This window comes from Protopterus annectens, chromosome 7.part0 (assembly GCF_019279795.1).
Source record: "Protopterus annectens isolate FY-2018-M chromosome 7.part0, PAN1.0, whole genome shotgun sequence".
NCBI classification, from domain to species: Eukaryota; Metazoa; Chordata; order Ceratodontiformes; family Protopteridae; genus Protopterus; species Protopterus annectens.
In genome coordinates this window covers 103,521,874-103,593,962 of record NC_056739.1, presented here as the reverse complement: position 1 = coordinate 103,593,962, position 72,089 = coordinate 103,521,874, and the positions used below count along the sequence as shown (strand labels likewise).

The following is a 72,089-nucleotide window of genomic DNA, read 5'->3' as shown; positions in this document are numbered from 1 at the left end:
TGCAAGGTTGACAACTTGCTTAAGCAAGCATGAAAGCAGTTTAAAATAAGTAAGTAATAAGGCTATGTGTCTATGGTGGGGTACTATAATTTCCGCATTAATTGCTCTTATCGTCATTATAAGATTTGTGTTAATAAAAGTATTAATCAAGTAACAGCCGTTGGTAATGTAACACTGTATAAAGAGATGGCATTGAATGCAAGGGATTCATATGTTGCAACAGACCAAGGGATTCAAAGTACTAAAGATAGTGTTGTGTTGTAAATTGTCTTACAATTTTCCTGGATTTAATTAAAAAGGGGGAATTGACAGAGATTGTATAAATTAAAATGCTTTCCCCAAAATTATACTGTGTGTGCAGTAAAAGAAAATATGGCTTGCTTTGCAAGAACAGTTAAGTAATGATCTTTTAGTTCTTGTAAATGTTCAGCTTAGATATTAATAACATATAGCTGTGGGCTTATGGCATCCTGTTATAGAAAAAAGGAACAATGACATCTCAAACAGAAACTTTGCATCAACAGGGACTTTATGCAAAGATGACGTGGAGAGACTTTTTGTGAAGTCTTCAGATACACAACCAAAAAAAGGACATAAATCATGCAAACCAGAAAAACAAGTCACAAAGACATTAAAAATCACATTGGTTGACATCTAAATGAGTATATAAACTGGACAGTATGTTTCACTCTTTGGTAACGTTTTCATCGGTCTATAGTTATATCTGTCTTGCCATGTTATAACAGAATTGAAATAACTCTGATAGTATTAACTGTTTGGCAAGAATTTGTACTAATACAAATAAACATTAACAGATACAGTAGTACAGTGTTTGTCTGTCATCCTAGCTCTCTGCTAATAAGATTTTGCAGTGATAATAATATTTTACAGGATATGATCCACCAGCCTCTGGAAAGTCGCTGGGGCATTTTTTATCTGAAACATCTTTGTGAACTCATACAAACCAAAAGGAGTCACAAAAGCTGACCTCCCTCTATCAGTGGGAGTCAAGGGCACCTGCTAGTAACCCTTGCTAAGATCAATGGTGTTAAGATACTTAGCCCCACCCAGCTGCTCTAGGGCTTTGCCTGTCCTAGACATGGGGTAAGCATCTGATTCTGTGTGACTATTTAATTTTCTGTAGTCCACACAGAACCTGGTGCTGCCATCCTTCTTTGGTACCAGCACCACAGGGGAGGCTCAGGGACTGCTGGATTCCTGAATAACACCCGGTTCCAACATTTCATGTATCTCCTCCCTCAGAGTCTGTTTGACTCTCTCATGCACCCCATAAGGGGCCTGCTTAATAGGCTTTTGGGGTCTTGTATCCACATGGTGCTGTACCAGGAGGGTGCACCATGGTTTTCCAGTGAACATATCCCCAAATTCCTGTAATACTGCTGGGATTTCTCGAACCTTGGTAGGGGATAACTGCTGGGACATTGCTACCCCTTCCACTGAGGTGTCAGTTCGAGTCTCATTGAGGAGATCAATCACCAGATCCCCTTCAGACTCCTCCTGCCATCCACTACAAATACTCAGCATAAGGGCCGCCATGTCATGGTAAGGTTTCATCATGTTAACATAGTATAATTTGTGCCCCTGCCTCCTGCCTAGCAGCTCTATCATGTAGTTAAAATCACTGACCTTCCTTACCACCTTGTAGGGTTCCTCTCCAGTTGCCTGCAGCTTGTTGTCTCTGACAGGAATGAGAAGCATTACCTGCTGCCCTACAGCATACTCTCTAACTCGAGCATTCCTATCATACCAGATCTTTTTCTGCTGTTGGGCTTCTGCCAGATTCCCCTGGGCGAAACCCATGAGTTCCCTGAGCCTTGTCCTGAGGTTTAGGACATATGCCACAAAGTACAGTTTTGTACCTACCATAAATGTAGATGTTTGAGTGCTAATACAGCTGCAGTAATAACATATGTGTTCTCTGCCATCAGGCGGTCCCTCTGTCGGCCGAATTCCAAAGTCTAGGTCCGGCGTCGGTTGTTGTCGCTTCTTTTCCTGACGTCAGTGAGGCAGGAGTATATAAGACACAGCCGACGCCATTTTCTTCAGTCTTTCTTGCCCCAGATGTCAGGTGCCCCCAGTAGGAAGGCAATACATAAATTATATTTATATACATGCAATGCAATGTAATCAAAAAACAGTAGTTGCAAGCAAATATACCATAGAAGGATAACCCAAACAGGTTGTATGAAGAGGGGTTAGGTCCTAAGCCTTTACCAAGAGGGGAAGGAGGGAGGGAAATCTGTACTGCAGCTGTATTAGCACTCGAACATCTACATTTATGGTAGGTACAAAACTGTACTATGTTCATCGTGCATACAGCTGCAGTAATAACATATGGGTAGAATCCCAAAGCTACGCACAGGGTGGTAGGCACTAGGTAAAACTGGGATGAGCCAGAATGCCCTGCAACACAGCAGTAGCAAAGCCTGCTCTAGTTTTGGAATATAAAGACAAGTGGTAGTGTCTTGTGAAGGTATGTACAGAACTCCAAGTGGCTGCCTCCAAAATATCTTTGGTAGGAACTCCTCTGAGGAAGGCTGTAGAGGTAACTGTGGCCCTGGTGGAGTGGGATCTGATGCCCGTAGGGACAGATTTTCCATGATAGGAGTAACAAAACCGTATGCAGTGACCTATCCATTTTGAAATTGTCTGTTTGGTCACTGGCTTCCCTTGAGCTCCTACAGCATAGGACACAAAAAGTTGTTCTGATTTCCTAAAAGGCTTTGTTCTGTCCAAATAATAACGTAGCTGTCTATGGATGTCTAAAGAGTGTAGCAGCCTTTCCCCTTTGTTTTGAGGATTGGGGTAAAAGGTAGGCAAGTGTATGGCTTGATTTAAAGCTACACTGGATACAACTTTAGGCATAAATGATGGGTTGGTTCGAAGGGAAACCCTGTCCTGATAGAAGATGAGAAAGGGCTGCACAGCCATGAGGGCTTGTAGTTCCGAAACCCTACAAGCTGAGGTAATGGCCAGAAGGAAGGCTGTTTTCCAGGACAAATGTTGCAAATCTGTTGAGGCAGCTGGTTCAAAGGGAGGCAATGTTAATTTTTCTAGAATATAATTAAGATCCCAGGCTGGCACTGGTTGTTTCCTTGGTGGTCTTATATTCTTAGCCCCTCTGAGGAACTGTCTTAAGAGTGGGTGAGAGAATAAGGGTAGATCCGTGTTGAATTCTGCAGAAATGGCTGAGGCATGGATTTTTATGGAGGAAAATGAAAGTCCACTGTTCAGCAGCTCAGCTAGATACTGTAATACCTGAGGCAAATTTAGTTTTGTAGGGTCCTGGCCTTTTTTCTCATTCCAAGAGCAAAACCGTTTCCATTTTGCTGAGTAAGCCTTTCTAGTAGATGGCCTTCTGGCCTCCAAAATGACATCCTGTACCTCTTTGGGGAGTAAGGATTGTTGAGGTGTTAAGGAATTTTCCATGCAGCGAAATTGAGTGTTTTCAGCTGACTGTGAAGAGTTTTGTAGTTGTGCTGAGTCAGCAGAAGAGGCATTAGGGGTAGGGACCAGGGAGGAGTATGTGTTAGGCTCCTCAGGAGTGGGTACCAGTGTTGTCTTGGCCAGTCTGGAGCAATCAGTATCATCTTTGGTCTCTCTGTTCTTGCTTTCAAGAGCACCTTGGGCAGAAGAGGCAGAGGTGGGAAAGCGTAAACTGTCCATGCTGTCCAACTGAATGAAAGGGCGTCCACTCTCCAGGCCTTTGGATGAAAGGTCCTTGAACAAAACTTTTCCAATTGATGATTCCTGTGGGAGGCGAAGAGATCTATGTCTGGCCTCCCCCACGCTTGGATTATCTTTGTAAACACTTGAGGATGCAATTTCCATTTGTGTGGATCTGTCATATTTCTGCTTAGATTGTCTGCCAGCGTGTTTTCCAAACCTGGCAAGTACTGTGCTTGAAGTTCGATTTGCCATTCCAGAGCCAAGTTCCAAAGTGTCATGGCTAGTCTGCACAGGGGGTATGAATGTGTTCCTCCTTGTTTGTTTATGTACCACATAACTGTGGTGTTGTCTGTTCTTATCAATAATTGTCCTGGATGCAGGAGGTCCTTGAAAGCTGTAATTGCATTTATTACTGCTAGCATTTCTTTTTGATTGATGTGAAGGTGCTTTTCCTTTTGGGACCATTTGCCCTGAATGCACCTGTCTGTCATGTGCGCCCCCCAGGCGTAATCTGAGGCGTCTGTTGTGATGACTTGATTTGCTTGAGGCTTGCAGAATGGGAGACCAGTGTTTGTTTGACATGCTTGAGCCCACCATAGAAATTCCTTTTGCAAACATGGAATTATTGGTATTATTGTTTCCAAACTGTGGCTGTGTTGAGACCATAGATTTTTTAGGTACCATTGAAGTTTCCTCATATGCAACTTTGCACATGGGATTAAAAGAATGCAAGATGCCATGAAGCCCAGAGCCTGCAGGATTTTCCTTGCAGTAAGCCTGGTACAATTTGCTAGCATTTTGAAGTACTGAGTTAGTTGCCTCTGCTTTTCTGGCATAAGATAGGCCATCTGGGTGTTTGTGTCCAAGTTGGCACCCAGGAAAGTTGTTTTCTGAGCTGGTGTTAGCCTGGATTTCTCTTTGTTGATTGTGTATCCCAGTGCATTCAGTAACCGTGCTGCATAAGCCAGATGTTCCAGAAGTATGCACTTGCTGTCCGCTTGGATCAGGCAGTCATCCAAATAAGGGTAAATTTGTATCCCTTGAAGTCTGCAGTAGGCAATTACTGATGCCAGGCATTTCGTGAATACTCTGGGTGCAGTAGATAAGCCAAAGGGCAATGCAGAGAATTGATAGTGGACTGAACCTGCAAGAAATCTGAGGTATCTTCTGCAGCTTTGTCTGATTGGGACATGCAGGTATGCCTCCTTGAGGTCCAATGTTACCAGCCAAAACCCCTTGCCCAGCATGGGAAGAAGCTGCTGTAATGTGAGCATCTTGAATTTTGGTACGAGTAAGAATGTGTTTAGGATGGATAAGTCCAAAATGGGTCTCCAGTCGGTTCCTTTCCTTGGTACCAGAAATAGCCTGGAATAAAAACCTTGACCTTGTTCGTTAGTAGGTACCTCTTGAATAGCTTTCATGTCTATGAGCTTTGAAATTTGTAGTTGTGCCTCTGCCCTTTGATTGTGTGGCAGGTTTGGCATGCCTCTCATTTTTGGAAGAGTGTGAAAATGAAATCTGTAGCCTCTGTTTATAATGTCCAGGATCCATTTGTCTGTTGTGACCATATGCCAATTTCTTGTAAATAATGCCAGCTTTCCTCCCAAGGGTGCTGCCAGCTGAGACCTGCTTGGCATGGAAAGGATGAAGTCATTGGGTTTCTTTCCTGTATTGCTGTGCACCGTTTTTGCCACCTCTTGGTGCTGAAGCTTGCCATTGCCTGCCTCTATAAGATCCTTGTGATTGACCTCTGCCCCTTGTGCGCCTATATCTACCTCTTTGGGGCCTGTCCGTGGCTGGAAAGGACCAATTTTTAGAAGGCCAATTTCTGCTAAAACGTGGTGGTTGAACCTGTAGAAAAGCTTTGACAGTTTGCATAGATTTGGCTTTTTCTTCCATTTTCCGTAGTATCTCCTCAGCATTAGTACCAAATAGCACATCCTTTTGTAAAGGAGCATCTAGCAATTTAGCTTTCACATGATCAGGCAAGATTTGTTCCCTAAGCCATGCATGCCTACGAATGACTGATCCTGTAACTGCAGCTCTACTTGAGGCCTCTAGGGCATCATAACCACATTGTAAGGTGTGTTTACCCACTTGTTCTGCACTATGCATCATATCCTGCAACTCCTTCAAATCTGGTTGTTCAGGTTGAGACATTTTATTTCTTAATTGTGATAACAGAAACTGCTGATATTTAAGCATATGAAACTGACAATTTAAGGCCCTCATGGCTAGGGTGGCCGAGGTATATACCTTTTTTCCCCACCTTTCTAAGGATCTTGACTCTCTTTCGGAAGGTAGTGGATTCTTAGCAGTAGAGGCCTTCATTCCCTTGGGGCCTTGAGAAATGGTTTCAGGGTCAGCATTATGGCTTTTGAAAAGAAATTGGTGAAAGTTAGGAACTCTGTAGTACCTATCAGGCTTGACTGGGGCAGGAGGCAGGGAATCCGGGTTAAGGCAAGCCTCGAATAAACATCATCAAGTACATCCAAGACAGGAGGTATCGCCAGAGGTCTGTGTTGAGGTAACAAAGAAATTCCCTCAGTCTTTTCTTGGAATCAGAAAAGTCTTGGCCTTCCCAATGGAAGTGTTCCCTCAAAGTGTGCAAGGTTTCCCCAAAAGAATAATCCTCAGGGGGAGATACAGAAGGAATGGATTGCTCTGCATCAGAATCTTCAAAGGGGAGTAAGATTGCTCTTCTACATCAGAGTGTTCTGAAAAAAATGGAGCCCTGATCAGAAGAGGGAGAATCTTCCTCCACTCTGGGCCTCTTGTCAGGAGGGGGTTGGGAACCCCTGATAAGAGTAATTAAATCCTCAGCCATTTTAAGCATCTGTTTTTTAGGCATGGGGCTTGTGGATGGGCCCTGTGCAACAGGCCTCTTGGGATGCCTGGCTGATTTGGACTTAGTAAAGGCCTTAATGGAAAAGGAAGATGAGGGTCTAAAGACACCATGGGTGGAAGTGGACCTGTCCACATTAGGAGACTCAACGCTCACAGTGGCTTCGGTGGTTGTAGTCTGGGTATGGGCCGAGGTACCTGCAGTCTCGGGTACAGAAGACCCCACCAAGGAAGTGTCGTCGGTAGTCAGGGACTGCATAGGCGTCTCGCTGAGAACCGGACCACGTGTAGCCGGTTTTGGCATGGTGTCGGTAGAGACCACGGACCTTGCGTGTCAGTCCTTGTCCTTGCGTTTTTTGGACAAAACGGTAGTCGGAGTCTCCAACGACATTTTATAATCAAATGCTTTACCAAATAAATGTTGGGCGAACTCCGCCCGACGCTTGATAGTGCGTTTATTGAAAGTAGCACAAAAGCGACAGCCCGAGACGTCGTGGTCTGGGCCTAAACAAGGTATGCAGAGGGAATGGAAATCCTTATGCGGTATTTGCTTCCCACAAGAAATACAATTATTAACTTTTTCTGACATCGGTCTGAGGCAAGAAAAGTTTCCCCAACGGGGTACTTAGCTTTAATGAAGACTTCGGTTTCCAAATTTTTCGTAAATTCAGGAGCTGGCCGACCGGCACTTGCGAACTGCTTCTGCTTCGGGCACCATGCAGCAAAAAAGACTGAAGAAAATGGCGTCGGCTGTGTCTTATATACTCCTGCCTCACTGACGTCAGGAAAAGAAGCGACAACAACCGACGCCGGACCTAGACTTTGGAATTCGGCCGACCAAGGGACCGCCTGACGGCAGAGAACCCATATGTTATTACTGCAGCTGTATGCACGATGAACATCAGACTCCTTGTGGGAGACACACACCCTTTCACTCATCTCAAATAAAATCTTAAGGTCCCCCTCACCCTATACTCATACTACAACTCAGAGGGTGAAAAACCTGTGGATTCCTGAGGAACCTCTCTGTAAGCAAACAACAGATGGGGCAAATATTTATCCCAGTCCCTCTTGAACTGGTCTGCAAATTCCCGTAGCATGGACTTGAGTGTAGAGTTTAACCTCTCAACAAGACCATTCTTCTGGGAATGGTAGGGGTGTTCTTTAGGTGCTTCACCCCACAGCACCTCCACAGACAAGCCAGCAGGTCTGACATGAAATTGGCACCTCTGTTAGTCAGTATTTCTTTTGGGAAACCTATCCTGGTGAAAATTTCTAACAAAGCATTTGCCACCTTTTCTGCCTCAATGGAGGAGATAACCACCACCTCAGGGTAACTGGTATCATAATCTACTACCACTATGATATACTTTTTCCCTGTGGAACCTGGGGTACTCAGAGGCCCCACAATATCCATAGCTACCCTCTGAAATGGCTCCTCAATTGCAGGCAAAGGCATCAAAGGAGCTTTCACCTTGTCACCTGTCTTGCCTACCTTTTGGCACTGCCACAGGTCCTACAGTATCTGGTTACATCTGTGGAAATCCCAGGCCAATAGGAGTTCTGCATAATACATCTCTTTGTACATTTTATGCCCGTATGACCTACAAAGGGAATATCATGAGCTATGTCTAGAAGTGCCAGAGAGTAGGCTCTGGGCAGTACCAACTGCTGTGTTTTCTCACCCTCTAGCCCTCTGTCAGGGGTCCACTCTTTATACAGTAACCCTTTGTCCGAGTATACAGATTCCCCCTTCCTTGAGAATTAGGTGCCTCACTAGCTACCTCCCTCAAGCCTTGAAATGTAGGGTCTGAGAGCTGAGCCTGTCTCAACTCTCTCTTTGTAACCCTTCCCAGCTCCCCTTCCACAGGAAGTCTGGTATTCTCTGACAGCGGTGCCTCACTGTCAGCCTGGGTACTACTACTCACCTCTGCCCTTGCAGTCACTCTGTCCAAGGGAACATCAGTACCCACAAGCAGCTGTGGCTCACCTTCAGTCTCACTGCTACAGGGTAGTTCCCTCCCTGAAGTAACCACCCCACCATCCTGGCTTCAAGTGTGCAGTCTATCTGGATCTCCCCCAGGCTACCAGAACCACATGCTTGTCTCCAAGCCAGACTGCATGTAACTGCATAAACACATGGTACTGCATTATCAAAATCATTTCCTATCAGGACATCTGCAGGGATATCCTCAAACACAACACACCTACTTGCTGGCTTCCTTTTCCACCCTCCCAGTCAAGGTGAACCCTAGCCAAAGGTATTTGGAATGGGGTCCATCCTAAAACTCTGACTGGAGTAGACTGTCCAAGCAAGTAGTGCTCCTCTATAACTATTGCAGGCTTCAAAATGGTTAGGGCAGAGGCTATGTTCCTCTTAGCAGTGGCCTCTTTCCCACCCACTAAGATAGGATATAATCTCTTGTGGTAGTTTGGTACCCTTGTTGTCTTGAGACAACCTACTGTTGGTATTTTTGTCATTCCCACTTACTGGCTCTCCCATTTTTTGTTTCCCAGCTTGCCTCAGTGGACATCTATATGCTACATGGCCCCACTGGCTGCATTTAAAACATTTAACCCTTGGTTCTGGATGTGTACCAGGATTAGTGACTTCCCTTGCTACTGGCAGACTCTGTTGGGGTAGTCTTGGCCACCCCCCATGGGTTCCCTTCGACCCATGAGCAGCTCTGGGTGTCTCTTTCCTGTGCAGTGATGCCTTGCTTGCTAGGTATAGGTCTCCCTTCTTCCCCAACTCATGTGCAGTACTGCACAGTCTATCAGCTAACCAGATAACCAGATTCTCATGTCCACAGGCAAATTGCTAAGGGCTTGTTCCCTCACCAAAAGGTCTGCCAGCCCTTTAAAAGTGGTGACCTGACATCCACTCACCCACCTATGAAAATAAATGCTTAGTTCAGCAAAATATTCACACAAACTTTCATCTGACTTGCGTCTATGATCATTAAACTATTTCCTATAAGCTTCAGGTGTTAAGTTAAAACATTCTAGCAAACAGTTTTTTACAATATTATAATTTAAGCAGTCAGTATCAGACAATTTAGAAATAGCAGTTACAGCTTTACCGTGGAGTAAAGGGGTCAGGAACTGTACCCAGAGCCCTTGGTCAACATTATACTGTTTACATACCATCTCAAACATATGAAATAAACTATCAAAATTATCCCCCTCTGTAAATTGTGGAAGAAATTTACTGACTTTTCTTGCTTCTGGGGTTCGGTTACTCCCTTCTTCATTACCTCCATGACTCTAGTGAAGAGGCAGCATCTCCTTTTCATGTTGCCTCTGCCTCTCCTTCTCCTCAGCCTTTAGCCATCTCAGTTTCTCATTTTCCTCAGCCTCTGAATGTCTCAGTTTCTCATTTTCTTCAGCCTCAAGATTTCTCAATTTCTCTGCTGCTTCTATTTCCAAATGCTTGGCTTCCAGCTCAGATCTCTTTAACTCCAAACAGATTTTTAAGTCCTCTGTGGAAAGGTTGAGCTGTCCATTCTCTGACAGTTATACATCTCCAAGGCCAGCCTGGTTGTCCTCCTGATTACTGGTCTGCAATGCAGCTGTGACTAAAGCTGCAATCATTTCTGCCTTAGTCTGGTTGGCATACACCAGTCCTTTAGCCTGGCACATTTCAGCCAACTGGCTGCTTGCCAGCTTGCCATACTCCTCTACTGACATGCTTGCCTGCTCTCCCTGACTATCTAAGCTAACAAAAATAAATAAATAAATAAAACAATTGTGATGTGAAACTCTGAATGTTCACTGCATGGCTTATTGAAAGTACAAACACCTTCAGTGACCACTGTACACAGGCTACAGGAATTCAATATCCACATAACTACAAGCCAATTAATATGCGATTTGGCTATCTCACCACTGTCAACCAATTAATATGTGATGTGGATATCCCATCACTGTCCACCAATTAATATGTGACACCCCAGCACTGGCCCAGTAATCAAGGAGCCTCAGTCCTCACCACTGGCAACAGCAAGAGGACATACACATTGGGAGGATAACAAATACGCACACAGTAAAGTACAATTTCCCTTAAGAGCACACAGAGATCACAGTCAGTCTGGGGCTGGTTTCTCCTTCTTTCTCCACATCCCCAATAAGACTCCCCACTGGCACAATTATAGGGTTAAAATCTCAGCTGAGGGGCCAAGTCAAGACCACCAGCATTCTCTCTGTCCATCCAGTGCTTCATATCCGTGCCCAAGTAGCTGACACACACACACACACTTTGAGATTTGATTTATATAAAAACACACATACACACACCTCTTGGGAATGCTGGCACAGGTTTACTAGCTATGGCCCCTTCTACCCAGACTATAAGGTAGTTTCCACTGCCACCAACTCCTACTTATCAGCTACTATAAGGCCCTTACAAAGGGTGTCCAATCCTACTATGTAATGTTACTATTAATCCAAATGGTAGTTTTGACTCAAGCGCCAGGATATTAGGAGTGGCCTGTACAGTGTCACCAAATACATATGCTAGTACTCTAAGAGCTTAAATATGTCTCACAAATATCAGCCACAAAGATAGCATTAAATATATTTAATAATAAATAACAAAAGAACAAGACAATACTCAGTAATGCAACATAGTGACTTCAGAGTTCAAAATCACAGGAAGTATTTAAAACAACAATGCAGGACAGTCTCACATAAATACAGGAAACATTTAAGCTAATCTTTACTATATTCTTATCTATATCTAAGAGATACTATGCCCTGAATCTTACCTATAGTCAGGCAAGTGCAGATGATGATGATGATGAGTGAATGCTCTTGTTAGGTCCAAGACAAAATAGAAAATACACAGTCTCTCTCTCTCTCTGTGAGTTCTTAATATCACATTTTCCTGCTTGGTTAGCTTGGGTGACATCGGTCTTTGTCACCTGGCTTCAGTTCCCATGCCAAACAGAAACATAACTGGATTTAACATATCTGTGTTAAAAATACATATCTCTCAGATGTTTGCCAGATCTTGGAAGTCATAAAACACTTCACATTTTAAACCTAGTAATTACTTTTATTTCAAGAAAATAGAAACATTTCTAGCTCTAGACATTGTGTCTGCTTCTGCATTGAAACTGAGAGATAACATCTCTTGTTTATGGCCCAGCTATCAAGTAACTTAACCACAACTATTCTTAAGTTTTGCAAGTTAATCTTCTATGTTCCAGCAGGGTATGCTGTGGTTACATTCTTGAAGCCCAGTACATAACATACAGTTCTGTATAAATCATATCAATATTTACAAATGACATATAATGATTTACAAAATTCCATATACCTGAGCTGGCAGTGTGACAGAGCCTAATTATGGTGGCTGCCAAAAAAAGCAATGACTAGAAAATGGAAATCAAAGTCTAAACCAACTGTACTACAAGTAGTAAATATAGTAAAAGAGATAGAACAACTGGAAATTGGATCTTTAGAAAAAGGTAGGAGCAAATTACATAAAATATGGAATTGTGGGGACAATTCATGCTTTGGAGGAGGAATGAGGTTTAAAGAAGGCAGGATTTGAATGAGGGATATACTGTTTGACTGGCAATGACTGGATAGATGTTAAGTGATGTAGAACTTTTGCAACTAAAAATATGTCAATGTGGTTTGTTTTCATTTAAATAAATGTATGATTGTGTGTCATAAGTGATAATAAAAATGTTTCTTGTTTAACAAAAAAGACCATCTCTAATAGTATCTCCTGATTCATTGCAAACTCACCCCTCACTGAGCATCACTGTATCAACCTAGAAAAAGCCAAATGTCTACCCATAAAACAAAGATCTAAGCTTCTTTTAGGATCCCACCCACCTCTACAACTTCTCCAGCTCCACACATTTACTCCTCTTGTAGCTAGACTTCATGAAAAAACCTGCTCATACAACCCAAGACATTACACACCAACTCTCATTACCCCTAAAATTAAATTCCACATTACTGCATATGCTTTCTCCTCTCAGGCACGTACTCTTTTGCGAGCTCTCCCCATTGACAGTAAAGAAATCCACAATTATTCCACATTCAGAATGCAACTCAAAAAGCACTTCATCCAAGTTCAATGTTTCTGCTTCAACACAGAACATATCACCTAACCCATCTCTTTTCCGAGTCTCTTCTCTGCAGATTTACTGAAGATTGACCTACTTTAGAAACTAATGTATATATTGTACATTACACTCTCCTTCATTGTACATTACTCTGTTCTTGTTTACTAGAATGCATATACACAGTTTTTATGTAATTAGTCTGAACTACTCTTTTATTGCTTATACTACTGTATTTTTGTTTGTGAAATGTTTTGTATTTCACCTAGGTTGTGCCTGAAGTTGATCAGTATCGATCAGTTCATTACTCCGGTACACAAAAATAAATAAATAAATATTGATTGATTGTGTCTGTTTACTGGAAAAGTCTAACTGGGCATAAGAACAGTTTTCAATGTAGGCCCAGAGAAAAAAGCTCCAGAGACATTCAGAATAGAAGTCATAAACGATGTAATGCAATAGACTTAGGCTAACAAATAGTCAAACAGTACACGCGTCATTGCCATATACAACATGGTAATATGAACCATCACATTTTGAGTATAATATATAGATATGGCAATCAGATTCATGGTGCATGTTTATACAGTAGTTCATCAAAGGAATTATCTTATAACCCAATAATAAGGAAGGTAGACATTAGTTTCTGGTACGTATGGGGAGAGGATTTACCTTTTTGATAATCCTGTAGATTTTTAGCATTTAGAGGAGCAATATATAAAGCAAAGTAGCCATAGATAGTAGGACTGTGTGGCTTGGAATCTGCAATATTAAGTTCAGTGATATGGAATGTGCTGTAAGTAGGGTAGGTCATTCTAACTTTAGATGGCTGACTTTCATCTGGGGTAACACAAGTGCAGAGTTAAGTATGTGTAAAATGTTGCTTCAGACATTTCAGGTGTGTACAATTATTGATTGTATATACTGCAGATGTTTAGATCAAATGAATGAACAAATAAATTAATAAATCTTAAAATCTTAAATTAACAAATTAAAGATTGCTAGATTAATCTTGTTCATGTCAGATGTTATGTATTACAACCCACTGCAACCCCTCAGTATGTACATGCATATACAAACACACTCACACACATTGCAGTCATTTTTACTATGTACACCTCAGATGTCTGTGATCAAAAGGAATAAGCAAATAAATAAATAAATAATGGCACAGTACCGTATTTCAGATTGCTTCTGTCAGACAAAGAATCACATGCACACTCCCCCATACTTACACGTGTGCGCCTACACACACACATACACACTATTAACTGCATAAGAAAGAAAAACATATAGTCATACTATAGGCTGGCTATCTTGGCATTGTTGAACAGGACAGAAATTTAAGTCAGCTAAGTAAAGGGGAAGAGAGATCACAGCTGAGTATTATTTAATTATTATTTAATTAAAAGCCTCTTATTAAATTTTTTTGTTCTATGCTTGCACCTTGCTTTCTGAGTCACGCCATCCTTCACATTTCTTCTTAGGCTGCCGCAGGCACCAGTCACTTAAGGCAGCCTGAATCAATGGCTGATTGTGGTTTCTTAATGCAGCCCAACCAGACCCCAATGAAATATTATTTTCTAAACCCTGTCACCATAACAGCAGGAGGAACTGTAATAACTGGGTTAGTCTTTATGATGGAGTATGTCTTGTTCTGGGTTATTAAAAAAAAAATATCAGTCCAGCTAACCAAGCTGAATTTTTTTTTTTGGGGGGGGGGGGGCAAATCAGAGCTCTCTGCATGTGTAGTACACTGCAGAAGAGTTATGAGTCTCAGTAATGGGAAAATCTAATGAGTGAACATAATGCTAAAAATGTAAAACCCAATTTGGAGGCGCTGCAGTTCAACAGCTCAGTACCACAAGCTGCCCATGATTTGCTCTAAATCATGATTCTCCTCCTTATCCTGGTAAAGGAACCAGTCACAACACTTTTGCAGAATAAAGAAAGAGGGTATGAGTGACAGAGCTGGACACTGGAGAATAGCTATCTGCTACATCCTTTTTGTCAACAGCTGGTCTAACCATTCAAAGATGGACCAGTCATCCAAACAACAGTCATCTTCATTTTCCCGCAGGTTCACTTTGTCCAGACAAAATTTTGTGACAGAGAATGGAGCATTACAATCATAATTAAAGACAACATTTACAGTTAGAGTTTTTTTCACTCAGCCTGACAGCACTAATGTAAATGATGTCTTAACTGAGTGATCAGTACCAAGTTAACCATTTGAATTGCAGAGACTCACAATGCCAATTCCTTCGGTTTGGAGACTGAATGATTAAAAAACATACATGCATATACTAAGTCCAAAATACACATTTGAAGGACATCCAAGTAACTGAAACCCCACAACAGTTCCATGCCCAAACGAGTAGATAGCACACCATAAGCTCAAAAGTATAAAACAAAAAACTAACGTAATTTCACCAGTTTATTAGTTAAGCGCTTTCTTCCCCATCAATCGGGAACTTCATCAGAACATATACTAAGATTGAAGAAAAGGGAATATTTCAAAAAATGGCAAAGTATGGCAGTCTTGGAGCTGGTGTATATAAGTTCAGGGGTAGAGAAGGCCTTGTCTTCTGCAAACAATGAGTTTAAAGGATAAAAGTAATGTTTCATTATTCACTGTTCTGCTGCATTTTTGTTCTTTATTTGCCATTCTGGGACTTGACATTGTAAGTCCCAACATGTCAACAGAGCCCAGTAGTAGTAATTAAAATGTATCCCCAATTTGGGGCATTTGTCCATGTTTTTATTTATTTATGGCTATACCTCAGCAGTTGTCTGCCACCCAGAGATAGTCATGTCCCATTGTGAGGATCATGTGATCAGCATTAGGTTCAGTTTAGCTCATTCTCCTTCATCTGTATAGCTATGAACATTATTAAAGCACAATGATCCTGGTTTGCTTTCCATGAAATCTTCAGAAGCAGTATATTGACCTTAAGAGAATAATCAATATATTTTTTAAAAAATTATTATATTCACCATGACTACATTAAATGTATAAAATGTTCACACTATGGAATTAAAGGGGTATTTTCTTTTCTGTAGAAACTTCAGGTTGGTGACTCATCAGACGTAAAACTGCTGCCAGTGTTGGCAAAAGTAGATTTGTAAAAAATATGGAGTAAGGGCTTTGGACTAAATGATCCTGAAATTATGATTATAAGCCCTTAGACGTTTCTTGAGTATTGGGGTTAGTCCTTGGGGGTTCCTATATATGTAAATCAGATTGATGTCACTGTACACTTGCATTCATTTAGTCATGGTCTCTTACACCACTTTACAGGAGATCCTTCATTAATATCTATAATCAGAATCAGTACTTTCTCCTGCCAGAGACCCTGCCTTGGGCAAAACACACATTAACAATGTGCTGTTTCCATGCTAAGCCCTACCATCAGTATCTGTGGTGATACAGGAGTGCAAAACCTGAATAATAATTTTTTCTAAAATGTTTGCAGTTTTAAAAACATCCTACTTTTCCTTATAATGCTACGTGGTCTGTCATAAAATATGTACATATTTATTTATTGTTTTATTAATTGCATGGCCCAGGATGATCCTTTTCAGCCATGGCAGAACCCCAAGGTGAGCCATACCGATAATATTGTAGTCCAATTACATAATGTTGTGGGATATTTAAAGGAAGACCTGCTTTAGAACAAAAAAACAGATAAAAATAAGAACATAACATCTACTCATGCAGAATCCTGACAATAAAAAAAAAATCAGAAACCGTACTGTTATATACTTCCACACCAGGAGTAAATACATTTATATACAAAAATTCATAGATCTGGAACAAGGGTATTAGTTAATGCTATATATTTATAAACCCAACAGTAATAAAGTTCTTAATAAGCACAACTCCTTAATATACAGTATACAGTTGAAATCAGTGTAGTAGTTGCATAAACAGGTACTAGGAAAATTCCACACAGAAAAAAAAAATAATATGCGTACACGTATGTGTGTGAATATATATATATATATATATATATATATATATATATATGTGTGTGTGTGTGAGTTTGTGCATGTATTTATAAGTTCACAGGCAAGTACTCAGCTAACTGCCCTTGTGGGCCATTTTAAGCCTAGCCAGTTTCCCTCATTAACCTATCCCGTTTGGTGTTACATTTACATATATATATATATATATATATATATATATATATATATATATACACACACACACACATACACAGGTCAATGTATTGTGACATACAGAGTTATACTGATGTAGCAGAATTACTCTTTAAGGCTTTTTATTGCATTTCATTGTACTTACAAGTACTACAAAATGGCTGTGGTGGGGGCTGCCATGCCACCATGATTTTATTTTCCACTCTATTCCTCTTGATCCCACAATGCGTTTTTTATACCCATAATATGACACACCCTAGATGTAATTAATGAAATCATTTGTCTCTGCATTTAGGTCATTTTTATTTTTGTTGACCTGGTTAGACCTTTTTTGGCTAAGGCCCACTTTAACTCATTCCCTCCAATAGAGGTCTTTTGAGTGTGTACCTTTAACTCCCAATGGGTGTGGCTTCAGCCTTTAAAAATGAAGTTATCACCTTACAGATCTAACCAATACTAATTGACAGAGGTCATATATCAATACAATTGTGTTTGCCATCATATATGCTTCAAGATAAAATATTCTGATACCTTGTATGTAGTATGGTTTTATAATTATTAATGCAAATATGAACAAACAATATTTGACGCTTAGAGGAGCAGTAGGAGGTAATTGCAGAAATGCCTGGAGACATCAATCAGCTGTAATGAGTTAAAGGAAGACATGAGGAAATTCTACTACTCTTTTTGAGAAGTGCTGGGAGATTTTTTACATCTAACTGAGCTACATCAACTCAAGCAAGTGGAACCACTGTTAACCACTGAGCACAGGGAGATGAAAATAGACCTGAATGGGGTACTAAATTGAAATGTACACACACACAATCAGTTACCTATGGCATGGATGTTCATGGGCAGTTTTGGGGAATTGCCAAGTCAACTACAGCATGTCTTTGGGATGTGGGAGGAAGCTGGAGCACCTGACCAAAACCCAAAACCTATGCAGCCACAGGCAGCTCATGCAGAATCCACACAGATGGCATCCCTCCAATATCTGGACTGGAGAACTAAAAAGTTTTCATGCTACATTTAAGTCTAGTTTTATACAAAGTATGTAAATTACAAAGTTTTGTTAACTATACAAAGCTGTCACCCCTACAAAAGTTCCAGACCCTTTTACTACACAATTTAGGTGTCCTCATTGTCTGTGGAGTGGCCTGTGATGGGTGGCAGAAGGATCAGCAGCTAAAATACTGGGAGTAATTACTGTAAGATTTAACAATTTCATCCTGGGAGGAGATAAAATCAAAATATAATCTTAAAGGGACTGAGTAATTGAATTATTGGGGACTGCCATGAGAACCAAAGATGATTATTGGGGGCAATACTTTATCAACAGATTTGCTCTTTATGGTAGATTTCCTTTTGGAAGTTGCAATAAAGTAGATAATAAGTTGATGATATAATTGATTATTATGACTAGGGGACCAGAATGTCTGGAATATCAAAAGAATGTGGGAATGTAAAGTGGATAAAATTTAGGAAATACTACAATGGAGAGATATTTGTTTGGACCCTAAATATGTACCAAAACCAGAAAGCTCAGAATACTTGCCTGGAAATGTCTACACAAGTCCTTTCATACACCACAAAGGCTGGTGAAAATGTTCTCACAGATAAAAGACTGGTGTTGGTGGTTTTACAAAAAAGAGAGAGAGAGGTACGTGGGAGCATTTTTTTTAGGAATGTGAACAGTTGTGATGATTTAAGACAAATCTTAGTGAAATGATTAGAATAATAAGTGAATGAAAGGTAGTTCTCTCTCTCTACAGAAACATTTGTTGGGGGGGTGGAGAGATGAAGACATTACTTGCTGTAAGAACATTAATATCTTCATTTATTATACTTGGGAAAAGGGGCATCACTAGGAAGTGGCAGTCTGTGACCTTTCCAAGAACAGACAATGTAACAAATATGATGAAATAAATAAATAATTTGGAGTTGAGGAGGAATGTTACACAGAAGAAGATACTTATTGATTGAAATTGGGCCCTACGGGATCCATTTGAAAAGAGAGATTTATAACTTAAGTAGCTCCAAACTAGATTCCATGAAGCTGGAGTTAAGTAAAATCAGTGGGGTTTAAGTTCAGACATCTGCATGATTGGATGGTGGCTGTGTTATTCTGAGAAGACTAAACAATTCTGTTTTGATTGCTTGTTTTTTTGCGTATAATTTGCAATTATAGTAAATAAGTTAACCTGTAAAAAAAATAACTCAACTAAACCATTAGTTATGTGTTACTGATAAAATAATTTAGTGTATACAAAATTTAAAACAATTTCTCTACTGTTATCTAGACTCCAGCTCATTAATTTGCACAGTACTGAATTATCTACCTCTGCCTTAATACAATTAGAAAGGAAAGTTAAACTATGTCTTAGGAAATTACATTATGGTACACAAGCAAACTTTTAGTTATGTACTCACCATAACTTCAGATGTTTGGGATCCATCTCGCCTACATTCTGACTGATGGGTTCGGAGCCGATCCCTCGGCTCCGACTCGGCACGCTTATGCCAAAGAGCGAAGTCTCTTATTGGCTGAGCTTACTATATCCCAGGATGCACCACTACCAATCCCCCAGATCTAGTTTGTCCGCATACATGCACACACGCACGCACTGCTTATATAACATCAACAGATGATACAAGATAAAAATAGTAGAACTCAAACCGTTCCATCTCTTCTGATCTCCAAGGCAGGGGGAAGGAGGGTGGGTATTAGGAATGTAGGCGAGATGGATCCCAAACATCTGAAGTTATGGTGAGTACATAACTAAAAGATGTTATGTGATCCTATCTCGCCTACATTCTGACTGATGGGACAGCGTCCCTAGCACCTGGATCCTGGGTGGCTCACTGGAAAACACTCCTGAGTACCGTGGAACCAAATGATGCTCGCCCTTTAGATGCCACATCCAATTTATAGTGGGAAATGAAAGTGTGCGGGTTGGACCAAGTAGCCGCAGCACAAATCTCAGAAATAGCGAGCTTGGAATGAAACGCAATAGAGGTAGCCATAGCCCTGGTAGAGTGAGCTTTGATAGATGTTGTAAGTTGCTTATTTGAAGAGGAATAAGCCTGAGTTATGCAATCTCTAATCCATTTGGAAATAGTAGCTTTAGTGATGGTTTTACCCAATTTATTATCTGAAAAGGACACAAACAATTGGTCTGTTTTTCGAATTTGTTGAGTCCTGTCTAGATAGAAGCGCAATTGCCTGTGAACATCCAATTTAGGCAAGGTGTATTCCGCTTCATTTGAAAATTTTGGAAAGAAAACTGGTAGCTCTAGAGATTGTTGGAGACAGAGACTAGAACAAACTTTTGGAACAAAAGATGGATTAGGCCTAAGTGATACTCTATCCTTGTGAAAAATCAAGTACGGAGGTTTGATAGATAGGGCTTGAAGTTCTGAAACTCTTCTTGCAGAGGTAATTGCAACTAAGAAGGCAGTTTTCCAAGACAGATATTTCAACTCACATGTAGCAGCCGGTTCAAAAGGGGAAGATGTTAAGGCACGAAGTACCAAATCAAGATCCCACGGAGGCGCAGGATGAAAAACTGGGGGTCTTAAAAGCACAGCACCTTTCATGAAAGTTTTACATAATCTGCTGCTCATCAACGGTGGGTCTATGGATTCGTGAAATTTGGAGATAGCTGCTAGTTGGACTTTAATAGTAGAGACTGAAGATCCTTGATTAAACAAGGATGTTAAAAATTTCAAGACCTCTGGTATCGGGCAGTAATAGGGTCTAAGCCTCTGAGTTGAGCCCAGATAGCAAACCTCTTCCACTTACTGAGATACAATTTCTTAGTGGTGGGTTTGTGGGCTGAAGATAAAATGTGAATAACTTCCGGGTCTAAGGTGTGATTTCTGACTAAGGTCGGAAGTGGAGGAGCCAAGCTGTTAATTTCAAAGTGTGAAGGGACTGGTGCTGTCGTCCCGACTGATGAATCAGCAGGTCCGGAGTTAGATCCAAAAACCAAGGACCGTCCAGAGCATATTTCTTTAGGTAGGGGAACCATACCTGACGAGGCCAGTACGGAGCAATTAGAATCATTGTGGACCCCAATTGGGAAGCTTTCTGGATGACTTTGGGGAGGAGTGGAACCGGAGGAAAAGCATAAAGTAGTCCTGTTGGCCAAGGTTGGACTAGAGCATCCGTAGCTGCCTCCCCCTGACGCGGAGTCAAGGAAAAGAACCTTTTGCACTTTGTGTTTTGTGGTGTTGCAAACAAGTCACAGCACGGGGTCCCCCATCTTTTGAAAACCTGAGCTGCTACTGTTTCGTTCAGGGACCACTCGTGAGGAGAGAGAATCGTCCTGCTTAATCTGTCTGCCAATACATTGGATTTTCCTGGAATGTGGGTCGCTACCAGGAAGTGGTTGGTAGCTACTGCCCATTCCCACACCCTCATGGCCTCTCTGCAAAGGGGGTAAGATCTGGTCCCTCCTTGTTTGTTTAGATACCAGACCACCGACATGTTGTCTGTGTGGATAGCGATAATGCCTTGAGGGAGAAACTTGTGGAGGGCTTGTAGGGACAGAAGTACAGCCCGCATTTCCAATACATTGATATGGAGAAAAGTTTCGTCTGGAAGCCAAGAACCCTGAACTAACCTGCCCAGACAATGGCCCCCACCCGTCTGGGAGGCATCCGTTGTCAAGGTGGCCACCGGAGGGGATATAACAAAAGGTCTTCCCTGATTCAGATTGGATGGCTGAAGCCACCAGCGGAGGTCCCGTTTGCACGTTTCTGTAATCAGTATGAGATGATTGAGGGGGAGATCCTGGAAAGACCATTGTGTCGATAACAGCCACTGAAGAATCCTCATGTGCAATCTTGCCAGCGGAACTAGGAGAACCGTGGCAGACATTGAACCTAAAAGTTGCAGGACCAACCTGGCTGGGGCTTTGGATCTTGGAAGCAGGGCTCGGACTTGACCTTGTAATGTTTGAATCCTTTCGGTAGGAAGGAAGATGCGCATCAATTTTGAGTCTATCTCTGCTCCTATGAATCTTATGCGCTGAGAGGGCAGCAAGACAGACTTTGACCAATTGAATGTAATTCCCAGGGAAGCACCCAGGGAGATGGTGGCTTGTAGGTTGTCTAGTAGTAGATGCCTGGTGGTGGCAGTCAGGAGCCAGTCGTCCAGATAGGGAAACACTTGGAATCCAAGACTCCTCAGGTGAGCAGTCACTACTGCCAAACACTTGGTGAACACCCTGGGGGCTGTGGTGAGACCAAAGGGCAGTGCGCAAAATTGGAAATGACTGTCTCCCAGGCTGAAGCGCAGATACCTCCTGGACGCCTGATGTATCGGTATGTGATAATAGGCGTCCTTGAGATCTATGGAGCACATCCAAACATCCTTCTCCAACAATGGGAGAATGGATTGCAAAGTGACCATTCGGAATTTGGACTTCATGACGGACTGGTTTAGTTTGCTGAGATCCAATATGGGTCTCAGGTCCCCTGTCTTTTTTGGCACTAAAAAGAACCTTGAGTAATTTCCGGATCCGATCTGGTCTGTGGGGACCGGTTGGATGACTCCTTTTTCTAGCAGCTTTGAAGCTTCTGCGGCTGCAATTTCCCTTTGACTGGGTGGTGGGTCCGGGATTTTTTTGGATGGTGGGGGTGAGTGTGTGAAGGGAATGGTGTAACCTCCGGCAATAATCCGAAGCACCCATCTGTCCTGAGTAATAGACTCCCAGGCTTTTAGGTGCTTGGCAAAACGGCACCCGACTGGCTCCGGAGCAGCACAGCTGGGCAATCCCTCATGAAGTGTGGGAGGCTGAAGAGCCACGAAAGGACTCACGGTCTCCAGTGTTGCGGGGCCCTCTGCCGCCTCTGGGACGGCGTCTCCCAGAAAAATTTCCCCGTCCTCTGCCTCTGGAAGGGGAATCTTCCTGCTGTTGAGGAAAGAACTTCTGTGATTTGCGGAACCACATCTTCCCTCCTCTTTTAGCCTTGGGATAAGGCCGAAAGGGAGTGGAATAACGTGCTCCTACGGCAGATAAAGTTTTTCCCTCTTGCTCACAGCGGGTAAGAGTGTCTTTTACCTTGGGTCCAAACAAAGAGGACCCATCAAAGGGAGCGTCGGCGAAGGAAGACGTGAAGGCCTCCACGAAATGACACAAACGGAGCCAGGTTTGTCTCCGTAGAGCCATGCCTGTGCCTGCCGCTCTGCCCGCCCCTTCGGCCGCATATGAAATGAGCCTCATGGACGAGTTAGAAATCGAGGTAAGGATAGCCAACTGAGAGCTAACCGACTGGGCTAGCTGCTCAGGTAGGTTACCTGAGAGGGAGTCTGACAGCTCCTTGATCAGATCCCTCTGTAGTCTGGTGAAATGTGCCAAATAATTCAGGGACCTTAGAGTAAAGGCCGCTGAAGTCAGGGTGCGCTTCCCGTACCGGTCCATGCTCCTAGACTCCTTATTAGGAGGATGGACGGATGTTGAAGCCTCTGCCACGTCCTGCTGTGTAGCAGATGCCACCACCATGGCATCTACAGCCACGCCTTTCGTCAAGAACTCCTTCTCGGGTGGGGCAGACAAAAATTTGTTAGGGCGAGAAGGCACTGGTTCCACAGTATCTGGATGTTCCCACGCCTCCGACAAACCAAATCCAGGAGCTCGTCGAAGGGCGGAGACACCCAGGAGGCGGAGGGCTGAGCCCCAAAGGCCTTGAGAAGCACTGACTCATCAGCGGAGGGGGGTTTGGAAATCCAGCCGCCTCATTGCTTAAGGATCTCTAGAATGTCTGCAAATGAGACATCATCCGAGGACGACTTTGGGGACCCCTCCGCATCATCAAGATCAGTGTCCGATGTAAGAGACTCGGGGGAGTCCACGTGTTTCCTCTTGCACGATCTCTTCCTTGGGGGCTCCTCCGAAGACAACTCCGAAGAACCCTCAGGAGGAGGGGAACCCCCAGTGAGGGTAACCTCAGGCCCCGGGGCTCCGCTGCCTAGAGACAGGGGAACTGCCAAAGACCCAGTCTCCATGCCCAGGGAAGGTGCCGGTAAAGCCGTAGAGATGGCCGAAGACTTGGCCAAGGCACTCCTCATAGCTCTGAAAGCCGGACCCCCAGAATCCTGGGAGTGTCCGGTCCCCAGAGCCATGATAGCAGACGGAAGTCCCGCAGCCGAAGCACCAAGAGGGAGGTTCGGAACCGACAGCATTGGTCCCGAAACGTCACCCCCGGGCCCGGCCGAAGAAGTCCGCATGCTAAACTCAGACCCGAAGGCCGGGGTTGGAGTAAGGATCGGAGCCGACCCTAGGATCTCTACTGGCTCCATCAGCACCTGCTCCGACGGAGCCGAAGCGGTCGGAGGAGGAATGGCAATGGAGTGGGCTATCGGCTCCGAAACCAATTGGGTCGGAGCCGAAACAAATTTTTGAAAGACTGAGGACTGGAACAGTCTTTGGAGCACCCTGTCTATGTCCGAATCTGACATCCTTGATGACCTGGAAGAGACCGAACGGGTCCGAGTAGGTCTCTCCGATGGCTCCACGGGACTAAGGGACCGGCTCCGAGGCGACTCGATAACTATCGGCGCCGAGGGAGTGTCCAACCCAATTTCCATCAGTGCCGAAGAGGACTTCGGCGCCGAGGAGGAAGTGTCTGAGCGGACAACCTTCATCGGCTCCGAGATCAGTGGAGCCGATGAAGGTGACCCGCCTCTCGATGCCCCAGCCGTTGGCTCCGAGACCAGAGGAGTCGAGACTGGAGGCATTGAGGCAGACTGTTCCACCCTCGGCTCCGAAGTCCGTGGAGCCGAAGGAGAAGCCTGCCTATGTCTTTTGGCGGTCGGGTCTGACGGACTGGTCGGAGCCGACGCCCTTTTCTTTTTAGCAGGAGAAGGAGAGGATGATAAAGCTTCTTCAAAAGAGGGTTTGATAAGGCCTTTCAAAATAAGTTTATTTTTCCTCTCTTGGAGGACCCTCGAGGAAAACGCGTGACACACGCTGCAGGACTCCTGCAAATGTTTGGCGCCCAAACAATATACACAGAGAGAGTGGTCGTCTGTGATCGACATCTTAAAACTGCACTTAGTGCACTTTTTAAATCCTGAAGGCCTAGGAGCCTGTGACATTATGGCAATCCAAACACAGAAAACTAGCCAAGAAGAAACACAAGAAACACACTGACTAACACTATAGAATTTTCCTTGCTCTCTCTTCTTCTTTACTTTCTTGTCCTTTTAATAAGGACTAACACAACACCAAAAGAAGTAGATCCAATAACCTTAAAAATAACAGGAATTAGCCAACAACGAACTGACAGGGGAAGGCCCTTCAACTCCGATGGGACCTCTAGTCTGTCAAAACACAGTCACTACACAATATTTTACCAAGGAAAAAACTCATTCAAGCACAAAAACCACTAGATAGCTGTTAAAACAGCTTTTTGTTGAATTTTAAAGAAAATCCTGACAGAAAGTTAGTGAAAAAAACACTACTTAGCTCAGCCAAGCTCGAGACCACGTCTTCGCTTGTTAGCGGCAAACGAGATCTGGAGGATTGGTAGTGGTGCATCCTGGGATATAGTAAGCTCAGCCAATAAGACACTTCGCTCTTTGGCATAAGCGTGCCGAGTCGGAGCCGAGGGATCGGCTCCGAACCCATCAGTCAGAATGTAGGCGAGATAGGATCACATAACATCTGTGTGTTAACTTGTGAAAAGACTTCAATTACTGACTTAATTTCAGTAACATTTAGCTTAAACCAGAAGTATGTCTTAATAGAACCTGATCATCTTACCTGTAATCCTGCTGGAGTTGCTAAATAACCATGCTGACCTCTGTCAAAGTACAAATAAATCTCTGTAATAATCCACAAAGCACATTTCCAGACATTCATTGAGTGCTATTTTATTCCAAAATCCATAAATGAGTGGAATAGCATATTGCAAAATGATAACCAAGCTGCTAAAGTCTCCAGCGTAGGAGTCCTTTCCTCAAAGTGCTTCACTCCTAATTACTACTATATAAGGATGTCAAATCATCACAAAGACACCAATTACAGTCCAGATAGTTACAAAAGCTATGCACTGATTGGCAGAGTACACAACATTAGGGAAATGGTTCCTTCTACTTCTGGAAGATGAGGTAGACGTGCTGTTTTTTATGCCTTCTTTTGGGGCATCTTCTGGGGCAATGACCACTGTTCCATAATGGATCTTCCATGCCTTGATCCTGGTTGCCCAGATGGTAATTCCATAGAAATCCAGCATGGCTAGAAAGGGCAAAAACAGCACACTACATTTGTCAAAAGGCCCTGGTACCTTATATCTTGAAGCAACACAAGTCCACTTAAAGTTGTCAGATTTAAATCCTGAAGACAGAAAGAGATGAGGAAGGCATCCTATAGGTGCACGTATCCACACATACATAATTACAACTACTGCTGCTGTGTTAGCAATAATCTTCACCAGAAAAATGACTGAATACAAAAAACACATAATACCTGGAGAAAATCCAAATGTCGTCTTGGCTTCTTCCCATTCTATTACATTTCCTTCTCTAATTATTTGTTCCCAATACCTTGGTTCCTTTGCCATCTTCCTCCAGTAAATTCTAGACCCTTCTTGTCTATTCCCTGTACCCATAATTGCAGTCACCCCTATCAGCAGAATCTCCTTTTGCCATTCCTGTGTTGGCTTACTTCTTAATATACTTTCTGCTACTTTATGGATATAATATTCAGAATTACTGTTATTTCTCCTTAAGGATCTGCATCCCAAATCCCATTATTTCCTTACTTCTTGAATTATCCCTCACATCATCATTGCTTTCCACTTTGAATTGTAGCTTTCTGCTTGTGTTAAGTATATGAGCCTTAACTGTGTAGCTCTAAAATATCCCTTCAATCAGGTAATCCTATGCCTCCTTGTTCTACTGGGAGGATCACCTTATCCCACTTAAATCTTCCCCTCTTCCCTCCCAAATAAAATCCTTTAACTCTTTATTAATTATTATTAGACAATGGGCAAACTGTACATCAATACCCCGATTGGAGAACGAGCGTTCTCCAGCAGGGTATTATGTACAAGTAATGCCTGCTGAAAAATGAGTCCACTGCTGCACGGCAGCATATCAAGCTGCCACAGAGTTTGGAATGAGGAAACAGAATGACTACCATTATTTTACGCTCACTAAGCAGCATTTTTGCTGTTTAGTGAGTGTAAAATATAAAAAAGAAGACAAAAAAAAGGTACGTGTGTGTGTGTATGTGTGTTTACGTCTGTGTGCGAGTGTAAGCGTGGATGTTGAGCCATTATTTTACACTCACTAAGCGGCACTTCTGCTGTTTAGTGAGTGTAAAATAAAAAATAAAATAAAATATAGTGTGTGTGTGAGAGAGTATATGCATGTATGTGAGTTAGAGAGAGAGAGAGCGATCGATTGAGTGAAACAGAAGAGTCTGTTTATGTTTTTGTCTACATGTGTGCGTGAATGTGTGCAGGAAAGCAGAGAGACTGCGCTCACTAGATTTGTCAAAAGGAGGATACCTTGGCACTTCTAAGAATGTGCTTTGTAGATTGTTATTACAGAGATTTATTTGTACTTTGACAGAGGTCAGTGTGACGCCCGTGCACTGGCCCACTAATTAAGGAGCCTCAATCCTCATCACTAATACCAGGAAGGGAGGATGACAAGTACACACACAGTAAAGTACAAATTTCCTTAAGAGCACACAGAAATCACAGTCAGTCTGGGGGCTGTTTTCTCTCTCTCTCTCTCTCTCTCTCTCCAGATCCCCAGTAAGACTCCCCACTGGCACAGCTATAGGGTTCAGATCTTAGCCAAGTGGTCAAGCCAAAATCTCCACCATTCTCTCTGTCCAACCAGTGCTTCGTGTCTCTGCCCAAGTAGCTGACACACACACATTTTGAGATTTGAATTATATACAAACACACAGACACTCCTGGGGAAGGCTGGCAAAAATTAACTAGCTATGCCCCCTTCTGCCTAGACTATATGGTAGTACCATCTGTCACCAACCACCCTTAGCTACTATAAAGGCCCTTACCAAAGGGTGCCCAATCTTACTGTGTAATGTTACTATTATCCAAAGGGTAAGTGTGACTGAGACTTGAAGGCTATTGGAGTGGCTTGTACAGTATCACCAAATACATATGCAAGTACTTTAAGAGCTTAAATATCTGTAAGCAAACCAGCCAGAATTAAAAGGTTTACATATATTTAATAATAAATAATAAAAGTACAAGACAATACTCATTAACTCATTATAGTGGCAATAGAGTTCACAATCACAGGAAATACTTTTAAAACAACATTGTAGGACAATCTCACATAAATACAGAAAACATCTAACTAATCTTGCTATATTCCTATCTCTAAGAGAAACTATGTTCTAAATAACTTACTTACAGAGCAAGGCAAAGTGCTGGTGAAGTTGTCAGATCCAGAACAAAACACAAAATGCACTGACTTTCTCTCTGAGATAGTTCTTAAGTTAATGCACATTACTGCTGAATCATCTGAGATTACATCATCCTTGACACTTCTGCCTACATTTCCCAGGTTAACAGGAACTTAAATTTTAACATGTCTCTGTTAAAAATACTTATATTTCAGAAGCTTGCCTGAAACTGAAAGTCATAAAACAATTACCTTGGAAACCTGTAATTACCTCTGTTTCCAGACAATATAAAGAAGCCCCTAGCCTAGACATCCCATCTCTTAGCTGAGATAAACTAACTTTATACCACATTGTAAAACTCTATCGACTTATTTTCTTAGAGTTTTGCAAGTTAACTCTGTATATTCAAGCTTTTACTATGAAAACATACATTTGCATTGGCATATAGTTTATACACATTTCTGCTCTTTTCCAGTAAGGTACACTGTGGTTACAATCTTGAAGCTCAGTACAGAACATATAGTTTTCTTACATTTTTAAGGCAAACATACAAATCATATTACTATTCACAAATGACATAGAATTATTTACAAAATTCTATCTAGCTGGGCTGGCAGTGTCACATTTCTATATAAATCATATTAATATTTTCAAGTGACATATTACATTATTTACAAAATTCCAGCTAGTTGGGGTGGCAGCATCTCAGTTTATCACATTTCTCCCCCCAATGAAAACTCAAGCTAGTTTTTTCAAGTGACCCTTGAGGAATGTTTCTTGAGAGGACTGAGCCTATCTGGGAATACTTTACCCCATTCCTGTTTTGAGAGCCCATCTGCATTGGCATTGCTAACCCCACTGTGGTGCTGCACTGTCACATCATATGCTTGCAACCCTAGGCTCCACCTTAATAACTTGGCATTTTGCTGGCTGGCTCGATGTAGCCATGTTAGGGGATTGTGATCTGTAACTACAGTGAATTTTCTTTCATACAGATAAGGCTGAAGTTTCTGCAGTGCCCACACTATGGCTAGATATTCCTTTTCTACAGCTGCATAGCATTCCTCCCTGGGTTGGAGCCTAAGACTGAGATAAACCACTGGGTGCTCTTCTTCCTCTTAAGAAATTTGGCTAAGTACAGCCCCCACCCCATGGATCAAAGCATCCGCCTGCACAACAAATTCTTGCTATAATCTGGACTAGCTAACACAGGGGGGGGCTCCCAAAGCTTCTTTAAGCTTCTGGAATGCCTGCTCACATTCTGGGGTCCACACTACCTTATCTGGCCTGTTTTTCCTTCTGTGAGGGGAGCAGCTATGATACTATAACTGGGGACAAACTTTCTGTACTACCCTGCTGTCCCTAAGAATGCACTCACCTGCATTTGGTAACAGGTGCAGGCCATGCCTAAATAGCTTCCACTTTGGCTGGTGCTGGCCTGGTTTTACCACTCCCCATGTCCCAGGTAGGAGACCTCTGCCATACCCACCTGACATTTGCTGGGCTTAATGGTCAACCCTGCTCTCTGTAGTCTGCCCAGTACCTCCCTGACATGCTGAAAGTGTTCTTGCCAGGAATGGCTGTAGATGGCAATATCATCTAGTTAAGCAAGGGCAAAATCTCCTGCTCCTGCAAGGATATGATCTACTAGCTTCTGGAAAGTCGCTGGAGCATTTTTCATCCCAAAGGGCATCTTTGTGAACTCATACAAGCCAAAAGGAGTCATAAAGGCTGACCTCTCTCTAGCACTGGGAGACAAGGAAACCTGCCAGTAACCCTGATCAGTAGTGGTAAGATACTTAGCCCCACCCAGCTGCTCTAGGGCTTCATCTGTCCTAGGCATTGGGTAAGCATCTGACTCTGTATAACTATTTAATTTCCTGTAGTCCACAAAGAACCTGGTACTGCCATCCTTCTTTGGTACCAGCACTACTGGGGAGGCCCAGGGACTGCTGGACTCTTGAATTACTCCTAGTTCCAACATTTCCTGTATCTCCTCCCTCAGAGTCTGTTTGACTCAGTCAGGCACCCTATAACGGGCCTGCATAATAGGCCTTTGGGGTCCTGTATCCACATAGTGCTGCACCAGGTGGGTGCACCCTGGTTTCCCAGTGAACATATCTCCAAACTCCTGTAACACTGCTCGGATTTCTTGAACCTGGGTAGGGGATAACTGCTGGGACATTCCTACCCCTTCCACTGAGGTGTCAGTTTGAGTCTCACTGAGGAGATCAGTCACCAGATCCCCCCTCAGACTCCTGACATCCACTGCAAATACTTAGCACAAGGGCTGCCATATCATGGTAATGTTTCATCATGTTAACATGGTACAATTTATGTCCCTGCCTTCTGCCTAGCAGTTCTACCATGTAGTTAACATCACTGTCCTTCCTTACCACCTTGCAGGGTCCCTCCCAAGCTGCCTTCAGCTTATTCTGTCTGACAGGAATGAGAACCATTACCTGCTGCCCTATAGCATACTCTCTAGCTCAAGATTCCTGTCATACCAGACCTTTTTCTGCTGTTGGGCTTCTGCCAGGTTTTCCTGGGCCAAGCCCATGAGTTACCTGAGCCTTGTCCTAAGGTTTCGGACATATGCCACAACAGACTCCTTGTGAATTTCACATTCTCCCTCCCACTCATCATAAATTAAATCTACAGGCACTCTCACCATATGCCCATACAACAACTCATAGGTTCATACTAGGCTATCTGCCCTAGGGCATTTATAAGCCTAGCCAGAGTGTGTGTGGCTTTCACCACCCCTTAGGATGAGAATACTATACCCATTAATTTGCTGTGCCTCTGTCCAGCAGTGATACAGAGATGATTCCCGGGGTAAACCTACGATCTCCTATCCACTCGTCAAGATTTCTCTTGAACAGAGTCAGTGAGGGGCTCTGCCTCACATGGACTGGGATTCTGTTCCATAGTGTAGGGAGTCTCTGGGTGATGAATCTGTCCCTCCAGCACGTCCTATTTATATCCGTGTTGAGGTTTAAGTCTCTTGCTCGTGGCTCTGGTGGATTTGGATTTTTTGAGGTGGAGCATGTCCATTAATTCCGGGTTGGAGATGGCCTTGTATGTCAGGCATAGATCACCTCTGAGCAGACGGTATGCGACTGAATAGAGCTGGAGTTTCTTCAGTCGGGCATCGTATGACATATGATTGAGCCCCTTTATCCTTTTGGTGAGGAACTTTTGGGGTCTTTCCAACTGCTGCAGGTGTCGGGTAAGGTACATTCCGAATGGGGCGTTGTACTCAATCATTGGTCTGATAAGTGAAGAGTACAGGGGTACAATGACCTCTCCTGATCTGGATGTGAATCCCTTCATGATCAGGTGGGCAATGTAGAAGGTCTTCCTAACCACTTTGGCAATGTGAGTGTCAAAAGAGAGGTTACTGTCAACTTGGGTCCCCAGGTCCCTGATAACTTCTTCCGTGTTTAATGGATTACCACCTATGTGGTTATTAGGGGTTACCTTGTTTTTCCCAAAGGGTATGACTATACATTTTTTGGCATTTAGATTAAGGCCATGGCTCTGGCACCAGTTATCCATTTCTATGAGACCTCTCTGGAGGATGTCTGTGTCTGATGGAGTGTCAATTATGGTGCCCAGTTTGCAGTCATCTGCAAATTTTGTCAGCCACAATCCCCCTATGTTTGCCTGCACTTCAGAAAAATAAATGCCGAACAAGGGGGGGCCCAGGACTGAGCCCTGTGGGACACCGCTCGTGACCGGCTTAGAGTCTGACATGGCACCAGCAACTCTAACCCTGTGTGTTCTGTCCTTGAGCCAGTTTGCAACCCATCTTGTGACATATGGGTTTACATCTAAGCTGGTGAGCTTTTCTATGATGCCCAAGTGGGGTATTGTGTCGAACGCTTTTGCTAGGTCAAGGTAGGCTGTGTGAACTGCCTTACCCTCATCAATGGCCTTAGTGACTGTTTGAAAAAGTCGACCAAGTTCAAGAGGCAGGATCTGCCCTTGACAAAGCCAAATTGGGTAGGATCCAGTGTCTGTAGGTCCCCAATGTCTTTATTTATGAGTTCCATTATGATCCTCTCCATAGCTTTGCAGACAAGGCTCGTCAAGCTTATGGGGCGGTAATTTCAGGGTCCGTAGAAGCACCGCCTTTGTGGAGTGGGACTACAGTTGCCGTCGCCATTCTTTGGCACGTATCCTGTAGTAAGGCTAAGATTAAACAGCAGCCTTATGTGTGGGTTTAGTTCCTCATTGAGTTCATGTAGCACACAGCCGGGGACACCGTCCGGTCCCATTGATGCTGTGTTTTTGCTTTAGAGAGAGCAGCTCTCACCTGGGCATCTGAGATGTTTGGGAGGCTAGACTCTGGTGGGATAGATATTTCTCCTTTTGGGGGGGAGGGAGGGGAGAAATTTGCACTGAACCTGTCTGCCAGTATGTTGGCAATGTCTGTGGGTTCAATGATTTTTTATCATTTTGGACTAATTCTGAGCATATCTGGGAGTTTCCACCCAGGTTTCTAACATAGCTAAAGAAGGCTTTATGATTGTCTTTTGTGTCATTAGCGATTTTTCTCTCAAAGTTGGCCTTGGATGATTTTATGAGTGATCGTAGTTTTTTGCTAGTATTGATCAGAGATGCCTTCCCTTTTAGGGATTTTGCTCTGTCATGTAGTAGCTTTCTCCTCTTATTGTAGAGTTTGTTTATGGCTAGGGTCCACCAGACCGGCCTGCCTTTGGTGGAAAGGGTCTTGATTTTATTAGGGATTGCTTGATCCATACATTCCTGGAGGTGCTCGTAGAAGGCATTTGTAAGGGTTTCAGCAGCGTGGGTTGTGGTTTCCACTGGCTCGAGGGCCTTGAAGGATACCACTCCAGTCTTAAGAAGTGTGAAGTTTGCTTTTGAGAAGTTCTTCACTGTGGTCTTTTGCTGGGGTGGGGGCGGGATGTGGATCTCCAGTGAGATTAATTTATGGTCTGATCTCACCAATGAGGGATATACTTCCGGTGTGGAGCATTTTGTCCCCATGTTTGTGATGATCAGGTCTAGTATATTTTCTCCTCTTGTGGGAATGGTGACTAGTTGTTCCATAGCATTTGAGTTTATGAACTCAAGGAACCTTTGGGCTAGGGTGTTGGGGCTTGAGTAATGTTCCCAGTCTATGTTTGGGTAGTTGAAGTCACCCAATATGATGGTGTTTGGAGAGACATTCATACTCTCCAGTGTCTTCAGGAAGGCTGTGTGGGTTTCCTAGTTTGAGAAGGTGGTCTGTAGCATGTTACAAACTGTAGGGCAGTTTTACCTATGGTTAATTGCACCTGGATGGTCTCCGATGCTTTGTGCATTGCCACTAACCTGGAGGTGTGGGTATTCTTTATGAATATGGATACTCCCCCTCCTTTTGTGGTTCGGTCTGAATTTTGGGGCCGGAACGCATGATATGAGGTATAACCTGATAGTGCTGGGGTGCTCTCAGGAGCCTTGAACCAGGTTTCAGTCACAGCACAGACATCGATGTTCTCCATACTGAGGAGGGCTTCGAGGGTGTGCATCTTGAGGTTTAGACTTCTGGCATTGAGCAGTATTACCCTTAGTTTTTCTCCATTTTTGTTTTCTAGGGCGGTAGGTTTATCATTTGAGCCTTGCCTAAAAAGGCACTATGGGGGTGGCAAGAGCCTTTGCCAATATCCAAAAGCCCAGGGGTGACAGGTGGAAGCCATCCCTTGCGAAGCAGCGTGGCTTGTCAAGCATGTCATCCCAGGCAGACAGACATTGGATCCCCTTAGAATGACACCAGTAATTAAGCCAATTATTAAAGCTGATCATTTTGTCTCTGTATTGTGGCATCATTCTTGGTGAGGGTAGGATACTGCTCAGGGTCAGGGTCATACCGGCCTGGGCTACATAATCTGAGAGCTCCTCTATGTCTCTTTTCATGTAGTCCAGGGAGGTATGTCTCAGGTCGTTCACACCGGCATGGACAATGACTGAGTCATACTTGTACTTGCTGTGGAGTGACCTGAGTGCTTGTGTTATGTGGCGGATTCTAGCGCCTGACAGGCAGCTTACTGTGATCTTTTCCTTGTTCAGTCTGGTGAGTGGGACGTCAGTGTGTCTGACTATGGAGTCACCTATAACAAGTGTGTCTGGCATTGTGTTTGGCCTTAAGGGCTGTGACTGTTTAGCACACTGACTTTGAGAACTATGTGTTGCATGTCTTATGTCTTGAGGTGGCAGTTGCTTGGGTGTCTGCTTTGGAGGCCTCTGTAGTTTTGGTAGATTTTTGATCAGTGCCTCCGTGTATGTTTTTGTGTGTTTATGTGTTTGTTTTGCAGTTGTGATAGTTCTATGTGAAACTGGGTTTGTGGTGTGCATGGTTTCCTTCTCCTCCTGTCTGGTCTTGCCAGTCCTGAGTTGTGAGAGCTCAGCCTCCAGTTTGGCTATATAGTTGCATCTCTCACATGTATTTGTGTTTTGTGGGAGGAGGAGTGGGTTGTCTGTGTACATGAGGCAATTGTAACATTGCCTCAAGATGCCCAGATTCACCAGCTGAACAGGAGAGGACGCTAGCAACTGACCCTTCGACATGCTAGAAAAAGTGAAAAACCTGTGTATTCCTGGGGAACCTCTCTGTAAGCAAACAACAGATGGGGCAAATATTTGTCCCACTCCCTCTTAAACTGGCCTGCAAATGCCTGTAATATGGACTTGAGTGTAGATTTTAACTAACCTCTCAACAAGAGCATTAGTCTGGGGATGGTAGGGGGTGGTCTTTAGGTACTTCACCCCACAGTACTTCCACAGACAAGCCAGCAGGTGTGACATGAAATTGGCACCTCTGTCAGACAGTATTTCTTTTTGGAAAACCTACCCTGTTGAAAATCTCTAACAAAGCATTTGCCACCTTTTCTGCCTCAGTGGAGGACAGCCACTGCCTCAGGGTATATGGTAGCATTAATCTACTACCAGTAGGATATACTTTTTCCCTGTGGATCTTGGGGTACTCAGAGGCCCCACAATATCCATAGCTACCCTCTGAAATGGCTCCTCAATCACAGGCAAAGGCATCAAAGGAGATTTCACCTTGTCTCCTGCCTTGCCTACCTTTTGGCACTGCTCACAGGTCCTGTAGTACCTTGTTACATCCCCGGAAATTCCAGGCCAATAGACGTTCTGCATAATACGTCTCTTTGTACATTTTATGCCCATATGACCTGCAAAGGAAATATCATGAGCTATGGCAAGAAGTGCCAGATAGTAGACTCTGGGCACTACTAGCTGCTGTATCCTCTCACCTTATAACACTTCCTCAGGGGTCCACTCTCTATACAGTAACACTTTGTCCCAGTATACAGAATCCCCCTTCCCTTGAAAATCAGGTGCCTCACTAGCTACCTCTCTCAGACCTTGTGATGTAGGGTCCAAGAGCTGAGCCTGTCTCAACTCTATCTCTGTAACCCTTCCCAACTCCCCTTCTACAGGAAGTCTGGTATCCTCTGACAGCGGTGCCTCACTGTCAGCCTGGGTACTACTACTCACCTCTGACCTTGCAGTCACTGTGTCCAAAGGTACATCAGTACCAACAAGCAACTGTTGCTCACCTTCAGTCTCACTGCTACAGGTTAGCTCCCTCCCTGAAGTAACCACCTCACCAGGCCTGACTGCAAGTGTGAGGTCTGTCTGGGTCTCTCCCAGGCTACCAGACCCACATGCTTGTCCCCAAGCCTGACTGCATGTAACTGCATGAGCACAGGGTACTGCATTATCAAAGTCATTCACTATCAGGACATCTGCAGGGATATCCTCAAACAAACTTACTTGCTGGCTTCCTTTTCCACCCTCCCAGTCAAGGTGAACCCTAGCCAAAGGTATTTGGAATGAGGTCCCTCTTAAAACTCTGACTAGAGTAGACTGCCCAGGCAAGTAGTGCTCCTCTATAACCATTACAGGCTTCACAATGGTTATGTCAGAGGCTGTCTCTCTCTTAGCAATGGTCTCCTTGCCATTCACTAAGATAGGATATAACCTCTTGTGGTAGTTTGGCAACTTTGTTGTCTTGAGACAACCTACTGTTGGCATTGGGTCTATATTAGACCATCAAAGTTTCAAAACTCCGAATGTTCTAATATTGACCCCTATTCAGCAAAAGCTGAAAACATCGAACATACAGAACAGTGAATTTTTTTCTAGGGAAAAAAATTGCTGTTGCAAAACACATACACACAACACAAACACACCAAACAAACAGCAATCCACACACATACATCTAAAATCTTACACCTAACCCTACACTAAACTATACACACACCACTAACTATCCACTTACCTTAACCCAAACACTAACCCTAAGGTCCATCACTATGGCACACTCACCTCACCCGCTCCCTAACCTTAACTCACCTACCTTGCCCTAACCCTCATGTCCACACAATCGCACACTTACTTGACCCACACCCTAACCCTAACTCACCTAACCCACCCTAACCCTCACGTCCACACAATTGCACACATACCTAACCCACGCCTTAACCCTAACTCACCTAACCCACCCTAACTCTCACGTCCACACAATCGCACACATACCTAACCCACACCCTAACACTAACTAACCTAACCCGCACTCAATCGCACACTTACCTGAACCCAACCCGTAACTTTCCACCACAGCGCTGAAAATACAGAAGCAACAGAAATGGACAACCAAATTCTTTCCCTAGGAAAAAATTCAGTTTTCTGTTGCTTCAATATTTTCAGCTTTTGCTGAATAGGGGTCGATATTAGAACATTCAAAGTTCTGAAACTTTGATGTTCTAATATAGACCAGTTGGCATTTTGTCATTCCCACTTACTGGCTCTCCAACCTTTTGTTCCCCACCTTGCCTCCGTGGACATCTATATGCTACATGGCCCCACTGGTTGCATTCAAAACATTTAACCCTAGGTCCTGGATGCATACCTGGACTAGTGGCTTCACCTGCTACTGGCAGATTCTGTTGGGGCAGTCTGGGCTGCCAACCATGGGTTACTTTAAACCCATGAACAGCACTGTGTGTCCCTTTCCTGTGCAGTGATGCCCTGCTTGCTAGGTATAGGTCTACCTTCTTCCCCAACTCATCTACAGTAAGGCATTGCCCATCAGCTAACCAGATCCTCATGCCCTTAGGCAAAGTGCTAAAGGCTTGTTACCTCACCAAAACGTCTGCCAGCCTTTCAAAAGGGGTGACCTGACATCCACTCACCCATCCATGAAAAGAAGTGCTTAGCTCAGCAACTTATTCACACACACTTCCATCTGCCTTGAGTCTTTGCCCACAAAACTTCTTCATATAAGCTTTAGGTGTTAGCTTAAAAAATTCTAGCAAACAGTTCTTTACATAAATAAACTCAAAATAGCGTATACCCGACAACTGAATACCAAAATACACTTGTTATACGCTAAATATGGTGCCACAGCTCATAAACACCTCAAACGGTTTAAATAACTTTTATTTAAAAAATATAAAAACGAGCCACTTAGGTTAAGCGCTTTCATCTGCCATATGCAGACTTCATCAGAACAAGAATATGATTGTCTAACCAGCTTATATAAAATTAACCTCCAATGGGAATGAACTATCAATTAAGCTCTTTCATTAATTAAACATGACCTAATGAATATTCATAGTTCATACCATCTCACATATAGCTGCTTGTGCTTGTAAATGTTACATCCTTATCAAACACACTATCATCCTATCCCACAATAAATTTCTATTAACATATACTAAAAAGAAAATTAAATATATATGTGAGAAACATAGATATAAAAAAATGCATACAAATATATAACAAAAAACATTTTGTGTATTATATATTATGTGTTTGTACCCATCGTTAAGTGCATACAGTGACTTGTGTATCTGACATAATATAGTCAGTCTTCTACTTACTTCGTTTACTACATGGGTTGCTATGCTCTACACCATATATATTTAAAATATATACTAATTGAACTGCCTATTCACAATCTTGCATCTAAAATCGGTTTAGTGGGTATGTGGTCATTCAACCCAGGAGCCTTAGCTGCATTTAACATAAGTTGCCATTTGACTTCCTTTTCTCCCAATTTAGCTTTGATATTTCCACCCCTAGAATTTACTTTGACCTGTTCCAGTATCCCAAATTTAAAAGAATGACTCTCATTATACGTCTCTATGTCTCTGCACAAAGCATTATTTCGATCTTTCCTTCTTATACAGTAAGTACGATCGTAAATCCTATTCCAAAGTTGTCTGTCCATCTTTCCCACATAAAAGCTCGGGCATATCTCACACTTAGCCAGATATATAACATGCTGGGAAAGACAGTTCCCCTTATTAAACCATATTTTGGTGTGGTTAGCATCCTTTAAAGTTATAGTTTTCTCCTCTATAACATCTTTACACTGATGACATTCCCACACTTCTTAGTGGAACCATCTCCTTTATCATAATTAGATGTTATATTTCCTCTTTCAAATCTATATCATGTCCAGTCATACACATATCTAGGTGTTATACCCACTTTACTGAGTACCATTTTGTCACATCTCAGAATATTCCAATTGTGTCGTATGATATTCTTAACTTCCTCAACATATGGACTGTACTCCACTATACATGCCCTATTATATTGAATACCTTTGTCTTTACAACATTATAATTTAAAAAATCATTATCAGACAGTTTGGACAGAACAGTTACAGCTTTACCATGGAGTAAGGGGGTCAGGAACCATACCCAGAGCCCTTGGTCAACATTATACTGTTTACATACCCTCTCAAACATATGAATGAAACTATCAACCCTCTGTAAACTGTTGAAGAAATTTGCTGACAATTGCTGCTTCTGGGGTTTGGTTACTCCCTTCCCCATTACCTCCATGACTCTGGTGAAGAGTCAGCATCTCTTTTTCACATTGCCTCTGCCTCTGTTTCTCCTTAGCTTCCAGGCGTAGCAGTTTCTCATTCTCCTCAGCCTGCAGATGTCTCAGTTTCTTATTTTCCTCAGTCTCTAGATGCCTCAGTCTCTCTGCTGCTTCTATTTCCAAATGCTTGGCCTTCAACTCAAGTATCTTTAGCTCCATATGGAATTTTAAGTCCTCTGTAGAAAGGTTGAGCTGTCCATTCTCTGAGTGTTGTACATCTCTGCGGCCAGTCTGATCAGCCTCCTGGTTACTATTCTTTGATGTACCTGTGACCAAAGCTGCAATCATGTCTGCTTTAGTCATGTTTCCATGCACCAGTCCTTTAGCCTGGCACATCTCAGCCAACTGGCTCCTTGTCAGCTTGCCATACTCCTCTGCTGACATGCTTGCCTGCTCTCCCTGACTAATTAAGCTAACAAAATAAATAAAACAATTGTGATATGAACTCTGAATGTTCACTGGGTGGCTGAATCACTGTACACAAGCTACAGGAATTCAATGTCCACACTACTACAAGCCAATTAATATGTGATGTGGCTATCTCACCACTATTAACCAATCAATATTTGATGTGGCTATCCCACCACTGCCAAACAATTAATATGTGATAACCGTGCACTAGTCCAGTAATTAAGGAGCCTCAGTACTCACCACTAATGCCAGGGAGTCACGTGCACATTGAGAGGATGACAAGTACATAGGTTGGTACTAGGCTATCTGCCCGAGTGCATTTTTAAGCCTAGCCAGAGTGTGTCGGCTTTCGCCACCCCATTGATTAATTAAATGAGCCACTGTCAAGCAGAGCCAATGAAGTGATCCCAGGAGTGTATTTTCTGTTACTCATCCACTCGTCACGGCTTCTCTTGAAGAGTGTTAGTGAGGGGCTCTGTCTAATGTAGTTAGGAATTTTGTTCCAAAGCATGGGGAGTCTCTGTGACAGGAATCTATCCCTCCAGCATGTTCTATTTATTGTTGTGGTGAGGTTTAGCTCACTAGAGCGTGTGGCTCGCAGTGACTTGGATTTCTTTAGGTGGAGCATGTCCATCAATTCTGAGTTGGACATGGCTTTGTAAGTCAGGCAGAGATCACCTCTGAGTAAGCGATATGCCACTGAGTACAGCCGGAGTTTTTTCAGTCGGGCTGCATAGGACATATGTTTGAGGCCAGTAATCCTCTTGGTGAGGTGCTTTTGTGGTCTTTCCAGCTGTTGGAAGTGTCTTGTGAGGTACATCCCAAATGGGGCATTGTACTCTATGATGGGTGTGACGAGTAGAGGGGCACTATAACCTCTTTATTTCTAGATGTGAACCCCTTAGTAATTAGATGAGCCACATAGAAGGATTTGCTAACTACTTTGGCAATATGATTGTCAAAGGAGAGATTACTATCCACCTGGGTCTCCAGATCTCTTATTACCTCTTCTGTATTAAGGGGACTGCAGCCTATGTGGTAATTTGTGGGTGTTTTGATTTTCCCAAATTGACTATGCATTTTTTGGCATTAGCTTGAGGCCATGACTTTGACACCAGGTGTCTGTCTCAGTAAGGCCTTTTTGAAGGATGTCTGTGTCAGCCAGAGAGTCAATTATGGCTCCCAGTTTGCAGTCATCGGCAAACTTGGTTAGCCATAGTTCTCCTGTGTTTGCCTGTACTTCTGAGAAATATATGCCGAACAGTAGGAGTCCCAGAACCGAGCCTTGTGGGACACCACTTGTGACTGGTTTAGAATCGGACCTGGAGCCCACTATTCTTACAGTGTGAGTTCTGTTTGTAAGCCAGTTAGCAACCCATCTTGTGACGTAGGGGTTTATGTTCAGGCTGGTGAGTTTTTTTCTATAATACCCGAGTGAGGAATGGTGTCGAACACCTTGGCGAGATCAAGGTAGGCTGTGTAAACCACCTTTCCCTCATCTATGGACTTGGTGACTGTCTCGAAGAAGTCAACCAGTTTTAGTAGGCATGATCTTCCCTTAACAAAGCCAAACTGGGTCGGGTCAAGTGTTTGGAGGTTTCCAATGTCTTTGTTAATGAGTTCCATAATGATGCGCTCCATAGCCTTGCAGACCAGGCTAGTCAGGCTTATGGGGCGATAGTTACCAGGGTCAATTGTGGCCCCTCCTTTGTGGAGAGGAATAACCATTGCTGTGCACCATTCTATGGGCATGTAGCCTGTGGAGAAGCTGAGGATGAACAGCGTGTTTAGATGGGGGGTTAGTTCATTCTGTAGTTCGTGCAAGACGCAGCCTGGGACACCATCTGGCCCCATTTCTGCTGTGTTTTTGGCTTTTGAAAGGGCTGTTTTCACCTGTGCTTCTGTGATTTCCGGGACACTACACTTTTCCGGTATTGTTGTGGGCCCTTTTGAAGGTGAGGGGGAGGTGAAGTTTGCACTGAATCTATCTGCCAGGATGTTGGCAATATCAGTAGGTTCAGTATATTTTGTGCTATTTTGTACTAGCTCAGAGCATATCTGCGAGTTGCCACTTCGATTCTTGACATAGCTAAAGAAGGCTTTGTGGTTATCTTTTGAATCCTTGGCTATCATTCTTTCAAAGTTAGCCTTGGATGATTTTATGAGGGACCTTAGTTTCTTACTGATACTGATCAGGGATGTCTTTTCTTCTCGGGATTTGCTTTTTTTCTGAACTAGTTTCCTCCTTCTGTTGTATAACCTGTTTATGGCAGGGGTCTACCAGACTGGTTTCCTTATCTTAGGGGAGTGAGTCTTGGTCTTGCTAGGGATGGCACGATCCATATATCCTTGTAGGTGCTCATAGAGTGCAATTGTAAAGGATTCTGCATCTTGGGCAGTGTTATCCTTTAGCGTGGGGGCTGTGAAACTTACCACCTCTGCCTTAAGTAAGGTGAAGTTTGCTTTAGAAAAGTTTTTCTCTGTGGTTTCCTTGGTTGGGGGTGGTGGTGGGGTGTGCACATCCAGGGTGATTAGTTTATGGTCTGATCTAACCAGTGACGGGTTGACCTCTGGTACTGAACACCTGTCACCCATGTTGGTGATGACCAGGTCCAATATGTTGTGGCCTCTGGTAGGGAAGTTTACCAGCTGATCCAGGGCATTTGAGTTGATAAATTCCAGGAAGCACTGAGCCTGGAAGTTTTTACTCAAGTAGTTTTCCCAGTTAATGGTAGGGTAATTGAAATCACCCAATATCAGGGTGTTCAGTAGGACCTTCATGTTTTCCAGTGTCTCCAGAAAGGCAGAGTGGTGGTCCTCGGTCATGGAGGGTGATCTGTAGCAGGCCACAATTTGCATTGCAGATTTGCCCGATGTTAGTTGCACATGGATGATCTCAGAGGTATCATGCTGCGCCATTAACCTGGAGGTGTGAGTATCTTCGATGAATATGGATACACCCCCCTCCTTTTGCGTTTCGGTCCATGTTCTGTGGCTGAAATGTGTAGTATGAGTTGTAGCCCAGTTGTGCTGGAGTGCTCTCTGGAGCCTTGAACCAGGTTTCAGTTACTGCACAGATGTTGATGTTCTCCATACTTAGGAGTGCTTCGAGCACATGCATTTTGAGATTTAAACTCCTGGCTTTGAGTAGCATAACCCTCATTTTTTTACTTGTGCTGTTTACGGTTGTGGGTTTCAATTTTGGGCCTTGCCTATAAAAGGCACTATGGGGGCAGCAACAGCCTTGGCCAGTATTCGAAAGCCAAGAGGTGACAGGTGCAAGCTGTCTCTTGTGAAGCAATGCGGCTTGTCGAGCATGTCATCCCAGGCTGACAGACACTGGATCCCCTTTGAATGACACCAGAAGCTTAGCCTATTGTTGAAATTGATCATTTTTTTCTTTATACTGAGGTATCATTCTTGGTGGGGGCAGGATGCTACTCTGGGTCAGGGTCATACTGGCCTGGGCTACATGATCAGAGAGCTCTTCCATGTCTCTTTTCATGTAGTCTAGGGTGGTACATCTCAGGTCATTCACACCAACATGAACAATGACAGAGTCATATTTGTACTTGTTCTGGAGTAACCTGAGTGCTTGTGTTATGTGGCCAATTCTGGCTCCTGATAGGCAGCTAACAGTAACCTTCTTCTTGTCCAGCCTAGTGAGTGGGGTGTCAGTGTGCCTGACTATTGAGTCACCTATTACTAGTGTGTTAGGTATGTTATTTCGCCTTAAGGGCTGTGATTGTGCTGCACATTGATTTTGTGTTTTATGTGTTGTCTGGTTTGTGACGGGAGGTGCAGGTTTTGTGGGTGTCTGATTTGGAGCTCTCTCATGCTTTTGCAGGTTTTTATTTAGAGCCTCCGAGTATGATTTCATGTATTTTTGCCAGTGCTGGCTTAGTAGGTCTATGTGAGGCTGGAGGTGTGGTGCAAGTGTTAACCTTCTCTTCATGACTGTCTGTTTCAGTCTTAGGTGGAGATACCTTAGCCTCCGGTTTGGCTGTATAATTGCATCTCTCGCATATGTTAGTGTTTTGTGGTAAGAGGAGAGCGCTGTCTGTGTACATGTGGCAGTTGTAACATTGCCTCAGGATACCCAGATTCACCAGCTGGACCAGAGAGTACACCTGAAGTAGCCCTTTGGTCATGCCTGAATAGTAGGGTGAGCTGCTTAGTCGCTTGGTTGGTGAGGGGTGGATAAACAGCCTTGCCCTGCTGGGCAGTCAAATGTCGAGCTATATTAGTGCTTGCTATTAGGTCTGAGCAAATGCTGGACTGTAGGATGCTTTTTGAGTGCTTAGGTTGAGAGTTAAACTAGTTTCAAGTGAAAAACTGAAGAGGAGACTTAGTGGAGCCGGGAATAATTTAACCCTAGCTAACCGGTGCTGCCCGGCGCACAAAACCTTGCAAATGCAGTTTTTAAACTACTAGCTTCTCACACACAGTAAAATACAATTTCCCTTAAGAGCACACAGGGATCACAGTCAGTCTGGGGGTGGTCTCTTTCTCTCCAGATCCCCAGTAAGACTACCCACTGGCACAGCTATTGGGTTCAGATCTCAGCCAAGTGGTCAATCCAAAATCTCCAGCACCCTCTCTGTCTAACCAGTGCTTCATGTCCCTGCCCAAGTAGCTGACATACACACACTTTGAGATTTGAATTATATACAAACACACAGACACTCCTCGGGAATGCTGGCACAGGTTCACTAGCTATGCCCCCTTCTGCCCAGACTATACAGTAATACCACCTGCCACCAACCACTCTTATCGGCTACTATAAAGGCCCTTACCAAAGGGTGCTCAATCTTACTGTGTAATATTACTATTATCCAAATGGTAAGTGTGACTGAGACTTGAAGGCTATTGGAGTGGCTTGTACAGTATCACCCAATACATTTGCAAGTACTCTAGGAGCTTAAATATCTGCAAGTAATTTAGCCACAATTAAAAGGTTTAAATATATTTAATAAATAAGAAAAGCACAAGACAATACTCATTAACTCAGCATAGTGGCAATAGAGCTCACAATCACAGGAATTACTTTAATACATCATCGTAGGACAGTCTCACATAAATACAGAAAACATCTAACTAATCTTGCTATATTCCTATCTATCTCTAAGAGAAACTATGTTCTAAATAACTTACTTACAGAGCAAGGCAAAGTGCTGGTGATGTTGTCAGATCCAGAACACAATACAAAATGCACTGACTTTCTCTCGGAGATAGTTCTTAAGTTAATAATACACATTACTGCTGAATCATCTCAGATTACATCATTCTCTGACACCTCTGCCTATGTTTCCCAGGCTAGCCAAAACTTGAAATTTAACATGTCTCTGTTAAAAATACTTATCTCTCTGAAGCTGACAATTCTCTCTTAGAAGCTTGCCTGAAACTAAAAGTCGTAAAACAATTACCTTGGAAACCTGTAATTACCTCTGTTTCCAGACAATAGAAAGAAGCCCCTAGCCTAGACATCCTGTCTCTTAGATGAGATAAACTAACTTTATAACACATCGTAAAACTCTTTACTTATCAACTTATTTTCTTAGAGTTTTGCAAGTTAACTCTGTATATTCCAACTTTTACTATGAAAGCATACATTTCCACTGGCAAATAGTTTATACACACTTCTGGTCTTTTCCACCAGGGTGCACTGTGGTTACAGTATTAACGCTCAGTACATAATATATAGTTTTCTTACATTTTTAAGGCAAGCATACAATTCATATTACTATTAACAAATGACATAGAATTATTTACAAAATTCTATCTAGCTGGGCAGGCAGTGTCACATTTCAATACAAATCATATTAATATTTTCAAATGACGTATAAATATTTACAAAATTCCAGCTAGCTGGGCTGGCAGGATCTCAGTTTATCACAGTCAGCATGGTTATTTAGCATTTCCAGTAAGATTACAGATAAGATGATCAAGTTCTATTAAGACATACTTCTGGTTTAAGCTAAATATTACTGAAATTAAGTCAGTACTTGAAGTCTTTTCACAAGTTAACACACAGTTTGCTTGTGTACCATAAGGTAATTTCCTAAGACATAGTTTAACTTTCCTTTCTAATTGTATTAAGGCAGAGGTAGATAATTCAGTACTGTGCAAATTAATGAGCTGGAGTCTGGAGAACAGTAGAGAAATTGTTTTAAATTGTGTGTGTGTGTGTGAGAGAGAGAGAGAGAGAGAGAGAGATGGAGAGAGTGACAGCAAGCGAGAGTGATGTGTGAGTGAATGCATTTATGTAAGCAGAGGAGAGTGCCTGTGAGAAAGGTCGAGAGAGAGTGAGACTGAATGTCTGTATAAAAGCAGCTGGAGACCGTGAGAGATTGAGAAAGAGGTTGAGAGCGATCTTGAGTGAGTGAATGTGTGTATGAAAGCAGAGGAGTCTGCGTGTGTATATGTATGTGTGTGAAAGCAGAAGAGACTGTGTATGTGTGTATGGGAGAGAGAATTGGCTGTATGTAAAATTGTTGTTTCACTTGCTTATTTTTTTTAAGCATTATATTATTTTTTATATATATTTGATGTAAAATGCTTCCTCCAACACCATTAACATATACTACAGCAAGTTTGAAACAGTAGGTGGAGGAACTATTTTACATTAAAAATATATACAAAAAAATGGTACTTAAAAATAAACAAGTAAAACACAACAATTTTACAGAAAACCCATTGTCTAAGTGCAATAATGCTCTCCATGGTGTGTGTTAGTGTGTAATTAACACCCTTCCAGGGGGGTAGAGGCCCTCTGCTCATAACACCCCTGGGCAGGCGTTAATTACACATTAACACACAACCTGTCAGGCATTATTGCTTGCTTCACAACTTCTCCTCTGGTTGATAAAAATTTGCTTGACCTGTGTATAAAACTAAAGGGATGAAAAACATTTTTACTGCTTGTATCCTGCTATCAATTTCCATGGGCAAGAGCTTCCAGTTTCTCAGTTTTTATTTTATTTATTTTACCATTTGTTGACCAGGAAAGTCCGAGTAGGACAGAGTCTATTTTCAGCGTAGGCCTGGGAAGAAATGCTGCAGACACGTCTTTGGAATGTGGGAGGAAACTGGAGTACCCAGGGGAAACCCATGCGAATGCAGGGAAGACATGCAGATTCCACACAGAAGGCAACCCAGCTGAGAATCGAACCAGAGAATCTCTTGCTGTGGGGCAACAAGATTAATAGCTGCAGTGGTGCAGCGGTTAGCATTGTCAATTCACAGCAAGAGGTTCTCCTGTTCGATTCTCAGCTGGAGCCCTCTCTGTGTGGAGTTTGCATGTCCTCCCCATGGTCGAGTGACGTCTAATGACATGCAGGTAGGTGTGTGTGTGAATGGGTGTGCCTTCTTTGAAGGTTGGGCATCGGGCTGGCAAATCGGCACCGTAACAACCACTCCCAATCATTAGTGCACCAGAGTTCCTGCTGTTGTGACCCCTAACCAGGAAAAGCTGAAAGACTTGATGACGATACACATGCACAAATTCTGTGATCAGTGTACTTCAGAGAGGAAGGGGAATATTCTGAGGTACCACAATCTCAGACTTGGTGTATATTGCCTTCAGTTACACTGTAGCTCAGTTTTGATGATCAGAATTACATTCTTTACATATTTGCAGAAATCTGATTGCAGTGCTTATGGTGATGTCTCTGCCCACAGCTGTCATAGTTCAGTGATCCATATGACTGCTTTCTCTGTTTGCCCTGTCCTTACAGTATTTGGGATGTGGCTACAGTTGTGCATATGTGATAGTTGTACTTTGGCACCCCCAACAGCCACTACAAATTATATATACCAAATTTGAGATTGCACTACAATGGGGAAAAGGGTAAATTTTCTGATCCTCATTGTACCGCAATCTCAATTTGGAAACATTGAAAAGGGTACATTTTGTGTTAAATCAAATGTTTAAATGGAGAAGCTGTTTTTTTCAGTGCACCGCGATCTCCATTCAGAAGCTGTGAGTGTGTTGTGATATGTGCAGTTGGTGTTTTGTTCTTACTAGTTTCGAAATGGTAAACATTCTTTCTCTTGGGGTTGCGATCTTGTCTCATTGATTATCTTTTTGGTTTTCTGTCAATTCGATCTACTAAAGTAGAGCCACATGTGTGTGTGTGTATATATATGGGATCCGGACACATGCTCGACTAGCATATGTCCGAATCACAAAACATCGAACACACATACACGAAAGCGCTTAACATCAACAAGCGCTTCCGTGTATGTGTGCCTGTTTCGTAGATCGGATTATAGTGTGGGTAAGGGAAAATTCCCTTTTCCCCACTGTAGTGTGATCATGGACTGAGAATAATAAAGTAGGGGGGTGTGGGGCAAAGCCCCCCCTGCAGAAATGTAGATTTATTTTTTTTGAACTACACATACATGGAAGCGCTTTTCGATGTTAAGCACTTTTGTGTATGTGTGTTCGATGTTTTGTGATTCGGACATATGCTAGTTGAGCATGTGTCCGAGACCCATATATATATATATATATATATATATATATATATATATGTGTGTGTGTGTGTGTGTGTGGAGAGAGGAGGGGTTTGTTACATGAATGCATGGTCAATGCATATATTCTTTACTTGTGTGTTGTATCCATTCTAGTTTGCTGTGTTCATCTTAGGTTTGTATATTCGTCTTGCTTGTTTCCCAGCCATATTTGTCATGCTTGCTCCTGTTTTTGCATTCCATCCTTACACAAAAAGCAGGGCTTCACCAGACTAAAATGCAACAGCTTTTCTTAACCTTACAGCTGCCACTCACGTATTCTTCCCTGACATACCTTTTGTATTTCTCATCAAAATATGCAGTACTTTTCCATGTCCGAGAGCACTTCTCAGACACTGTTCCTTGACTTACCTTTGTATTTTCCACTGTTTGCTAACCCATCCTCTTTGCCTCTTTCTTGTCACTCTAATTCTGGTGCTATGCACTGCACCATGTGGTGTCCTCCACCATTTTTTTGCTACATCAGATATTTCTTCTAATGCAAGTCTATATCAGTGTATTGATATATGGATTTCTATGAGTGATGTAGTACACACAATCAGTTGGCTGTCTGACAGTTTACAGCATAGCTGTGCATCTTAGGTTCATAGGTAGGTACTAGGCTATCTGCCCGAAGGCATTTATAAGCCTAGCCGGAATGTGTTGGCTTTCGCCACCCCCTTAGATTAGTTCCCTGTGCCTCTGTCCAGCAGAGCCATTGAAGTGATCCCTGGGGTAAACTTTGTGTCCCATCCACTCATCAAGGTTTCTCTTGAAGAGGGTTAGCGAGGAGCTCTGCCTAATGTAGACTGGAATCTTGTTCCAGAACATGGGAAGTCTCTGGGACAGGAATCTATCCCTCCAGCATGTCCTATTTATTGTTGTGGTGAGGTTATATCCCTGGAGTGTGTGGCTTGAGGGGATATGGTTTTCTTTAGGTGGAGCATGTCCATGAATTCTGGGTTGGACATGGCCTTGTATGTCAGGCAGAGATCACCTCTGAGTAGGTGGTATGCAACAGAGTACAGCCGGAGTTTCTTCATTTGAACTGCATAGAGCATCTGCTTGAGGCCAGTGATCCTCTTGGTGAGGTACTTCTGTGGTCTTTCCAGTTGTTGCAGGTGTCTTGTAAGGTACATCCCAAATGGGGCATTGTACTCTATGATGGGTCTGATGAATGATGCATAGAGGGGCCCAATGACCTCTTTCGATCTGGATGCAAACCCTTTTGTGATTAGGTGGGCCACATAGAAGGATTTTCTAACCACTTTGGCAATGTGATTATCACAGGAGAGGTTACGATCTACTTGGGTCCCCAGACCCCTTATTATGTCTTCTATATTTAGGGGGCTACCACTTATGTGGTAGTTTGTGGGTACTTTGTTTTTTCCAAAGGGGATGACTATGCACTTTTTGGCATTTAGCTTGAGGCCATGGTTTTGACACTGGGTATCTGTCTCAGTGAGACCCTTTTGGAGGGTGTCTGTGTCAGCCGGAGAGTCAATTATAGCCCCTAGTTTGCAGTCGTCTGCGAACTTGGTCAGCCATTGTCCTACTGTGTGTGCCTGTACCTCTGAGAAATATATGCCGAACAGGAGGGGTCCTAGGACTGAGCCCTGGGGAATGCCACTTGTAACCAGACCTAGCTCCTGCATCTCTTACCATGTGGGTTCTGTCCATGAGCCAGTTGGCAACCCATCTCATGACGTAGGGGTTTATGTTCAGGCTGGTGAGCTTGTCTATAATACTTGAGTGGGGAATGGTGTTGAAGGCCTTTGCAAGGTCTAGGTAGGCTGTGTGGACCACCTTTCCCTCGTCTATAGCCTTGGTAACTGTCTGAAAGAAGTCCACCAGGTTTAGGAGGTATGATCTGCCCTTAACAAAGCTGAACTGGGTAGGGTCCAGTGTTTGGAGGTTTTCAATGTCTCTGTTAATGAGATCCATGATGACGTGCTCCACAGCTTTGCAGACCAAGCTAGTCAGGCTTATAGGGCGATAGTTCCCGTGGGCCATTGTGGCTCCACCTTTGTGGAGTGGAATAACCATTGCTGTGCACCACTCTGTGGGCATGTAGCCTGTGGAGAGGCTGAGTTTAAACAGTGTGTTTAGGTGAGGGTTAGTTCATCTTTGAGCTAGTGTAGGATGCAGCCTGGTACACAATCTGGTCCCATTGATGCTGTGTGGTTGACTTTGGAGAGTGCTGTTTTAACCTGAGTGTCTGTGATTTCAGGGGCACTACATTCTTCTGGTATAGTTATGGGCCCTTTTGGGGGTGAGAGGGGGGTGAAGTTTGCACTGAACCTGTCTGCCCGGATGTTGGCTATATCGGTCAGTTCAGTGTATTTTGTGCCATTCTGCACTAACTCCGAGCAGATCTGAGAATTGCCACTTAGATTCTTGACATAGCTATAGAATGCCTTGTGGTTATCTTTGGAGTCCATGGCAATTTTTCTTTCAAAACTAGCCTTGGATGATTTTATGAGGAAACACAGTTTCTTGTTGATACTGATCAGGGGTGTCTTCCCTTCTTGGGATTTTACTCTTTTCTGTACTAGTTTCCTCCTTCTGTTGTATAGCTTGTTTATGGCAGGGGTCCACCAGACTGGTTTCCTTTTCTTGGAGGAGTGAGTCTTGGTTTTGTTTGGGATAGCACAATCCATGCATTCTTGCAGGTGCCCATAGAGTGTATTAGTAAAGGATTTTGCAGCTTGGACAGCGTTATCCTTTAGCATGGGGGCTTTGAAACTTCCCACCTCGGTCTTAAGTAACATGAAGTTTGCTTTTGAAAAGTTTTTCAAGGTGGTTTCTTTGACCAGGGGTGGTGGTGGAATGTGGATATCCAGAGTGATTAGTTTATGGTCAGATCTAACCAGCAAGGGGTTGACCTCCGGTGTGGAACACTGGTCTCCCATGTTGGTGATGACCAAGTCCAATATGTTGTCACCTCTGGTGGGGGTGTTGACCTGTTGATCCAGGGCATTTGAGTTTATAAATTCTAGGAAATGTTGGGCAAGGGAATTTGTACTTGAGTAGTTCTCCCAGTTAATGTTTGGGTAATTGAAATCACCCAATATCAGGGTGTTTGGTAGGACCTTTATGTTTCCCAGTGTTTCCAGGAATGCGGAGTGGGGGTCCTGGGACATGGTGAGTGATCTGTAGCAAGCTATAATTTGAATAGCAGTTTTGCCCATTGTTAGTTGCACGTGGATGATCTCTGAAGCATCGTGCTGTGCCTCTAACCTGGAGGTGTGGGTATACTTGATGAATATGGATACTCCCCCCCTTTTGTATTTCGGTCCAAGTTTTGTGGCCGAAATATATGATATGAGTTGTAGCCTGGTAGTGCTGGGGTGCTCTCTGCAGCCTTAAACCAGGTTTCTGTTACTGCACATATATTGATTTTCTCCATACTGAGGAGTGCCTCAAGTGTGTGCATTTTGAGGTTTAGACTTCTGGCATTGAGTAGCATTACCCTCAGTTTTTTGTTACTTGTGCTGTTTACGGCAGTGGGTTTGTCTTTTGAGCCTTGCTTGAAAAAGGCACTATGGGCGTGGCAAGAGCCTTGGCCAGTATTCAAAAGCCTAAGGGTGACAGGTGCAAGCTGTCTCTAGTGAAGCAGCGTGGCTTGTCGAGCATGTCATCCCAGGCTGACAGACACTGGATCCCCTTTGAATGACACCAGAAGCTTAGCCAATTGTTGAAATTGATATATTTTTCTCTATACCGTGGTAACATTCTTGGTGAGGGCAGGATGCTACTCAGGGTCAGGGGCATACCGGCCTGGGCTACATGATCAGAGAGCTCCTCCATGTCTCTTTTCATGTAGTCCAGGGAGGTACTGCTCCGGTCATTCACACCAACATGGACAATGACAGAGTCATATTTGTAATTGTTCTGGAGTGACCTGAGTGCTTGTGTTATGTGGCGGATCCTGACACCCGACAGGCAGCTAACAGTAACCTTCTCCTTGTTCAGCCTATTGAGTGGGACGTCAGTGTGCTTGACTATAGAGTCACCTATTACTAGTGTGTTAGGTATGTTATTTTGCCTTAAGGGCTGTGATTGTGTGGCACACTGGTTTTGTGAAGTGTGTGTTTCATGGTTTGAGTTGGGGGGGTGGAGGTTGCTTGGATGTCTGCTTAGGAGGTCTCTGTTGTTTCTGCAGATTTTTATTTAGATCCTCTGAGTATGTTTTCATGTATTTATGTGTGTTTTTTGTCAGTGCTGGTTTCATAGGTCTATGTGAGACTGGTGGTGTGATGCAAGTAATTCCCTTCTCCTCTTGACTGCCTGGTCCAGTCTTGGGTTGAGAGAGCTTAGCCTCCAGTTTGGCTGTATAATTGCATCTCTTGCATGTAGTTTAGTGGAAGGAGGAGAGGGTTTGCCTGTGTACATGAGGAAACTGTAACATTGCCTCAAAATGCCTAGATTCACCAGTTGGACCGGAGAGTACACCTGAAACTGCCTTTTGGATATGCCTGGATAGGTACAGTGAACTGTTTTACTGATTGGCTGGTAAGGTTGAATAGAGAGCCTTGTCCTTCTCTACAGTATGGGGGGGGGGGGGTCTAGTGCTAAGGTTTATTAGTGCTTGCTGAGTTTTGAGCAAGTGCCAGTATGAGAAGTGAATGGTTTGAGTGCTTAAGTTGAAAGTTTGTCTAGTTCCAAGGGAAAAATTGAAGAGTAGACTTTGTGGAGCCAGGAATAGTTATACTCTAGCTAACCAGCACTGCCCGGCGTGCAAATGCAGATTTTATAGCAGGGAAATGAAAGAAAAAGATCAAGGAACACTGTCTATGACGTTTGATGGTATTGGACAAATGTTTCCATACAGAAGAGCTGTTTTATTAGTGGCCTTGTCTTAGGTTTCGTGTATCTGCATGGAGCATGTTACTGGTGCTATATTTTGCTACAGTGGTATCTTTTGGGGGGCATTTACTTAGTCTGGCTTGTGAAAATTCAAGCTTCACAGCCTTTTACTCTTTTTATGTATTTGCATTTGATCAATATCAGTATTAAATTGCTTCTGCTATGGAGGCCCTCCCCAATGCTTCCTAGACCTTTTGGAATACAGCCCATTATAATAAGTTAAGGTGTTAATAAACACCATGTTAACTGTATATTTGGAACTGGAATTTCATGGTGGATAAGTTACCAGAACACTTTAGTACATTACTGCAGGCTTTTTTATTTTTTTTCATATACTTACGCTAAACAGTTGCAATATGGTATGGAGTTATGTACTATGGGAGTAGTAGTCTGGACAGAGAAGCACAAATATAAATGGAGAAGAGGTAAACACAAGAAATGGGGGGATTTTGTTCTGAGGGCTTGGGGAGAGTAAGTAACAAGTATATAGAAAAAGGATAGCAAGAGATACTGTGAAAGATGGCAAGAAGGTTGGAAGGAATTAAGAAGGAAAGGAATTTTAATAAGCTGAAGAGAATCAATGTGTAGGTATGGAGTATGGGTATAATGTTACAGAAACAGTAAGAGGAGTATGAAATTTAGTGGATGAACAGACTGAGAGGTGGTGAGGTACAGCGACACATTCTTTCTTCATCCAGTCATATGGGCTAGCTCTCCTTAAACCCTCCACTGTCAAATGGAACACCAGCTGTTACAGTGCCCTTATCTATTATTGTACCACTGTCTCAGCTAAATAACATCTTCTGAGTTTCATTGGCAAGTGAAGTACTGTTTAGAATACATTAGTGAGTTTATCATAGTCCTGTGTGTCAGACTCTTGTATCATTCACTAGGAAGTAGAAACTGACTGTTTTAGGAGTAGTTTGGATAAACTATCTATCTGGGTATGAGCCCTAAAATGTACTGGAGGACATGACATTTAAATTAATTAGCTGAGACTAGAGATTTAGGCATTGTTGGCCTTAATTCTGTGGCAGTTCTCTTCATTACAGAGTGAGTACCCATCTGTTATCATCTTTTTATATTTTCCACAGTAGGTGAGAGAACACTCTGAACTGTACATATTCTTTAATGTCCCCATCATGTTTACTCTCTCATGATGAGAGAGACTAAGCCCTACTTTTATGTATAAAGCTATGCTTCAACAGTGATGATCTGTGTCAAACCTTCTATAATTTTGGGGAGCCCTTCCATAGATGACCCCCTAAACATTGTACAGTCATTGAGGTGGTGTCAAACAGCAGCTTGCATTGGATAATTATCCCACTTATTTTAGTCACTTTTACAGTGATGTATTTTGAGATTTCATTTAACAGCCTTGCTGCAGTTTGATAGTTATACAAGAACTATAGCCTGGTCAAGGACTGGGTTAAATATTGCTGGAAGCATCCTGTTGCTGTACATCTCTGGCAGATTACCCATTGAAGTGCTGAATTCACTGGCATAATGCCTTCACTACATTGTTGCTTTTCTGCTAAAAAATCTACCCTCAACCATCATAGATAGCATTGGTACCAATTCTGTGAAAATATAATTAATTAATTTACCAGCCAGTCAGTGAAACAGTTACTTGTAAGCTCATTGTTGAAATTACTTCTTGCTAAATATGCACTAGGGTGTTGTAGACTTAGAACAAACCTCAGAATGACATGTATGAATTGAGTAAGATTTTGAATATCTTTGAGGAGAGACAAGGTTCAGGATATGTTTTTGGGATAAGGGATTTAAAAATCTGCTAGTATAAAACCATGTAATAATCACCTCTTCATCATGACAGGACCCATACGTCCTAGTTTTCTTTTCAGATTCAAGCTTTATTAATGTACTTAAAACTAAGCAAGTGCCTGGCTTTATGAATTAGAACAAAAAAAATGTAATAAACAAACAGTAAAGTCAATAAATTAGTAAAACCAAACACAAGAATAGGATTCTGAAATCCCTAATACTAACATGTGGTAGGTGAAAAAGGAGAGTGGACAATGGAGCACTCCCACTGTAATATGACCCCCATATAGCATCGCACTCCATATCTCCATGTGCTCCTGCAGCCTTTACATCTACTCATCCAAGGGGACACCAGATCTTGTGATATCTCCAACTCTCTTTTTATGACTTCCTCAGATAAATGATGTCACCTACATTTCCTTTTGAAGCAAATTACTGCTCTGAATGCAAAACTGGATGGGGACCCTTCTGTAGACCTAGGTTTCAGGCACTTGAAATATTCTTGAGAGAGAGAGAGAGAGAAGGGAATAAATGCTCCTGGAAGCAGATGGATGAACAAATGGTCTAAGTGAATCATCAGAACTAGGCATAATATATAACTCACTGGATTGCTGGCTGGCTCACAGATAGAATCCAAGAAGACAGGATCAGTGAGACCACCTCCATCGAGATACTGATCAGCAGCAGAGTACCCTAGGGCTCTGAGTTGGGCCTACTCCTGTTTGGCATCTCCTTCATGGGAGTCATGGCTAATGTCAAAGGCCTCTGGCTCACCATGTTCGTAGATGACTGTAAATTGGGAGCGATCACAGATTCTCCCCACAACACCAACATTCTACAAAAGGGTCTAACACAAAAAATGACTGGTGTGAATGCCACAGATTAAAACTCAATGCAAAGTAATGCATTTTACTCCCCTTTGAGAAAGTGTCCACCCAAGCTAATTACTTCATCTATAAAAGACCTGTAAGAGGTGACCTAATAGGTAGGCATGTGGGAACATATGTAGACAGTAATCTGGTGTTCGACCAACATGTAGCAAAGACAGTAAGAAAATCATTCTTTGTCACACAACTTATAAGCAAGGGTATGGCATCCAGGTCCAAGGAAATAATAGTCCCACTCTACTCAGCTCGTACCAGACCCATCAATGAGTACAGTGCCCCTTTGGCATTTACCTAGCTAAGCACCTGCAACAGTTGGAATGCCCTCAAAGGTTCCTCACCAGGAGGATCCAGGGTATGAATACCCTGTGCTACACAGATTGTCTTAAGGTCCTATCTCTGTACGCAGTCTCCTACAGGCTGCTGAGAGGCAATCTATGGCTAGTATATAAGGCATACTTGGATCCAGCTGTAATGGATCTCTTGCACATTCACAAGACAAACAACACTAGAAATACTTGAGCTAAGGACCTGAACTTTGTCTGCAACATAAATAGAACCCGCTGGAGGCACGGATATGTGTGTCCCAAAGTACGTCCATGCTATGGAATAAGCTCCCCATCTACATGAATCAGAGTTCATCCCTGACCCTGTTCAAAAGAAAACTTGATCATTGAATGGGAAATCGCAAATTCATCCTCAGCCTGGCTCCCATGTCTCTGATGGATAGAGGTCGACAGTAAGTTAATCCCCAATTAACATACTCCTCATGCACAACCCTTAGCTACCTCCTTACTAACACACCCCACCATATAGGGCTCCAAGGAACTCTGGGATAAAAAGTACAGTTTTGTACCTACCATAAATGTAGATGTCCGATAGACATGCAACTGCAGTCATAACATGTGGGTTGTCCTGCCTCAGGCAGCCCTCGGTCGGCCGGATTCCAAAGTCTGGGTCCGACGTCGGCTGATGTCGCATTTCTCTCCGACGTCAGAGCGGCTGGAGTACATAAGCATCAGCCGACGCCATTTTCTTCAGTGTTTCTTGCCCCAGATGCCAGGTGCCCTCCAAGGAAGGCTGTAATCAAATTGGAAGACAAAAACAGGATTCCAAACAAATAAATGAGGAATAAAACAAATACACCATAACAGATATCCCCAGCTAAGAGTAACAGGGATAGGAGTGGACCCTAGGCATAGAGGGGTATGGAGGGAGGGAAAATCCGACTGCAGTTGCATGTCTATCGGACATCTACATTTATGGTAGGTACAAAACTGTACTATGTCCTTCAAGAATGCAAATGCAGTCATAACATGTGGGTAGAATACCATAGCTTAGCTGGGGGAGGAGGAATGCTCTAGGAAAAAGATGGTGTGGCAATCAAACCCTGCAGGACTGCCGAAGCAAAGCCTGCTCTGGATCTGGAGTATAGAGGGAGATTGTAGTGTTTGGAGAATGTATGCACGGAGCTCCATGTAGCAGTTTCTAGAATGTCCTTGGTAGGCACCCCTCTTAAGAATGCTGTAGAGGTGGCTGTAGCTCTGGTGGAATGTGGTCTGACATTGGCTGGAACAGTCTTTCCATGAAAGGAATAACAGAATCTGATGCAATGTCCAATCCATTTAGAAATAGTCTGTTTTGAAATTGCTTTTCCTTGGACTGCAGGGGCGTAAGCTACAAAAAGTTGTTCAGACTTCCTACTGGCCTTGGTACTGTCCAGGTAGTATCGAAGTTGTCTGTGAATGTCCAAGGTATGCAACAGTCTTTCCCCCTTATTCTCAGGATTGGGGAAGAAAGCAGGCAGATGAATGGCTTGATTTAAAGAAACCCTAGATACCACCTTTGGCATAAAAGTAGGGTTGGTCCTTAATGAAACCCTGTCTCTGTGAAAAATAATAAAGGGTGGTATTGCCATTAGGGCCTGTAGCTCTGAAACCCTTCTTGCTGAGGTAATTGCCAACAGGAAAGCTGTCTTCCATGAGAGAAATTGCAAGTCAACTGAAGCTGCTGGCTCAAATGGAGGTAGAGTCAGTTTTTCTAAGACAAAATTGAGGTCCCAGGCTGGCACTGGGGCCTTTCTTGGTGGCTTAATGTTCTTGATTCCCCTGAGGAATTGCCTTAGTAAGGGGTGAGAAAAAACAGGAGGATCAGTGTTGTATCTAGCTGAAATAGCAGATGCATGTATCTTTATGGAAGAATATGAGAGGCCGTTCTTTAACATATCTGCCAAATATTCCAAGATGAGTGGGATGTTCAACAATGATGCATCATGTCCCTTGCTGGTATTCCAATTGCTGAATCTTTTCCACTTTGCTAAGTAAACCTTTCTGGTGGATGGTCTTCGAGCCTCTGTTAGTATCCGCTGAACTTCCTTGGAGAGAGATAAGCTGAAGTTATTTATGGGATCTCCCAGGCTGTTAGCTGCAGTGTCTGAAGATTTGGGTGCAGTGTTTCGAAATTGTGTTGAGTCAAAAGTAGAGGCCACTGGGGAAGGGCCCACCTCCTGGTGTGGCATATGCTCCGTAGTAGTGGGTACCAGTGTTGTCTTCGCCAGTCCGGAGCTATTATGATTCCCTTGGGTTTCTCTGCTTTGATCTTTAGTAATACTGAGGTCATCAGTGGCAGAGGTGGGAATGCATAGATTGCTAGGGAGTTCCAGTTGAATGAGAGGGCATCTATTTTCCAAGATTTTGGATGGTATGTCCTTGTGCAGAATTTTGGTAGGAGATGGTTGAGGTGAGAGGCAAATAGGTCCACTTCTGGCTTGCCCCATGTCGAAGTGAGTTGTCTGAAGGCCTTCGGATGTAACCTCCACTCGTGTGGATCTGTGAAATTCCTGCTTAGGCTGTCCGCCAACACATTGTCTTTTCCTGGAACAAACTGGGATTGTAACTGGATGTTTAGGCTCAGTGATTTCTCCCAAAGCTGCATTGTCAGTCTGCAAAGGGGGTAAGAGTGGGTGCCCCCTTGCTTGTTTATGTACCACATCACAGTGGTGTTGTCTGTCCGTATCATTAAATGGCCTTGCTGGAGTTGGTGTTGAAAGGCCTCGATGGCATGCATTACTGCCAGCATTTCCTTTTGGTTTATATGCAGATGTGTTTCCTTTGGAGGCCATTGTCCTTGTATACACCTGCTTTCCATGTGCACCCCCCATCCAAGGTCTGAGGCGTCTGTAGTCATGGTCTGTGTTTTCTGCGGTTTTTTTGAATGACATATCTGTGTTTGCCTGGCTCACCGAGGCCCACCATAGGAATTCTTTTTGTAGGCATGGAATGAGTGGTATGATTGTCTCCAAGTTGTTGCTGTGTTGAGACCAAATGCTTTTTAGGTACCATTGAAGCTTTCTCATGTGTAGTCTTGCTAATGGAACCAGGAGAATGCAGGATGCCATGTAACCCAGGGCCTGTAGGAATTTCCTTGCAGTCATCTGGGTGAGTTTTGCTAAACCTTTGAAGTAATGAGTTAACTTCTCTTGCTTGTCTTCTGTCAGGTAAGCCATCTGAGAGGCTGTGTCTAGTTTGGCTCCTAAGAAGATTATTTGCTGGGATGGCTGCAGTCTTGACTTTTGGAAGTTGACTGTGTATCCCAGAGCTTGAAGTAATCGTATGACATAATCCAGGTTTTTTGTCAACATCAATTTGTCGTCCGCTTGTATGAGGCAGTCGTCCAGGTACAGGTAAATTTGTATACCCTGGAGCCTGCAATGAGCAATCACTGAAGCCAGGCATTTTGTAAATACTCTGGGCGCAGTAGATAAGCTAAATGGCAATGCTGAGAATTGATAATGCTCTGGCCCTGCAAGAAATCTGAGGTATCTTCTGCAGCTGTGTCTGATAGGGACATGCAGGTATGCCTCCTTGAGGTCCAGAGTAATCAGCCATGACCCCTTGCCCAGCATGGGAAGGAGTTGCTGTAGAGTCAGCATTTTGAACTTTGGTACTATGATAAAGGTGTTTAATGTGGACAAGTCCAGTATTGGTCTCCATTGAGATTCTTTTCTTGGAACAAGGAACAGTCTTGAGTAAAACCCCTGGTCTTGTTCTTGTTGTGGAACTCTTTCTATTGCTTTCATCCAAGTCAGCAGAGTGATTTGCTTGATAGCCTCTGCCCTCTGATTTTGTGGTAGGTTTGGCATGCCTTGTTTTCTTGGTAAGGTATGAAAATGAAACCTGTACCCTCGGTCTATAATGTCCAAAATCCATTTGTCCTTTGTCAGTCTGTGCCAGTTTTCTGCAAACAGAGATAATTTCCCACCCAAGGGAGCTTCTAGTTGTTCCCTGGTAGGCGGTAGTAGAGGAAAGTCATTGAGATTGTGGTTGTGGGGCAGGTGAAACCCCTGCGTCACTTCTTTGGTTTCCTGGCTGCCATTGTCGCCCCTGTAAGGGCCTCTGTATTGGCCTCTTCCTCGCCACGTCTGTTCTTACCCCTTTGAAACTTTTCTGGATTAGGAAAGGACCAGTTTTTTGAAGGCCAATTCCTACTGAATCTGGGGGGGTTGAACCTGGAGGAAATCTTTCACAGTCTGAACTGATTTTGCTTTTTCTTCGATGGTCTTTAACACATCCTTAGCATTTGCACCAAAAAGCTTGTTCTTTTCCAAAGGTGCATCCAGAAGTTTTGCTTTTACATGATTTGGTAGAGGTTGATCTTTTAACCAAGCATGTCTACGAATGAATGCCCCTGTCATAGCTACATGAAGCTTCCAGTGCATCATATCCACACTGCAGGAAGTGATTGCTTACTTGCTGAGTGTTATGTACAGCTTCCTGCAAAGTCTTCCTGTCTAAAGGATCAGGAGTGGCTAATGTTTTTTGTAAATCTTCTAACAGATAATCCTGATATTGTAACATATGAAAAAGGCAATTTAAAGCTCTCATAGATAAGGTAGTGGATGTGTAAACCTTTTTGCCCCATCTCTCTAATGACCTAGCTTCCCTGTTGGAGGGCAAAGGATTTTTTGAGGTGGAGGCTGAAACTCCTTTAGGCCCCTGTGAAATAGTTTCCAAATCAGCAGTATGGGCCCTGAATAAATGGGAATGAGTTTCTGGGACCCTGTAATACCTGTCTGGCTTGGCTGGAGCAGGAGGAAGAGAATCAGGGGTAGCACTAGAGTCAGAATACAAATCATCCAGAACATCAAGTACAGGAGGAATAGCTAAGTGCCTGTGCTGAGGCTTCTTAAGGAAAGTCCTAAGGCGTTTCCTAGAATTAGAATATTCCTGACCTTGCCACTTGAAATGTTTCCTCATGGTGTGCAGAACTTCCCCAAAAGAAATATCCTCAGGAGGGGAGGCCGAGGGGATGGAATCTTCTGCATCCGAGTCCTCATAGGTCTGGAAGAGCTCTTCCCAGCTATCAGAGTGGACAAAGCCCTCAGAATCTTCATCTGAAGGAGTAGGGTCAGAGGGTTCAACCTGGGGCCTTTTATCAGGAGGAGGCTGGGATCCTCTCTCAGGATGGGCCTGTGAACCTCTAATCATGGAAATTAAATCAGCAGCCATGGACATAATTTGTGTCTCTGGAGTCGGCTGAGGTAAGGATTTAGAGGTAATATGCTTTGTTTTGTTGGCTGCCTTAGCCCTAGTGTAGGCCTTAATAGACATGGCCATAGGGGGCCTGGCAGCTCCACGTGCAGGAGTGACCTTGTCTACAGCAATGGTCTCGGGCATTTCCTCGGTTTCGGTATCCGGAGGAAAATCTATAACTGGCGTCGGAGTAATGTCTGGAATCGGAGTCGTCGGTAATGCGGTGTCTTCGGTTCGGAGCGGTGGAGAGACCGTCTCAGAGGGAACCGGGGCACTCGCGCTAGGTTTTGGCATGGAGTCGGTGGTAGACGCGGGCCGAGGATGTCGGTCCCGGTCTTTTCGCTTTTTGGGAGTTTGCGATGTCGGAAGATCCGACGGCATGGTGTAAGCAAAATTATCGCCGAAAAAATCTTCAGCGAACTCCGCCCGGCGCCTGAGAGTGCGCTTGTTGAAGCGAGCACACGCTACGCTACACAGGCCAAGACGTCGTGGTCCGGGCCCAGGCAAGGGAGACAGTAAGAGTGGAAATCCTTATGAGGTATTTGTTTACCACAAGAAAGACAATTGTTAACTTTTTCAGTAATTTCTGACATCGGCTGAGGCAAGAAAAGGTCCCCAACGGGGTACTTAGCTTTTTTGATGACTTCGGTATCGTAGAATACAGGAGCTGACCAACCGGCACTTGTGAACTGCTTCTGCTTCGGGCACCGCGTGGCAAGAAAGACTGAAGAAAATGGCGTCGGCTGATGCTTATGTACTCCAGCCGCTCTGACGTCGGAGAGAAATGCGACATCAGCCGACGTTGGACCCAGACTTTGGAATCCGGCCGACCAAGGGCTGCCTGAGGCAGGACAACCCACATGTTATGACTGCAGTTGCATTCTTGAAGGACATCTGGGTTAAGGTTGCATGGCTAGACTTGTAAAGACCCTGATGGTGGTTAGCCTAGTATGAACCCATGACCCTACGGTTAAGTAGTATCAGGGTATAACCCATTTCAAATCATCACATAAAGTAGAGATTTAGAATGTTGCAGGGGCAATAAGCACAGTTTCAACTATGGTAGTATATTCCACAGGTACATCACTTAAATACAAAGAAACACTTGCATTTTTCAGCAGCCCAGCATTATGAAGGTTACTGCCCTTATGGCATGACTCCAATGTGGCATAATTCTTCATATTTCAATGTTCTTCATGGATCTATATTAGAACACCGAACTTTCAAAATGTCGAGTGTTCTAATATCGAACCCTATTAATCGAAAATTTAAAACATCGAACATACAGAACAGCAAATTTTTTCCTAGGGAAAAAATTCACTGTTCCAAAACACATACACACAACACAAGCACACCAAACAAACAGCAATCCACACACATACACCTAAACTTTTATACCTAACCCTTCACTAAACTATACATACACCACTAACTATCCAGTTAACTTAACCCAAACCCTAACCCTAAGGTCCATCACTATCGCACAGTCACCTCACCCGTGCCCTAACCCTAACTCACCTACCCCGCCCTAACCCTCACGTCCACACAATCGCACACTTACCTGACCCGCACCCTAGTCCTAACTCAGCTAACCCACCCTAACCCTCACGTCCACACAATTGCACACTTACCTGAACCCGACCTGTAACTTTCCACCAGAGCGCTGAAAATACTGAAGCAACAGAAATGGACAACCAAATTCTTTCCCTAGGAAAAAATTCAGTTTTCCGTTTCTTCGATATCGGATTTTGGGGATGCCTAGGCTAAGTACGGGTCTATATCAGTTCACTGAAAGTTATTTTCAGCGAACACCTATTCATTGACACATTCAGTGAAAATCACTTCAGCGATTCACTGAATTTTCCAAGGGCAATGAAACAATTGCCCCATAACACAGCACAACGGAACCCACAACCAACTAACTAAATCAAACCCACCCAAGTGGGGGGCTTTGCCCCTACACCCCCCAACTATATATACCAACTCCGAGATTGCACTACAGTGGGGAAAAGGGCAAAGTTGTGTAGTTGGCCAACTACTTCATTGCCATTGGTAAATTCAGCGAATCGCAGAAGCGATTTTCACTGAATATGTGTTGAATAGGTGTTTGCTGAAAATAACTTTCGGCAAACTAATATAGACTTGCTAAGTACTGATAAGTGTAGCAGATCTCCTAATGTAAGCTTGCTTTAGTCTTTCCTTAGGAAGATCAGACAGTGAATGAGAAATAATATACCTTGTTTTAAAAAGAGAACAAATAAATTACTCTACAGTAACTAACTCAGGACTGACAAAACTCAATGTAACTTTTGCACAGATAAGCTTCAACAGGGTTTTCTGACAAATACAGTGCTCAGAACGTTGCCAGGTATGGAGGTAAAAGGATAGTGGACAGAGAAGTTAAAATGGTAAAAGTCACAGTTCCCTGTGTTAAGGGTACATTTCTGTTTCAGTCATCTAGGGAAAAAAAGATGTGTATAAGAAAGGCTGTTCCTTAATTTGTCAATTTCTAATTAGAAAGTATTTCTATAGGTATATTTTTATGGGGAATAATTAGTTCAGGTAGTGACTACAGCTGTATATAACACATGACCTGACCTTCAAATGAGTGAGGAAGTATATCTTTCTTTGCTTAATTTTATTGATTGCACAGACCTTATTAGGCTGGTAACCGTTCCTCATGAAAAATCCATGGTGTTTTATACTGACTTGAAGCAGTTTGGTCCAGACACTAGGGAATCATGTACAATGGCTGTAGAAGTGAAAGTCTGAGAGTTGCATATTAAAAGAAAAACAACTTTGATAGTCTATGTTTTGGATAGCATTTAGATTCAGGTCAGTGGTGTATAATCAGAAAAATAGCCCAGAAAGTTATGAGGTCAGATTTTTTTTCCACAAAGGACTAGCTGATTAATATAACACAAAGTAAAATACAACTACCTTGCTTTCATCAGGGGGTGTTACCTAACAATGAGAAGAAACAGTAATTACAAACGTTAACAGAAAACACCTGCACTACAGGTCTCAGCAGGGAGGTAAGTGAAAGAAATCTGCAGACATAGGTCTAACTTTTTTGAACAAGAGTGAGTAATTATGAACTAAAAGAATTTGAAACACCTGTGCTGCAAGTCTTCAAGAAATGAATTTGCTGATTAGTGGAGCAGTCTCATACCTTTTGGGAGCTAAAGTACTATAACTGTTTTTTTTTAATTGTCTTATAGTATGTTAAATATGTAATATTGTGCATTTGACATACACCGATACAAAAGATTCTTACCCATTTCAAAAGGGAGATTAACTTTTTAAGTGGCATTTATAATCTTGTTTGTAGCTGATATACATTACCTTTAGAACTGTTTGCTACAGTATCTCTGACATACATATTCTTTAGCCACAAATCAGATAGAACCAGTATGCACAAATTACTGTATCGTACAGAAATGATGGTTTTGCCCTAGTTGTTTGCAGGCTGTGTGAGGAACAGGTCCAGGTGTGGCAAAGGGGTAGATAAGACAGAGTTTTGGGAGGGCTAAACAAAAAGTTTAACGTGCTACCAATACAGTACCAAGTAAGATTTTAGACAGTATACTCTTAAAAGTGAAGAGTTTTACTTGTTTTAGATATAGTGGGCAGGAAAAGCATATGCTGGTATGTATTACCACATTTTTGGTGTTGTCTCACATTGAGTCTGTATATCTGTAACAAACCTGCATTTTGTTAAATAAGAACTCTGGCTGTTCCTGATTAAATAGCACAAGCCAAATAAACATGTATCAGTCCCTGGGAAGGACATATTTGTGTTACAAACACCAAATACAAAGTAAACTAAAAAAAAATCAGTGAAATAATATATATATATATATATATATATATATATATATATATATATATATATATATATATATACACATACATACATACATACACATAAAGTGAAATGGCTCCAGCATATAGTGCAATAAGTCCAAAAGCAGTTCAGTTGGCACACATGATTGAAGAGTTGTTAATGACCTGTTTTCTGTGGTCCAGTCGTCCAGGGTTTGATTTTCACAGCCTCCATTGCCTGTGTGACTCTGAACAAGACACTTAACCAAACAGAAGTCCCAGGTTGTGTCTGAAAAAGGTCCATGGAGATTAGGGCTTTTACCCCAGTTGAAAAATACAAATACAATAAAATACAAATTAATAACATGTAACCAGAGTGGCTGCGTGGCCCAGCTAAACCAGTGAACATTTGGTAACATGACGGCTCATGTGCTCCTCAGGTTTGGAGGCACAGGTGCAGTAATAACAGAAATTAAATTAGGGAAAGGCACTGGTTATATTAGTAGAATGTAATTGCATTAGTCATTTAAAACCTTAGGAATATGTGGAAATGGAGACTTTTCCTTGATTTGGATGATGGGATGAAAGCTTAAGCACAGTGATGGATGACATTTCATGGGAAATTAGTTTGGACAGTGAATTTCAGAGGTACACAGCACTTTACCTGGTCCTGTGGTACACACTAAGTTATGTATTACTTTTAATGGGCATTTTGTACTAAGCCTTTGCCCTTAGTTCAAGGGAAAGCTGAGGTGAAGTTACTCTGTGTTGGCCCATAGAAGACTTTACTATCTAGCACAGCAAGGGATATGTGGGAATGTGCTATAACTACAGGTTTAAGTCTAATGCCTTGTATTAACATATAATTACATTGTTCTGTCTGCTTTTCTTGTAATGGCACAGGTCATGGGTGAAAAGGATCTTCTATATTAGCCCACCTATGAACGTACCAAAAGGTGAATAAAACTGCACTCTGTCCCATTTGAAATCAACCCATTACCATCAACCTTGCACCACTACTGCACTGTTCCACTTTCTGCTTAGGAGGGCACCAGGATCTTTACCACTTTCTGTTGAAATTAAACAAGTTTTTATAGTGAGAGTTCATAAACACACAACTGTACAAATTCTGACAGTCTGAATCTGCACAGCCTCACAATTTAACTGAGTTTCCTTGCCCTTTCTTTAATGGGAGTGGGGAACTCAGAATCTGAATAATTATGCTGAGGGCTGTGGATATTAAGGCCAAAATATGTGGGGTGCAGGAGCCTTACATTCATAGGTGTATACTAAGCTAACAACCACTTGAACTTTTACAAGTCTAGCCAAACATCTCAGTTGTATTCTGCAAGGTTATGTGTGTTAAGGGTTATTTTAAGGGGTATATGTACACTAGGAAAAGATTTCCAGGCTGCCCCTGTCCATTAGAGATATAGGTGCTAGACCTGGGAAAACATTGGTCCAGGTTTCTCTTGAACAAGGTTAGGAAAGAGCTCTGCTTTCCATGGATGGGAAACCTGTTCTTGAGGAGTGGGAATTCTTTGAGTTAACTACCTGTCCCTCAAACATGTCCCATGTATGTCCCAAGCAAAGCTTAAATCCCTAGATCAGGTAATTCTGATGTTTTTCATTTTGCAGATATGCAAAAGGTCCATCAGAGTGGGATCCAAGGATGCCTTGTATGCCAGGCATAGATCGGCTCTAAACAGTTTATAGCAGACTGAGTATAAAGATAGGACTTTAAGGTGATCTGCATAGGAAATACTATCTACACTTTCTATCGGTTTGTGAGGATGCTGTCTACACTTTTCTATCGGTTTGTGAGGAACACCTGTGGACATTCTATTTGTTGCATGTGCTTGGTCAGGTATATACATAAGGGGCATTATACTTAATGATGGGCCCGATGAAGGCTGAATTAGACTCCAGAGAATTTTTCCTCAGGTAGACAGCAAGCATTGGAGGTGTGATGAGGAAGAAAGAGGTAATTGGGAATGTATTTACTGTGAGTATAATGAGTTGGCAAATAATTAGAGAAGGAAAGATAATGAGTTGGCAGACTTTAAATATTTCTTGCAGACTACTCTATCAGAGATAGAGTGAGCAAATTGGTGTAACTAGGGAAATTATTTTTCTGAGCTATGATACAGAACTGGAATTGCCTAGACATAGTAAAGCCTTGCTGAGTCTAATTATGGTGGCTACCAAAAAAGCAATTACTAGAAAATGGAAATCAAAGTCTAAACCAACTGTACCAGTAGTAGTGAATATAGTAACAGAGGTAAAACAACTGGAACTGGGATCTTTAGAAAAGGGTATGTGCAAATTACATAGGAAAAAATAGAAACTATGGGAACAATACATACAGGGGAGGAATGAGGTTTAAAAGAAGACAGGATTTAAATGAGCTATGTAATGTTTGACTGAAAATGATTGGGTATATTGTAAGTGAAGTATAATGTCTGCAATGGGGTGTGTGTCAGTATGGTTTGTGATTTAAAATGCTTGCAACTAGGATTGTGTTGGTGTGGTTTGTTTTCATTTATATAAATGTGTGATTGCTTATGTAGTAAGTGATGGTGTAATTAAGATGTTTCTTGTTAAAAAAAAAAGGACTAGGAATTGAATAATTTATGTAATATTGCTTAGGTTATAAGATATATAGCAATATATGTGAAGTATAATGTTTGTTAATGTGTTAATACAGTTTGATTACTTTTGTATAAATGTAAATTTGCCTGTGTCACAAGTGATAATTTAAGAAAGGTGCGTTAAAAAAAGAAATGAAAATTATGCTGAATTATAGAACTCTTTCTCCTGGGGTTTAAATCAGGAAGTTAATGTATGTCATTAAAAGATTTAGTATATTTATTACTGATGGTATGTGACGTATATTTATGAATTTGTATTTAGTTATTTTTAAACCTTTGAAGTATACGTATCACTGAAGTTATTAATTACTTGTTTAATTATTTGATTGGATTTGTACCTGAATATAACCACTGTAGTTTGATACATCATTATATCCTTGCAGGCGAATGGCCAAGGTACCAGATTGGTAAAAATTAAAAACTTTGTGCATTGAGCAGCTTGAATTTTTTTTTTTTTCCTGATATAGTTTTGTTGTCTTCAGCTGTAGACCAGGAACAACAACTGATTGTGATGCACTCTCTTATAATAAACTCATATATAGCAAGAAGGAACTAAACATGGTACAAGTACATACCACCTACAAATGAGGTGCACAAACATGTCTGAAGTACGGAGACATCAGCCCTATTATAGGAGAAAGGTGATTAACTCAATGTCAGGCTGGATGTTAGGCAAAGCACGCAGCTGAGATCCCTAAAGTAATGATGGCAACAGTAATCCACATAAAGAATATCTGTCCTTATGTAGTTTATTGATCACATTAAAGGTAGAATTAAGATCATTTTCCATTTTTTTAGAGATGGATATCTAGATTAATGTGCTTAGTTAAAGCTATAGAAAAGTTTTTGTTTTAAGCAAATAGACTCAATAAATAAGCTAGACTGATGAAAGGCACAGAAACAGTAGTTCTTTCTTGTATTTACAGTCATTGGCTATTTTCTACATTAGCAAATTCTTTCACTGGGGACTGTGTGAGTTTTGGATGAAATTTACAAATATTCTTTCATGTATGTACAAAGTCAATAGCTGTCTTTATTACTAACTTGGAGATAAGAAATCTGCAGGCGCAAACAATTAAACATGACAGGTCTGAATATTGCTCAGTGAACTGTAGAAGATACAATGTAAAAAATATTTAAAGGAACTATTCTAAGCAGTTTAATGACAAATAAATGAAGTTTTAAACTGTGAGAAGTTATTAAATTATACAAGTAGTTGCCTCTTCAGCAGTCTTAGTACTTTAATGCATTTAATGTAGCTCTAAACAATTGTGTTTATTTAAAGGTAACCAGTGCACTTTTTCTTAAGGCCAAAGATTAATGTTTACTGAAAGCATGCACACTGTTTTTCACACTTAGAAAGGGAACAGAGGCTATAACATGCTCTTTAGCACTGGTAACCTTAATTTCAGATTAGGTAATGCTTTTTGGATGCAGCAGTCAACTTGGGGCAAAGTTTCCTATCTGGAGGGGAGAAAATTTCCTTTGTTGAAAATGTACATATTTTATGCATTTGCTCTAAGCTAAAATGGTATGGGGGTTTTGAAAATCTATTTTTTGTTTGAGTATTTTCATTTAATAAAAAAAGTCTTTTAAATATGACATAGATTCAAATGGAAATTAGAAGAATCAATTACATGTGAGATCAGCCTGCCAAATATTAATATATACATTCCAAAACAGTGTCATGAGTAATAGATTTCTATCACAATGGCCATTCTGTTTATATTACCATGGAATGTGAATGGTCTTACAGGCATACACAAAAATCTGAGATTGCTGAATTATGCTAAATGCAGGTTGGAAACAGCAATGTTGCAGGAGGCACATTTGGATAGAAAGGAACATGTAAATATGACAAAGAAAGAATTTCAGTCTGGGCAATCAGCAGAATATCAGGGAGAAAGGAAAAGGGGAGTAATTATGCTAACTGCTAGACAGGCTACAATGGTGACAGAGGAGGGGGAAAAGACAATGATAACAGATTTATTGTAGTAATGGGATATTGGCAGGAGAGGAGAATTATATTGGCATGTATTTATATGCCATATGAAACTGCTATTATGGAGCTCCAAAGAATTTTATGATAAACAAGTTTCCGCAGGGAATATTATTTAAGGCTGGGGACTGAAACTTGATTTGCAATAATGAAAATGTATCAGGAGGATCTAGAATGTAAAATATAATAAAAGAGGGTAGACTTTTGAAGAAATATATGAGAATGTACTGTTCAGTACAGAAGATATGACTTCAGTAGTAGGAACCCAAACAGAATTTACATATTTTTCCTCAAAGGACATTAACTGGGCAAGACTGGATTGATTATATTTCACATGAACATGCATATTTATTGAAAGATTTGAAACACCAGTAACAACTTTAGACCATGCACCGAAAAAATATATATAGATCCTGTATAATGCAGTAGAAATGAGACACTGACACTTTCTTACTTAGCTATTAAAGAGAAAGGAATTGAATGAATGGGTAGTGGAAATGATTTAAGAGTTACTATGGGTGATAGACAGCTAGTGAGTGGAATAAAATTAAAATACAGTTTAAAAAAACATGGTAGAAATAAGAGATAAAGACATGGAAAAAAGATATAAAGACACAGAAAATGTAACAGGAATTATTTAAAGAAGTTGACAAAGGTTAAAGCATTGCATCATAAGTGGAATCTCACATAACAAGATAGTGGACTATGTACATGTTAGTTTACAAAGTCCAATGAACACGTGGGAGAAACGGGCAAATGTAGGTTTTGTAAAACAGAACTGGAAACAGTTGCACATCTCGTTGCTGGTTGTGATATGCTAATGGCAGGACTGCATACTGAAAGGCATAATAATGCAGCAAGACTGTTGCATTGGGGATTGCGCAAACATTATATTATTGAAGTAGGTGAAAAACATTGGAAACATTAGCCACAAAGCATTATAGAAAATTATGAAGTTTATATCACATGGGATTACCCATTACCAACAGTTCAAAAAACAGATGCAAGAAAACCAAATATAATAGTCCATGAAAAGAAAACAAAAGTAGCATTGATCACTGAAATTGCTACCCCCAGAACTACAGTGTCTTACGTGTATAGAGACACAAAGTCATAAAATACCAGGTTTTACAGGCAGAAATGAGGGCAATGTGGAAGAAGGGAGCTCAGCCAGTTCCAATAAGTTGCAGGAGCAATGGGTCTTATAGAAAAGAATTTATAATCATACTGAGACATGTTACTGACACATGTAATGCCATATACATTGCAGAAGGAGTCAATACTGGGCACATTGCAGGTGCTGTGAAGAGCACATCTGGCTAACATCAAAGATTGAAACAATACTAATTTCATGAATTTAATCATACTTTGACTGAGGAATGGGGTCCATTCCCATCATGGTATTAGAAACACAAAAGACTTGAAGGACTTAAAAATATGAAGAGAAGCAAATGCAGTGTTAAAGGGAAAATAAAGGCATATTCAGACACTATGCACACATTTTACCAACTATTCTTTGATAACAAATCCAGAGCTTAAAAACTTTTAGCAAATTGACTTATGCAACACAGGAGAAAGAGTTGTTTACAAATATAGTGAGCCTATAGCATAAAAAAATAATCAGAAATCCTATAGAAATATTAGATATAGTCTGAAATGTTAGGAAAAGTTGGATAAAGCAGAGGAACATGTAAACTAAGAAAATGCACAAACAAATATTAATGGAAGACTTAATTACACCAATGTTAGTGGTGATGAAGTTCAACAATTAATAGCTAGGGATTTCCAAGAAGGCTGCACAGTGAGTACTTGGCTAGGTTTAAAATGGCTCACAAGGGCAGGTAGTCTAGTTTTAATCTATGAAAAGTTTAATTTCAGCTCTCCCAGTTTAAAAATAGAAACTCTTGAGAAGACAGCCAGTAAACCCAAATTTTGTGGTAAATGTCACTAACTGGCTAGTAAGTGCACTGCCTGGATGCCAGCAAAAAGGGAATGCAGGGAACCTGACAGAAAATCATTTACAAAAGGTGAGGGAAAAAACACTGACTGGGAAGAATTCTGCAGCTGTTCATTAAAAAGCAGTGTAAGCTCTAGTTCTGGTGCAAGACATGACTTCCAGAAACCTAGAGGAAAAAATAAGTCAAATGTACTCTGAGCTGATTACAACAATTTAAACACTGGAGGAGTGTAATGACTTAAATATCAAAAGGCTGGAAAAATGGAGGAAGCTTTAAAAAGATATTCAGATGAGGTGATAAAACTGCAAAAATTAGAGACTGAAATGAAGAAAAGGCTGGAAGAGATGTTTTAAAAATAAAACAATTAAAGGACAAAGCACAAATGGAAAACCTTGGATTTTCTGCAGTACCAGAGAAGCTGGAAGGAACAGAGTGCATTAATTTTATGACAGCACAAGTAAGCAATTGGACTGGTATTCCACAGCAGGAATTCTTAACTGAAAGGGCACATTGTGTGTATGCTCCAAACCTGGCCATGAGAAACCATCTTAGACCTTTA

The 72,089-nt window shown here is 42.3% G+C and overlaps 1 pseudogene; it reads right to left on the bottom strand.

Annotated features, from left to right (window-relative positions):
- Positions 1 to 15,473: 15,473 nt before the first annotated feature.
- Positions 15,474 to 26,246, bottom strand: LOC122805893 (annotated as a pseudogene).
- Between the last annotated feature and the right edge of the window lie 45,843 nt (positions 26,247 to 72,089).